Raw genomic sequence first — 72,089 nt, 5'->3', positions numbered from 1 at the left:
CCACCACTAACAACACATTGACATTATATTGAGAAAACAATTACTTCACCGTTCGACGATTGCTGAGATATAACCTGTTCTTTCTGGATGCTGGAGGAGCTACAGCATGTGGTTGAATGCATGACAGGGAGTAGATATAGTGCTTCAATGCTGCTGCTTTTCAAGCATGAAGTAAAAAAGCTAGACTTGGTTGGTGCAACAAGGTGCTGTTAGGTATCATTGAAAGTCTGACTCACTTATATGTGCCAGTAGCACAGTACCATCGTCTTTTTCACTTTTGAATAAGGTCGGAAGCCTATTTATTTATTTATTTATTTATTTTTTTCTTGTCTAAATTTTTAGTTCGTTGTTGGGTTAACCGTTTGTTTTCACCGTGAATTAGAGCTTATGACTTAGAATCTGTTCCAACCAATCAAAGTGCTAAATCAATTTAGAGGCGGATGCATGAATTTTAGAAGTGAAAGTCAACTAGTTACTCATTGAAAATTATATAATTAGTATTTACTATTTAGTAATACTTATCATTTTATAAATATTGGTTTATTATTAATTTATTATATAGTTATTAATGATACTTGTTACAGGGATCGAAGTGGAGATTTTCAATAAAAAATAATAATATATGAAACTCAAATTGTAAGTGAGGAACTGAGGATGGTTTCAAATGCAATGCATTTTTATTTTGTGTATCAATTATGTTTTTTTTTAATTTCCTAATAACTAATAACTAATTTTTTTAACCTATATGTCAAATAAAACCGTTAGATGCGATCTATATATTTTTTTTTTCTACATGCATATAAAAATTTATTACTTTTGAATTTTATTTTTATATGAATTAATAAGTTGAAAAATCAATGTCCAAAATTTATCCATATCAATGTATTTCTACAAGCTTTTAATACCAATCAAAACAAAGTTGAAATATTGTAATCATATATGTGCATAAAACATAACTAGTATTGTGCACGTGACGGGGACATATTATAAAATTGAATAAAACATGGAAAATATTTTGTTATTAATATTCATACTGAATATAAGAAAATAAAAAATAAAAGATAAGACAAATAATAAATAACAGTAAAAGAAACAACAATAAATGAAAAAAAAAAGATCAAATAGAACATGAAAAAATTCTTGAAGTATCATTGCCATTGATCCTCTTCTATGTAATCCAACATTTCTGAAAATGAACAAATAAAATATGAAAACTAGATTATAATTGTTCAAATTGAAAAACATATAATAAAATTAGAAATATTAAATTAATATGGTTATACCTTATTCCTCGCTCAAGACCTCCCGATAAACTATATTTTTTATATACACACACTCCTGGGGCATCAATTTCCTCTTTCTGTTTCAACATGACTTTTGTTGTACGTCGTGATGTACCTCTTGACAATAAGACATATAACTAGTTGTGCGAAAAAACTTGCTCAGAGAAAATAAGACGGTCCTCACATCCCCCTTCCCTTAGCGGTTTCACATCCGTCAGTATGTACAAGCAGATTTGAAGATCGTAGAACTGAATCAAAAGATCCATATTCCATGTACCGGTCTCCTCCAACACCAAGTCCTTGACGCAAAGCTTTCTTTCAGCCGCTGTTTGCTCATAGTTAATTACGACACCTTCAAACCATGGTTGCATCAGCGAACTACACCTTCTTCCATCCCCTAAACTCCAAATTAATTTTGGAAACAAGTTTTCTCTTGCCGCCATAATTGCACTCCGACAAGAAGTACAATTGTAAGTTCTTTTTGCAATCCACAACTTCGATCTCGATAGGTATTTAGCACGAATAATGCCAACCCACAATGCACTATTTCCCGATGCAAATTTCCACAACAGTTTCATTATTAAGGCCTCATTCATTTTTGATAAGTTCCTAATTGCCAGACCTCCAAACTCCAAAGGAAGTTCAATCTTATGCAAAGCAACATAGGATAGAAATCTGTCTTTATCCATCACACTCCAAAAGAACCGTCTAATCAAACTTGTAATTTGCTTTATTCTGAAGGGCATCTTAAGTACTTATTTTCATTGTGCATGTGATTGATAAGTAAGTTCAAATGTCTATATTGGATGGTATATATGTTGATCTTTGAACTTAAATACTCTTATTTTTAGGTATTTATTCAAAATGAAGATTGCAGACCATACTGGTAATCATGATGTCACAATTTTTGATGTGGTGGGCGAGAAATTGTTGGGATGCAAGGAAAATTTTCTCTTTGAGTTGTTTAAGAAAGTTAGTTTTTTTCTATGTTTGAAATAATTTTTATTTTGTCATCAATGTTTTAAGCATTTCTCAATTAATTGAGGAGACTTCCTCTCTCTTCCTATAATAAACAAATGATTTGGATTTTTTCAAGAATAAAAATGTATTTCCTATGATTCCTCTTATAAGTATTCAGATGGTTAAGAAATGCAATAAACATAGAAATCAGGGGCTAGACTGCATAAATTACAGATAAAACTGACAAGCAAAGGTTATGCATAAGTGTAAAGCCTTTGATTTTATGTTTATTTTATTTCAGGTAAATGAGTAATATAACCAGAGTGGTAAAATAGTCTTTAAGTATATGTTGTGTCAAACTCTATGTCATAGATGTGTTCAAACACTGATCCTTTATGAATTATATGTGTGACCAGCAGAAAAGGCAAAGAAAATGGAGTAGAGCTTAAATGGTACACTAACAGCCCCAAAATGACCTCTCAAAAGTATCCGTATTAAGTTCAAATTTGCCAATTTGTATTTGTACTTTTTTTATTTTAGAATAATTCTCATGTTTCTATACTGGAGCATGTGTTGTCAATTACTTACAATAGAAATAATATGTTTGTGATGGTTGGAAATAATAATGGAAGTCAAATTACACAGCAAAGGCATGAGATCAGTGTGATTTATGCCACCCCTCTTGATCCAGCAAAAGAAGTCAAGTATCTCCTCGATGTAATAGATAGTTCTACTTAATTCAATAAAGTGTAATAGCAAAGCTACTTTATTTTAGCTTGCTTTCCTGTGAGAAATACTTCTTGTAAGCAAAGCTACTGATAGGAAAATTATCTTTGATGTTGGAAAGCAAGTTATGATCATTCTTACAGGAAAACAAGTAAAAATAAAGTTGTTTTGCTATTACACTTTATTAAATTAAGTAGAACTATGAATTACATTGAGAGGATACTTGACTTCTTTTGCTGGATCAAGAGGGGTGACATGAATCACACTGATCTCATGCCTTTGTCGTGTAATTTGACTTCCATTATTATTTTCAACCATCACGGACATATTATATCTATTGTAAGTAATTGACCGCAGACGTTCCAGTATAGCAACATGAGAATTATCCTAAAATAAAAAAAATACAATTACAAATTGGTAAATTGGAACTTAATACAGATACTTTTGAGAGATCATTTTGGGGTTGTTAGTGTACCATATAAGCTCTACTTCATTTTTTTTGTCTTTTCTACTGGTCACACATATAATTCATGCAGTATCAGTGTTTGAACACATGTATGACACAGAGTTTGACACTACATAGACTTAAAGACTATTTTACCCTCTGATTATATTACTCATTTACCAGAAATACAATAAACATAAAATCAAAGGCTTTACACTTATGTAGAACATTTGCTTGTCAGTTTTATCTGTAATTTATGCAGTCTAGCCCCTGATTTCTATGTTTATTGCATTTCTCAACTATTTGAACACTTATAAGAGAGAAAATCATAGGAAATCAAATTTTATTCATTAAGAAATCCAAGTCATTTGTTTATCATAGGAAGAGAGAGGAAGTCTGCTCAGTTGGTTGAGAAATGCTTGAAACATGAATGAGAAAATAAAAATTATTTCAAACATGAAAAAAACAGTAACTTTCTTAAACAACTTAGAGAGGAAATTTGCCTTGCATCCCAACAATTTCTCTCCTACCTCATCAAAAATTGTGACATCATGACTACCAATATGGTATGCAATCTCTATTTTGAATAGATACCTAGAAAATAAGAGCATTAAAGTTCAAAGATCAACATATATGCCATCCAATATGGACATTCAAACTTATCAATCACATTTACCATGAAAATAAGTACTTGAGATGCCTTTCAGAATAATATTGTCACACTTGCGACACCAATATTGTTTGTTTGGTGCTGCATGGATACTTGTCCTACACCAGCCACACCCCGTATATCATAGGCGTTTGTGTTCATCATAGTAAATTTTAGTAATTGTAATAACAACCTCATAAAAGCCACACTGCACAAGATGAATGATAATTATTTGTCATGACAGATAGTTACAAGTAAACAATTAAATTAGTTTTTAGAATTGAACTGGTACCATATTGCTATTGAAGGTGAAAATTTTGTAAGCTCTCGAACTGTAATTCTTTTTGCACCAGTGACATGGTACCAGTCATACCAAAAACATAGAACCAAAGAAAAAGTCAAGATGCCCTTATTGGTACAACATACCACTCAAAAATAGCAAAAGAAAATAAATATGGTCAACCTAGCTACATGCCACCAAATATGATAAACCTACTAATTGTCATTATGTATGACAAAAAATTAACATTACCTGAAATTTCAAGAAATGCTAAAAAAATTAGGAAATCAAGTTTTATATGATACCTTGTCTTGAGTTTCTTTCTCTTAAATATGTGAAATAAGAAACAAAAAAAAAACAGACCATGAAAAATAAGCAAAGACAGATGAGAAATCTTACTATGTTGAAAATAGCAAAAAATAAATAAAAGATATTATGAACAATAAGCAGAGAAAATGACAAAATCTTCTTTTATAAATAGAAGTACCGTTCATTTGTCTCATTTTCTTCCTTCTCCAGTTTAATTTCTGTTGTAAGTTCCTTTTCTCCACTCGATTCATCTTCTCCTATAGTAACTGTGACCGATGGCTCAACAATATTGGATTGTAGGTTGCTATCAGTGACATCCTCATTCACTTGAGATTCAAAATAAACATTAATGACACCTTTAGTTGTCATATAGAAGTATCTACTATTAAAGGAATGCTAAGAAATTTTGAAAATGCATATGGGACCATATCAGTAACAAACATAGCAAATAGGAAGAAACTCTTTACACAACTCTAGCCTCTTATTTCTAACATAATTATTTATTGTCTGTGTTTAGTACTGTGTAAAGATAATTACACAAGTCTAGCCCATAATTTCTATGTTTAATGAAATTCTAAAAATAAAAATTATATGTTTATTACTGTGAATGATTTCTATATTTAATGAAATTCTAAAAATAAAAATTTTGTATCTTTTCTCATGAAACAAGAACTCTACACATTTTTTATTGGTAAACAATAATTTTTTAGGCTTGTGTAACCATTTTTACATATTATCAATTACAAGTCTAACCATCTTTACACAATAATAAACATAGGCAATTGGGGCAAAAATCAAAACCGACAAAGGACATCCTCATTACAGATTATCAATTTCTAAAAATAAAAATATGAACTTGCTATACGTAGATCGTAGAGAAGATGTCAGAAGATATCGAAGATATTTTGGAGACATCCTCATTCACTCGACCAACTTAGGAGACATCCCCAATTTGTTTCTCTTTTAATGAGTTTGATTTTTCGTGATTTGCAAAAATTATAAGAATATGCATGTGAAACTTTGAATCATGAAGATTTGACTAAAAATCTTAACCTGAATAAACAGATTAGAAGAAACCTTGAATAAAAATCTTAACATTGTTGAAAATCTTAAACCATGAAAATAAAAAAGGGAAACCATTCAATAACCCAATAATAATTGAAATCAAAGATGGGGATAGGAAAGGGGGTAGATAAAGATTACCAATTCTTCCAATTAACCTGAAATTGAAGAACAGGAGAAGAGGAGGCGACAATGGAGAGCAAGGGTTTAAGCCGTGAAAGAGAGAGGGTATGCCGTCGCGTCTCTTCTAAAAATAAAGATTAGTTATTGGAAAACTTCTTGAGTCTCTTATAAAAATAAATCCGACTTTTTGAAGTAACAAAATATCGATCAGTATACTAAATCTTAATTGATATCGTGTAATGACAAGTATGATTTTAACTAATTTTAGATTACTATATCTAAAATAAATACATTTAATTAAAAGGAGTCAGTTTATTTGATTAAAGGGTTCAGATTCAATCTGAATTTTCATCACTCAATCACAATCTTGTAGGATAGGAAAACCAAGATGCTTAATATAGAAGATGAGATATAGATCAAATCTAATGATTTGGATTTTAAATTTTAAAATTTAAATTATTAACCTTTAAAAAATGGAGGCCAAAACAAAAACCTTTGAACCCACCTCATTTTACATATATAACAAACTTTTATATGGACAAAGAATAATAATTGAAACTATTTAAATTTTGGAAAAACAAAAATTAAGGGTCAATTAAACTCTCATTGGAATCTCACAAGTCCGTCCTGCTAATATCGGATCTTTTCTGTGTACCCTAATAAAAATATTCTCCCCACAAACATTAATTAATAGTAAAGTATAAGAGCATCTCCAACAGTGATTGCTTATGGATTGCTTGTCAATTGCTGATGTGTCAATTGTTTTTGTAATTACTGGGTTGTATGGCTATTACTTATTTAGCAATTATTGGAAATAATTGTTTAATAAGAAATTATTTTCTAAAAATGAGTTGGCCAAATATTTAATTCTTATTAGCTAAGTGTTTAATTATCAATTGTTTGGTTGATTATACTAATGTAGAAGTGAATTGCTTAATTTTTAAAATTTTCATAATTATTATTTAGTACTTAATTTCAATTGCTCGACAGTTGTATACGGCTCAGGCTAGCTCACCCATCAGTCAAGTGTCGACACGAATGAACACTTGGATACCCGTCATATGCGGCAAAGAAAAGAAATAAAGCTAGAGTTCATATTAAAATATTATCAATGCTTATAGATCAGAGAAAAAAACGATGAAGTGTTTTAATTACTTCAATTTTTAATTTTTCATAGTTTTCATATCTTATTCAGTCTCTTTCATTTTTGTTTTACTACAATTTTATATTTCTTAGTTTTCTCTTTTATAACTCAACCACTCAATTCTTTTGAGTTTTTTATTTATTTATTTTTGTATCGCAGGTCTTAGTCCAAGGTCTGAACATGTACACTGCCACCTTCAATGTATAAATAAGAATTAGATCCTCATTTTTTTCTTTTCTTTTTTCAAAAAACAAGATGTCAATAATTAAAAAGAGAATCCTTCAGCACTGAAAGTTCTCAAAATGCACAAGATATTTATAGCATATATTATTAACAAATAACAAGTAGGCGTTAACTCTTAATTTAGAATATATCAATCATATACTATCAAATTATTAATTTCAGAAAATTAAATGATATGATTTGGAACGGAGAAATGAATGGCGATCCTGGAGGCGATTCTCAAGGCGACCCAGGAAACAAAAACCCTGGAGACAACTCAACAATACCGGCAACGACGATCAACAGTGTTTACACCATTCTCCAAAGAATAGTGAAACCAACAACCAACCCAAAAACCACAGTAGAGAGCAAGCATGAGAGCTTTCTAGGGCAACTTCAAGGTGGACCCCGAGCAGCCAACAATGAAGGACAACAACAGCTAGAAGATGAAGGATGGCGTACGGCAATGCCTCGATGGAAAAAAAGAATCCCTCTCAACAGAAAGACTAAGCAGTTCTCATCCCCCGAGGTGGAAAAGGCTTACATAAAACTGTTCAAGGAAAGAAAATGTCTAAGATGTTTTGCGTCAGGTCATCAAAAAGCACAGTGTAGAGAGCCTCTGAAATGCCTTAAATGCTTTAAATATGGTCATGTGGCTGGTAGGTGCACTTCAACTATAAAACCAAGGGAAGTAAAGCCTAAACCCAAACCTCCAGTAACAAAACCAACACAACCAGGAAGAACATACGCTCAAGCAACTAGAGATAGTTTAGACATGGGTGATTTGTTTCTTGATGAAAGGCCGGATGAGGCTGACGTCTTCTTGCCGGCTTACTCCCAAGTAAGTCCGGTTAATGCGTATTTAGAGAGGGCTGCATATATTAACATCTTAGAGGGTGAGGTAATGGCTGACATGCCGGAGAACATCCAAGCAACACTAGCAGCGCGTCATGGAGGCCCACTCGCCCGCTACAGGATACTCAAGGAAGGTCGAACACCTATCCTCCTTGTATGTCAAGATGCACTGACAAGAGATGCAGTAGTGCAAGAGGGTCCGTACTACATGACAGGGGCAAGGTTTGAAGTGGTAGCTTGGTCGGCTACCATTGGCATGGCTTTTCAGCCCCCAGGTCATCAAACATGGATTAGGCTGCACAATCTACCATTTCAGTTCTGGAACCCATTAGCTTTGAACAACATAACAGCAAGGCTGGGAACTATCAAGGAGATTATGCCTTATGGCTTGCAAGCAAACCAGTTTGATAATGTCACTCTACTGATAGCCTCTCAACACCCGCGTACAATGCCTAAAAATTTAAGGGTAAGGGAAGGCGACTACACTCGAAGGGTTAGAGTGCAAGTGATGGGTTCAAGGCCGGCACAGCCAGGCTATTTCCAACCACCTCCAAATCCACCACAAAGGCGTCAGCACTGGGAGAGGCAACAAGCTGCTCGACAGCACCCGTATCAGAATACACCAAGGAGAACCTCGCCTACATCAGGTGATAGTAGTGAGGCCTCAAGCAGATGGCCAAGATCCCGGGCGCACAAGGCGGGAACGGTCAAAAAAGTGTGGGTCAAAAAGTCGGTGCTAAAACCGGTTGACAAGTCAGTGCAAAAAACTTGGGTGTCGAAGCCGGTGACAAAGCTGGTCGGTAAGCCAGTAACTACGATAACAACAATTCTAAGGCCGGCAGAGGTGACAATGGTGAAATTGTGGAAAAAGCAGAAGTATCCCAACACACAGGATGCCACACTGGATGAGGCCGCAACAGATCAAGAGAGTACAATTCAGACAGTAGTATGTTTTGAAGGAGACAGGGTGCACATTCTTCTCTCTAACGGCACCAACTGTAAGGTAAGCTTCATTTTGCAGAGCATGCGTAGAGGGTTGAGTCCCTTCAGTATTAATTGGCCTGTACTTACTCCTGTAGACAAGTTACCTGCTACTGTTGTATTGAGACTCAAAAAACTGACCGGATGGGATAGGGAGCTGTTGACCATTAATGATATAGACTTGGGAAACCAAAAAGAAATGATATGTACTGGGCCTAGTACTGTTAAGGTACTACCTCTGGTCAAAGAGGGTTGGGGAAGTGCAATTTTTAATATCGCAGGTCCAATGGAGAATGGTGGCTTGACAGGCCCAAAACTCGGGCCCAGAGAGGTAAATTCCAATTTCGGGCCTATCAGAAGCTTGGAATTCGGGCCCAATGAAATGTATTCCAATTTCGGGCCTGTTAAGAGGGGCTTCACCACAGAACCAGAGTTGCAGGCCAAGGACGCTGTTGAAGACCTAAATGAAGGCGAGTTCGATAGCCCGCCTCCGGGTTTTCTTACTCCTTTACGGGCTATGCAGGAAGGTCTCACAGAGGTCGAAATAGTGAACCCCAAACCGGGTTTAGCAACACCCTTAGAGGTCAGGAGAAGCCCAAGGTTGAAAGAGAAAAGTGATGGATCGTACGTGACAGTAATGGACAAAGCACGGGTTGTGCAAGGATACGAAGCAGAAAAAACACGCACGCGCAAGGCTAGAGTGAAGCCTCAAAGGCCAAGGCCAGAGTACCTAGACTCCATGGCTCCGCTTTCCAGGTCCCAAGCCGAAGTGGCTGTTATGGCTACAGGAGTAGAGGTTACAGAAGAACTTCAAGCAAGAATTGAGGCCGTGCTAGACAATAGCAATGGCATGCGGGTCCTCAGGGACTCGGATCCTTAATGGGTCGGATCCAGTCTTACTTAAGTAGTAATTTTAAGTTTCAATGATTAGTCACTATATGCTTTTGGTTAGATGCACGGGTCAATCCCGACTTATATGTTCTCTTTTAGTTTTTCTGAAGTTAGGTAGAAGGAAGTTTCATGGTAGGATGAGAACTTGTAACAGAGGAGATGTATGGTTTTATACCAGTATTGTACCATCTCTGAAATCCAAATATATATGTGCTTTCTACTATGTATTGTGTTGTCTCAAATGTCTCAAATGAATTATCAAGCAAAAATCAAATTCATTACGTGGAATGTACGTGGATTGAATGAAAGGCCAAAAAGACTAGCAGTGAGACAGACAATATTGATGGAGAAACCAAATGTAATTTGTTTACAAGAAACCAAAATGGCACATATGGATGACGTGTGTATTAGAGAAACCTGTGGAAACCGGTTAGATCAAATAAGAATTCTAAATGCACAAGGAACCAGAGGGGGTATAGTTCTTGCATGGTCAGGTCATTTATTTGAAGAAATTCAACATGTCATTTGCACCTTTTCGGTGTCAGTTTTGCTCAAGAACAGGTCAGACAATCACAAATTCTGGATAACCAGTGTATATGGTCCCTCTACTCCACACCCAAGGCAAGCATTTCTAGAAGAATTGCAAAATTTGAAACCGACAGATCACAGGCCCTGGCTCTTGTGTGGTGATTTCAACATAACCATAAATCCAGAAGATAGAAATACAACCCCAACGAATTGGAGAACACCATTGCAATTCTCGAGATTGATCTCATCTCTTGGATTATTAAACCTTACGTTACACGGAAGGCATTTTACATGGTCGAACGAACGGGGCAACCCGACAATGGCAAGGTTGGATCGGTTTTTAATCTCTACGGAATGGAATCACAAGTATCCAAACTCTCTGCAGAAAGCTCTGCCGAACACGTCATCTGATCATTGTCCAATAATGCTCATAGCCAAAGCCGGGTTTAGAAAAACGAAATTTTTTCGTTTTGAAAATTTATGGCTTAGGTTTCCAAGGTTAGAAGAAGTGGTAGTACAATCTTGGAGCTCCCAGTCAGTGGCTCAAATGCCAATTCAATTACATAACAAGCTGCAAAAGCTACAAAAGGAGATAAAACAGTGGGCTGCACAAAAGGTGGGAGTAATAAAAAATCAAGTTGAGGCTTGCCGAGAATTTTTAGGGTGGATTGATAAGGTCAAAGAGCATCGACATGTGTCGGATCTTGAAAAATTCATAACTGCAATAATTAAAAGGAGGTATACCGAGTTGTCAGTTATCGAGGAGGATATGTGGAAACAAAGATCAAAATTAAACTGGGAGTTGCAAGGAGACAAAGGCACTAGGTTTTTTCATGCAAAGGCATCAGGTAACAAAAACCACAATAGCATGTCACAAATTGAATTCCAAGGTGTCATGCACTCAGATCAGAGAGCTAAAAATGAAGCATTTTTTCAACACTATTTAGCTTTGATGGGCACACAATCTAGGCAAATGCCTCAGATTTATTGGGAGAATCTATATGAACATAGATTGGATCTTGCTCATCTAGGAAGGCAAATTGAGATTGAGGAGATAAAAAATGTGATAAGTTGCTGGCCGAATAATAAAAGTCCCGGTCCAGACGGGTTTACCGGGGAATTCTATAAGAAATTTTCACACATTCTCATGTCGGATATAAAGGCTGTGTTGGACACAGTAATGACACAACGAGTTTCACTGCACCCGTTAAACACCTCTTACACAGCTTTAATTCCCAAGAAAGAAAATGCGAATACCCCGGCTGATTACAGGCCGATTAGCTTGTTACATAGCATCCAAAAAATCTTCTCCAAGATTTTAGCGAACAGGGTTCAAAGCAGGATTCCGGATTTAGTGGACTGTGCTCAAACTGGGTTCATCAAAAACAGAAACATCACTGAAGGTTTTATATATGCACAGCAGCTCTTGATGCATGGCACGGCGCAGAAAATTCCAATGGCAATATTTAAAGCTGATATTCATAAGGCGTTCGATACACTTGGTTGGCAATTTCTTTTAAAAGTGTTAGAACAACTGGGGTTTCCACTTAATTTCGTTGCTTGGGTGCAGCACTCGGTGTTAACGGGATCGTCACAGGTCATTATAAATGGCTTGCTTGGAAGGAAAATAGAATTGAGACGCGGGGTACGTCAAGGAGACCCGTTGTCGCCGTTTCTGTTTATAATAGCAATGGACTTTATAACAAGATGGTTCAACAAACTCGTATCATCAGGAGCAATCCGGCTTCCTTTCCCAAACATGAAACCAATTTTATTATATGCAGACGATGCATTATTCATAGTTAAGCCGGAAGAGCAACAATTCCAAATATTAAAGATTGGGCTCATTGTCTTTGAGGCAATCTCGGGGTTAGCAGTTAACATGAATAAGTCGGAAGTAATTTTGACACAAGAGGATGAGCACCTAGCAACTCAGCTGGCAGGCATCTTAGGGTGCAGATTAGGGACCTTTCCAATCACATATCTAGGGCTGCCATTATCAAACAAAAGGTTGAAGAAAGCAGCATACATCCCATTAATTCAAAAGTTCAATAAGAGATTAGCGGGTTGGGCCGCTAGGCACTTATCTATAGCAGGCAGGTTGGTATTAATGAATGCGGTACTATCGGCTTTGCCCGTCTATTTCATGTCGTGTTTTTTATTGCCAAATTGGGTGATACATGAGATCGATAAAATACGAAGGAAGTTTTTATGGCATGGAGTGACGCAAGAAACAAGAAAAATGAATTTGGTAAATTGGCCATTGGTTTGCATTCCCAAAAAACTGGGGGGTCTGGGTGTACATGATTTGAGAATATTTAACAGGGCCTTACTAATGAAATTCTATTGGCAATGGACGGTTCCGCAAACTAACTTGTGGAAGCCGCTTTTGATACAAATGGGAATTACAGAAGATCTTGTGCCGGCCACAGATTTATTTTACAAATTGGAAAAAGAAGTGTTGCCTTTTTGGACAATTTCGGTGATCAGGAAACCGGGCAGTGGCATCACAATAAGTTTTTGGGGACATGATTGGGGATTAGGAGTGTTGAAATGGCGATTTGAGACTTTATACACTTATGCAGAAAACAAGGCAGTCAACCTGTGTGATGCCATGCAGGACATGAGATTAAACCGGCTAGTGAGGCCCCAGTTATCGGAAACGGCAGAGGAACAACTACAACTTTTGCTGGTACAGTTGTATGAGGTGCATTTAGAAGCTAATGACCGAGATGGAGTCTGTTGGAAGTGGGGATCAACTGGAGTCTTCTCAGTTAAAACAGCCTATTTTGCCATGAAGAATGACCCTCGGATTGCAAATAGATACAACGGAATCTGGTCTATCAGAGCACCGCCGAGATTCAAAGTCTTTGGATGGCTAGCAACACTCAACCGAATTTTGACATTAGATAATTTGGTTAAAAGAGGATGGCAGTTGCCGAACAGATGTGTGCTTTGTCAAGTGGACTCTGAAACAGTGGAACATATACTCCATGATTGCTCATTCACTCGGGCATTGTATCAAGAGCTGAGACTCAGATTCCACACAAGACAGCCATCGCTTAGGGCGTTATTAAGCACCAAGTACTCGGGTGAGGAGAGATCCCTGTTTCTTATAACACAGTTCATAATTTGGAGGGAACGGTGTGCAAGAATATTCAGAAATTCAGCAGCCACAATACAGGATCTAATGGAGCAAATAGTAGTGCAATACCAGTATTCACAGATAAGAATAAATGCATAATATGGCAGCGCTGTAGGCAAAGGAATGCACACCACGATTATCTTTCAATTTTTCTTTACTTTCTCTCCTTCTGAAACTATTTGTTTTACTTTAATTACTGCACCTTTGTTTTGTTTTTTTAAGCTCAACATCATGAGCTGCAATGTTTCTTTTCCTTTTTGCTGTTACACAACCATGTAACAACCTTATATCAATGAAATGGGAGCATGACTCCTATTTTTTCTCAAAAAAAAAATTATTAATTTCAAATGTGTAAAATCCAAATTATGTGTTAAGTTTTGAATGAGCAAAATAAAAACAAGTTTAATCATGAATAAAATCTTTGGCACTCTCTTCCAATTTCTCAAAAAAATAAAAATAAAAACAAGTTTAGGTTTGCCTAACAAAATAAGAACCAGTCTTTAATCTAGTGATAAATGATAATGTTATCTGAGATGTCATATGTTAAATATTTCAATAAAAATCCTCTATGAATATTGAAATTGAAAGATTAAATTTCTATCTTTTCTAAAAAGAAGAAGTTTGGACTCAAGATTATTGTCAGAGGCAGGATAAATTGTAATCGAGAGAATTCTTAATTATTTTATTGAATTATTATTATTAATTTTCATAGAAAGCATAATCAATAAGGTGATCACGAAATTGAAATCGAGAGAATCCATAAGAAATAGCCGAATCAGATCAGCAACTCGAATTTAAAAAAAAAAAGAATTATGTTAAGATAAAATATTAATATGAATTATTGGAATACTAATTTTTTCTTTAAAGCATAGTCTAGAAGACCTTTTCTTTGAATTTCCACCTATTTTTTAACAGTAAAATCTTTCAAAATAACTTAATGTTTTGTATTAAAGTTCAGTCCAATACTTCTGTAAAACAATTTGACCCATTTTTCTGAAAATAAGTATAATAGGTTTAAGTCCTGTTCGGCGGCCCGCTAAGGAATAGAAATGAGAATAGGAATCAATAGTTTTGAACTAATTTTTACGTTTCACCATGAGAAAAAAAAAACTTCAATTAGAGTGAATTTTTTTTTCCCACATAAACAGTAATATGCCGAACAGTATCTAATTGTGGTTCCTACTATCATATCCTTCTTCTCCATGTCTTTTTCGCCCGATTTTTTTATTTATATACAAAAAATAAATCAAATTACAAAAAATAACCACTTCGGTATGGAATTTCGAAAACTACCCAATCCGGTTATCTAGTAACCGGATTTTTTTTTTCCGGTTATCTAGTAACCGGATTTTTTTTTTCCGGTTATCCAATTCCCGGATTAGTGAAATGGGTCCGGTTATTGGTTAACCGGAAATGAGCAAAATATTTGGTATGCTATATGTCCGGTTAATGGTGCACCGGTTTTGTGTTTTTTTTTTTTAAACAGAATTTTTTTTTGTATTAAAATATTAGAAATGTTGAATATATTTCTTTGAAAATAGATGGAATACAATATAATTTGATTTATTAGAAAGACTGCAACAAATAACCCGGATCAATATTTTTCAGGTCGGATTTTTCGCGGCTGTAAGAAAAATTAATATATTTCTTTATGTGTTATTGGAAAAATATAAAAATGCTTAGATTCCGAGTTATTGATCCCAGTTCAAAAGTCACTTCTAGGTAATCTAGAAAATATTATGATCTTTCTAGTACATTTAATTTATTAAAAGTTGTATCTATTTTGAGAATTCTTTTTGAAAAATAATCATTAAATAAATTAAAGTTTTTGTTTTTTTTTCAAAAATAGATACAACTTTTTATTAATTAAATGTACTAGATGGATCACAATATTTTCTGGATTACCTAGAAGTGACTTTTGAACCGGGGTCAATAACTCAGAATCTAAGCATTTTTATTTTTTTCCAATAGCACATAAAGAAATATATTAATTTTTCTTAAAGCCGCGAAAAATCTGGCATGAAAAATATTGATCCGAGTTATTTGTTGCAGTCTTTCTAATAAATCAAATTATATTGTATTCCATCTATTTTTAAAGAAATATATTCAACATTTCTAATATTTTAATACAAAAAAGAAGAAGCAAAATGCACAAATCCGGTTAACCAATAACTGGACTCAAATCAAATTTCCGGTTAATGGTTAACCGGACTATTTCAACGGGTCCGGGAAATGGTTAACCGGAAATTTGATTTGAGTTCGGTTACTGGTTAACCGGTTTGAGTAGTTTTGCAATTTCAATAGCTAGTTGGTTATTTTTTTAAAATTTTATTTATTTTTTGAATATATATAAAAAAATCGGCTTTTTTGCTCTATTTTCGAACCATATTGATAGAAAGCTCTGCCAAATTTGCAACAACTCGGCTGAATTCACCGTGGTCGAGGTGAAATAATTATTTAGCATTTAACGATTTAAATTGTAACATATATATCCTTTGTAAAGAAAAAGACTCCAAACAACATTAAATATAAAAGAAGATACTAATTCACGTGAACCAAAATAATCTAATAATATTATTTGAGTCTCAAATAATTAGCAAGATAATATTTCACCGTTATATTTCTCCATGTCGATAACATTGTACTAAAATTCGGATTTTTATATTCCAGGCAATAGAAATTTTACGAGACGGGCCTTCAGTAGCAAATATGGGCTTGTGGGCTTATTTATTACTTTGATTTTTGAAAGTTCAATTCATAATCTTTCTCGTGCTTTAAAGCTTTATTCTCAATTTATTTGACGGCCTCAATATTTTACGGGGTTGTAGTAAATGATCCAACATATTTCTAATTAAGGGCACAACTAATTTGGGCCGGGAGAAACAACTAACCCTGTTCCTCCCTGGTTTTACTGATTTCATTTCCAAAAATACTTTTCGTTTCAAATCCGACAATTCAGAGTTAAAGAAAACATAAAAAGTTAAAAACAGGTTGAGCAAGGTTTGTCGCATTTGGAATTTTGGATGACTAAAAAGTCAGGGTGAAAGCGGATCGGATACCGAGCGTATAGTGCTAATATCTATTTTTAGTTTTATTTTTCGGACATGGATGGTGGCCATGTTTTATATTAAATGGATACGGATATGTAGGTATTTATATAAGAGGAGGGATTAAGTTAGAATAATTTTTGAGTTACAATAAATTAAAATAATTATTTTTTACATTTTCAAAGTTCAAATGTTAAAAAAATGAACTTTATACTAAACTAATTTTGACCTTCTAATTAATTTATTAACCTTTTAATTTTGACTGATTGACTTTATACTAAACTAATTCGAATGTTTGAAAATTCACATGTAGATGCATCACACGTAAGATAGGCGGGTTTCAACGGTTCAGATTCGTCATTTGAAATCGATTTGATGGATTTTGGAGTTAAGCTCACCAAACACTTTAATGAAAACAGATCAAATTGGATTTCTAATTTTTCGAATACAAATCAGACATTATCCACTCCGTTTTCACCCCTACTAAAACGTACAATTGATTGATTGAAGACTTTATATACACTATATTGCATTAAGACCGTGGTTCTATATATTCAAGACTTCATAGCAAATGTGGCCTCGAAAATTAGAATGTTTTTATGGAGAGTGCTCAACAGAGCATTACCGATGTCATCTGAAATTGCAAAGCGAATACAGACAGTAAAAATTATTGCCATATTTCATAAATCATAAAAAATAGTAAAAATTAGTATTCTACAAGATTATTATATAACAAATTTATTGAGCTACTTAAATCGAAGTTTGAAATTTATACGATATGTTTTTGAGGCAGTAACACGGATGTCCTTATGCTATCCATAACACCCAAGCCTTACTTTTATAACTATTAATTATTCCAAATTTACAATCCAAACAATATTTTTACTAATCCGAATAGCATTATTTTCACATTAATGTAAAAATCACTATTTTTTTTTATTCTTTTTTTACTATTTTTAAATTTTGCTATTATAGCTCTCATCCAAACATACCCTTTTTGTTTAGGGGATCTAGAAATGTCTCAGTAAGCAATGTCTTATACATTCTTACTTCAAATGAGGGGATCTAGAAATTCTATAGAAATTTAGGACAAAGTTGTACAATCTTTGTGTTTTCATATACCGAGACATGAGGTTTCTTGGCCGACCTTAGGCGAATATTGCTTTGTTGAATGTGACCAAGTATTTATGAAAAGGGCTTGATTGGTAATTTTTTTTTTTTTTACTACAATAACGATAACTTATAAAATGTTTAATAATATAAAATAATTTGTTATGAATTAAGTATTTATGGATGTCCATATTGCAACTCTCTTGAGCAATTACTTGAAAACTTCTCTTTAAAGAAGTATGTTTCTCTCCAACATTTATCAATAGAGTTAATATTAGATGGCTTGTAATTTACATTTTCTAGCCTATAAATAGAGGCTTTGTATGAATGTATTTGACACAACAAAAGCATATGAATAAAGCATAGCCATCTTTATACATTCTCAATATCTTGTTTATTATTCTTTTACTTTATTTTATAACACGTTATCAGCACGAGAGCTCTACTAATTAAAGATTCAAGGTAACATTTTGATATTTTAATTATTTACCTTTATACTATATTTTGTTAATATTTTATTTTTATCATGCTAATCAATTGGCCCGAAGCCATCCGCTAATAATAAATTCTCAATTTCAATTGGCTCGAAGCCATTTTAGTAATTTTATCAATTGACCCGAAGCTCAATTATAAATTAAATTATTGAAAATGTACATTTAAACAAATGACCCGAAGCTCAATTTTAACCAAATATACATTTTAAATCTAATAACAGAATTAGCTCTAGAGGAATTAAACATTGTTGAATGGTTCAAACCTTTACATTTTTTTTAAAAACTTTCTCTGTTTCTTTTTTACTTTATATTACGTTAATATGATTATTTAAGTCTGTTCATTAGATAAGCCTAAGGGACCTATCTAACAAATTGAAACATAACAGAAACGTTGAATGATTAATATTGTATAAATTTAAGCATCACCTTTATTCTCTCTTTATTTTATTTTATTTATTTTTTTAATTATTTATTCTTCCCGAAGAAGATTTCAAAAGACATTAAGAAATTCTTCATGTAGAAGATTTCCAAAAATTTTATATAATGTCAAAACTTATATGATGCTGATGTTATTTTTTTTTTTTGATAATAATCTTCCTGAAGAAGATTTCAAGAAATATAATTTGTTCAAGAATATTTTAAGAAATTTCCTGAAAAAAATTTAAATAAAATTAATGTGATGTTCATATATATTTTTTTAAAATTTAATCTTCCTGAAGAAGATTTCTATAAATATTTTGAGTATATTTCTTGTCTTCTTATAGTTGAAGAAAATAATATGATGAACAAACTATTAGATATGGACGTGGTAATGAAGAAAAAAAATACATCATTCCACTAGAAGTGGAAAAATAAATGAACAAAAAGAATTACCACTAGAAGTGAAAAAATAATAAAGAAAATATACATCTTTCCACCGGAAGTGGAGAAATAATTAGAAAGAGAAAAATGGACATGACAACAAATATGAGAATTCATGCTATCATTGTGGTGATAAATATTATTGGCCACGTATTTGTCGTACGCCCAAATATTTTGTTAACTTATATCAACCATCAATAATAATAAAGAAAAAAAAAATCGAGACAAATTTTATTGGTGAAGATGATCTCGATCTTATTCAAATTGATGTTGCTTATTTGAATGTTGTTTATTCTTCTTAATGAGTTTATTAATGAGAGGAATTTGATTTTAGATTTTGCATCGATAGATTTTTTTTTAAATCAACATAACCAGAAGAGTATACCTACTCTATAAGCTTTAAATAATTAACATTATTTTGCCTAAAAAAAAAAGAAAATTTAATTGTTACGCCATGATTTTAAATAGTCTCAATAAATAAGAGGTTTCCAAATATGTAATACATATTACGTATTACATAATCTAATTATTATCTGCTTTAATTAATTACATGACCTGATATGTACTGAATTAGACCTCGACTCAAACTCAATAATGTTTCTCTTCCCAATAGAATTTGCAAATAAAATTATTCAATTGATTAATGATGATAGTACTAAATAAACTAAAAAAAAGAATGTATATATATTGTTGAAGTAATGTTAATGGTACTTCTGACATATTTCTAATTGTTGTTATCATTTTTGTTAATGTGGTGGTATTTTTTATTTGAGAATATTGCAAATGTTATTAATAAAATAAATTGATTGAAAGCTCCGGAAGAGTGATCTTGTTGTTACATGAGGAATACAAATTTATATTGATGATGTATTATATTCTTATAAGTCTCAAAGGAATTTGTTAAGTTTTAATAATATCCGCCGAAATGGATATCATATTGAGACAACTAATGAAAAAAAAATATATTGAAACACATATATTAGTGCAATTGAAACACATGTTATTGTAAACCAGAAGTTTACATACAAGAATATGTTTATAGTTTGGCATGACCGGTTGGACCATTCCGGATCAATAGTGATGCGAAAAATAATAGATAATTATTATGAACATTCATCAAAGAACTAGAAGATTCTTTAATCTGGTGATTTTTTTTTTTGTATTGGTTTTATTTCTATAACATATACAATATGATATTTGTGAAACATTATATCCACCATGTGAATTATTTGAATATTTTATGATTTTAATTGATGCATCAACAAGATAGTCACATATATGTTTATTATCAAATCACAACCTGGCGTTTGCGAGATTACTTGCTCAATAGATTTGATTAAAGAGCATAATTTTATGATTATTCAATTATGAAAATACGTCTAGACAATATCGAAATTAATGTTGAACATCCTGTAAATGTTCGTATATAAAAAGAAGATATGATATTTTATATACAATAAAACTAATTCGCATCATGCCAACTAGCTATTATAAAGCTTCCCCTTATAATTGGTTTTTGGTCACATACCTAATATTTCTCATATAATAATATTTGAATGTGCGGTATATGTTATAATTGCTCCACCACAACGTACTAAAATGGGATATCAAAAAAAGTTGGAAATTTATATTGAATTTGAATCTCCATATATAATAGAGTATCTAGACCATTGATGGGAGATTTATTCATGGCTAATTTTGCCGATTGTGATTTTGATAAATAAAATTTTTTTTTTCCAACCTTAGGGGGAGAAAACTATCAGCTGGAAAAAAATACATTAGTATGAATTATCATTGTCTTATTTTGATCCTCGTACTAAAGAATGTGAACTAAATGTTCAAAAGATAATTCATTTGCAAAGGTTAGTGAATCAATTGCCAGACACATTCACAGGCTCAAAGAAAGTGACCAAATCACATGTACCAGCTGCTAATGCTCCAATTAAAGTCGGTGTCCCTGTTGGACAGACTACTTATAACACGCATGAAGCGTGGAAAAGCATCGGTTCCAAAGATTAAAAAAATATAAAAATCCTCGAAAAAGAAAAGGAGCAAAGAATGAAAATGGTCAAGACGAGAATATGATAATTTCAGATAAAACTCCAGAAGAGAATAAAATTATAACTAATATTGGAGTTCCAGCAGAAACTCAGGTATCTGAAATTCATGAAAATAAAGAGATCTCGATAAATTATATCATGAATGGAAGAAGATGGAACCGAGATAAAATTGATATCAATGATATTTTTTTTGTATATAATATAGCGCTAAATATAATAAATATTGAGGATCATGACCCGAAGTCTATTAAAGAATGTCGACAAAGAAATGAATGGCCAAAAATAGAAAGGTGCAATTGAGGTAGAGTTAAACTCTCTTGAAAAGTGAAAAGTTTTTGGACCTGTAGTCCTTGTACCTCAAGGTATAAAACCAGTAGGATATAAATGAATATTTATGAGAAAATAAAATGAGAAAGATGAAATTTTGAAATATACTCATATGTGGTGGATGCAACAATTTTTTTTTTTAGTCTGGCAGTCCATGAAGGACTTAATTTGCACCTAATGAATATTGTTACAGCCTATTTAAAATGGTTTGCTTGATAATGATATTTATATGAAAATCTCTGAAATATTTAAGATATGCCTGAAGCATGTAATTTAGGTTCTCGAGAACATTATTCAGTTAAATTGAATAAATCTTTATATCGATTAAAGCAATATGGACGCATATGCTATAATCGTTTAAGTGAATATTTATGAAACATGGATATAAGAATGATACGAGTCCATGTATTTTCATGAAAAGATATAGAAATGATTTTGTTATAATTGCAGTTTATGTTGACGATCTAAGTATCATTAGAACTTCTGAAGAGCTTTCAAAAGAATAAATTATTTAAAGGAAGAATTTGAGATGAAAGATCTTGAAAGAACAAAATTTTGCATTGGATTGCAAATATTTAAAAATGATATTTTTATGCATCAAGAAAATTATATTGCAAGAGTGCTGAAATAATTTTATATGGATAAATAGCATTCATTAAGCACTCCGATGGTTGTAAGATCATTAGATGTGAATAAATATCATTTAGACCTCGAGAGAATGATGAAGAACTACTTGGTCCTGAAGTACCATATCTTAGTGCAATGGGAGCACTTATGTATCTTGCTGGACATATAAGGCCTGATATATCATTTGCTGTAAATTTATTAGCAAGATATAGTTCTTCTTCCACACGAAGACATTGGAATGAAATTAAACATATATTTCGCTACCTCCGAGGTACAATGGATATGGATTTGTTTTTTTGTTCAAATATATCCAAATCTGATTTAATTGGTTATACAGATGCTGGATATTTGTCTGATCCACATAATGGCCAATCTCAAACAGGCTATTTGTTTACATGTGATGGAACAACTATTTCGTGGCGATATGTGAAACAAACTATAACAGTCACATCTTCTAATCATGCAGAAATTTTAGCAATACATGAAACAAGCCAAAAATGTGTTTGGTTAAGATCTGTGATTCAACACATTCGTCAGACATGTGGCTTGTCTTCTGAAAAAATGATCCTGACGATCATATATGAAGATAATACTGCATGTATTGCTCAATTAAAGGAATGATACATTAAAGGAGATAGAACAAAACACATTTCACCAAAATTCTTTTTCATCCATGATCTTCAGAAGGATAATGTTATTAATGTTCATCAAATCCGTTCAAGTGAGAATCTAGCAGACCTATTCACCAAGGAGCTTCCTACTGGGATATTTGAAAAGCTGGTCCGCAATATTGGTATTCGTCGATTTAAAGATCTTGATTAATGTTATCATGAGGGGGAGTTAAATACGCATTACATTTTCCTTAACCATGGTTTTTCCCACAGGGTTTTCCTGGTAAGGTTGTAATCGGGTATTAAGAAGAATAATGTACTCTTTTTCCTTCACTAGGTTTTTATCCCATAGGGTTTTTCCTAGTAAGGTTTTAATGAGGCATATTCTTATGAAATGGACATCCAAGGGGGAGTGTTATGAATTAAGTATTTATGGATGTCCATATTGCAACTCTCTTGAGCAATTACTTGAAAACTTCTCTTTAAAGAAGTATGTTTCTCTCCAACATTTATCAATAGAGTTAATATTAGATGGCTTGTAATTTACATTTTCTAGCCTATAAATAGAGGCTTTGTATGAATGTATTTGACACAACAAAAGCATATGAATAAAGCATAGCCATCTTTATACATTCTCAATATCTTGTTTATTATTCTTTTACTTTATTTTATAACATAATTGACATTTTTCTTGTATTTTAAATAAGTTAGGTATTTGATTTGAGTAATTTATAGATCGTTTGATCACTAATTAAGTGCTGATGAAACTTGATCGTTAATTTTTGAAACCACACGATTGATAACAAATCAATTTTCAAATTGCATTAAATATAATACACAACTTATCTTTATAATAGAAAAGATATATGTAATTTTAATTATTTTGATTTTCATAGCCATTTTGATAAATTATATAGACTGGTTGTTATAAAAACTTTTGTCATATAATTTATCAGAAAAGATCTTGGTTATTTCTTTGTTGTTATTACCTACGTTTCAAATGTTTTTTTTTTTTTTTACTTTCCAATATTGCATGGAACAAGCATATACTTCAATATTAATTCAGAATTTCAAGTTATCTTTCTTGTTCTCATTATTTTCTACTTTTAGTATATATCACAATCCGGATCAATCTGGTTCAAGATGCCTCTTTAATATTTGTACGAATCCTGATCGGATGGTCCAGATCTAAACAAAAAAAATTATGTTATCTCAGATGATATGAATTCCTATTTATTTGCAAAAATTACCAAAAATATTTTCAAAATTTTCCAAAATCGTCCATCAACAAGAAATACTAGGATCCCCACCATGTAACATTGTAGTAAATAAATTATTATAATTGTAAAATACTTTGGCCTAGAAGATCCAACTAGGGGTGTCAATGGGTACGGTACGGGTCGGGTGGAGACATTTTCATACCCATACCCATTAAAATTGACCTTACCCATACCCTACCCATACCCATTAAAAATTGATCTTACCCTACCCTACCCTTACCCGTTAATCTTATCGGGTAACGAAACGGTAGCGGGTGAATAACGGATAATACTAGTATAATAATTAGTTTTATTATATTTTACAAATTAAACATCAAAAACTCATTCATTTTAACACATATAATTGCATTTCTAATAAAAAATAAAATAAATGTGCAATCAATTCCAACTAAATTATTTTTTATAAAGAATAAAAATTCAAAAACATGAATAAACATTTAAGTGGGTTAAAAATTGAATTAAATATACATTTAAGTGGGTTGGAAATTGAATTGAATACATATTTGAATTTTATAATTACCCTATAGGGTAACGGGTACGAAATAGTCATTACCCATACCCTTACCCATTTATTTAACGAAAAAAAATTCTTACCCATACCCATACCCAATAAACTAACGAAAAGAAAACCTTACCCATACCCGCCTTATCGAATACGATACGGGTCGGGTAAACGGCTAAAAAGGTACCATTGACACCCCTAGATCCAACAATTTGAGCACTGAAAAGTATACAAAGAAACTTCCTTCAAGATTCTTGCTTATAATAACTTACTATAAATTTTCAAACGGAAAAGATATAGTCCTTAAACACAGATTCCCCTTACAATTGTCCTTTTAAAACTGAGACAACTCTTCTTGATCAGTTGAAAATTTGAAATATTAACCTTCTGATATGAAATAAACGGTCGAGATTCACCCACTCCTTCCCATTAAGTTCGTACGAACGGAGAGTACAAAATGCGAAAAGCTGGAACTTGATTTATTGGGTTGGAGTTTCAAACGGCTAATTTGGACTCAATTAAATTGCCGAGTCGTTGATACCACGTGGCATGATCCGGTTCATTGTACCTCGCATAGACTCAAAAAAAGACTACTGATAGACTCCATTGCTCCTAACGCTGAAATTCTCATAAGACTCCTCCCTGTAAATCAAATGGCGCCGAAACTTTGAACCCTTCTTCCCTCTCTTTATTTAATATTTTGATGGAAACCTACGAAGCCTGTTCTCCAAGCCCGACTCCTTCACGCGTTTCTCTCCCATTGAGTACTCGCTCGATCAGCCGCCTGTCAAGCCGCTACAGCGAACCGAGCAAACCTTCATGCGTGGCTAGAAGAAAGCTCAGCTGGATCACGCTTCAAGGTCGTCTGGTCGGTGTGGATGGAGCCACGTCGGCAAGAGCGGTGGGGCCGGGATTAAGCCGAGATGAAGCGGTGGCATGGGAGCTGTTTAACCCTCTCCATAGAGTTCTTCTGGTCGCTCTTGTGGCCGCTGCTACAGCAAAATCGAGAGCTTCTCAGAAGATCAGAGAGCTCAAACGGTCCATTGATCTGAGGGTATGCAATTAAAACCTGAAATTTCCTCTTCTTTCTTGTCTTTACACCTTTTTTGTAATCAATAGGCAAAACCTACGTTCAATTTGTATTTGAAATAGATAAAACGGTTCAGAAATGATTAGCGGAATACTCCCAGTGGAAGGGAATTAAAAAGTGAAAGGAATGAAAACAGAAAAAAAAAAAAAAATGAAAAGAGGATGCTTGGTACCGGAAAAAGAAGAATTTTGAACTTCTTAGATTTTTTAAGTATTCTATTATTCTCTGCTTCTTCAACTTTCAAATACCTCTGCATTGAACTTGTATCCAACCTTGCAAATAAAAAATTGCATGTCTTTAGTTCAGTTCAATTGAGTGTCTGTTCCAATCGAAACAAATTTTCATTCAAACTTAAACAAGTGTGCTTGTGGAGGATCTGAATAATGAGTTCGAAATTTTAAGAAAGCTGTTGACAACTATGAAAATGCATATCCTAATAAATGTTGCGGCAATCGACGTTCATTAATTGGATGTTTGGAAGGAGAGAAATCAAAGAGCCTTCTCCCAACAGACCAAACCGGTGCATAACCTAATAAATGCTGCGGCAATCGACGTTCATAATTGGATGCTCTTTGAATAGGAGCGAGAGGACACGGGGAGAACGGGACGTCATAATTAGTGTGTTCCTAATTTTGTTGGCGTACCTTTTCAGTAAATGAGTAAAATATAAATTTAATTAATGGAGGGGTTCCTGAATCAATCTTTGCTTAGGAAGCTGAGATCTTATTGTAAAATAACATTGTAAATATTTTTCTTTATTAATATATCCGTTAGTTGGAATTTCCACTAGCCATAAAAAAAAAAAAAAAAAAAAAAAAAAAAACTATGAAAGTGCATGACAGTTGTTGACAACATTAAATTAAAATGGCCGATAAATTCAGTTCAAATTCTCTAGGATAGGTGGAAATTTAGAAAGTACATTACTTTGTTCCTTACAATAGCACATATGTGCGTATTAGATGCTTATGATAATGACTCTAAGGTAATGACAGTTATGGCTAAAACTAAATTTTCTGAAACTTCCCACGAGTATGATTAAAGCCGTTCCAATGCTATATGTTTGATCTATTGATCTGACTTCTCAATTTCCGCCTCAGGATAGAGCTTTGGAAGCCATGCAGCTGAAGCTTGATAGTTTGTGCGAAGAAATAAACTCCATTCAGGTTAGCTTTTATAGTTCACTTTTTTCCTAAATATGTATTTCTGCATGTTTACAAATTGATCGAGTATTCTTTTATATGTTAATGTAGGATGCTGTTGGACCCAAGCTGGAAAAAACCGAGGCACAACATGATAACAGTCTGACAGACTTGGTGGAGCAGGAGGAGAGACGCATGTCTGATCTATCTGATTTTTGTTGGAGTGTTGCGTCCTCTTTTGGCAATCAAGTTAGAAATTTACAAGTTGTTACCTAATGCTTGTTTTACTCCACATATTCTTGATTCTAATTTTATTTTGTTTTGAACACTACTCAGATGAGCTCCCTGGCATCAGAACAAGAATTGTACAACCTTCAAAAGGAGTGCGAAGAGAAGGATGCAACTATCAAGGAATTGCTCTCAGCTGTTGAAGTATCCAAAATTGCTGATACAAAGGTATTTCTTGAATTGATTTCCTGTATGATCTATCGAATTCAATTGTCTAACAATTGTTTAATTAACTGAATTGTTGTTTTGTTCTGTAGAGAATTACTGAGCTCGAGCAGCTGGTTAAAAGGAAGAACATGGTAATCTCTAAATTGAAGAAAGACATGGAAGTTCTGGAACAAATGGTATGTTAACCTTTCGTTGACTTAAAATTCTATCAATGAATCAAAATAGGAATTTCTCAACTGATCAAAACCAACACAGGTTGTTGATATAACAAGGTCAAGACGGACTTCTTCTGCTCTCTCTTTGGGTTCAACTGAAGAAGAAATTCCAGTCATGGTAAATAATATCTTGTTTGACATGAGCAGCTCGAGTTCGTCTTCCGATACTGAGTCTCCTTTTGCATCAGAAAAACATCTTTTAGAAGGTCCTGTTGGTTTTGCACCCAGCCAAGAACCAGTGACTTTAGAAAAGAAAAAATCGAGGCAAATGTTATTGAAGAAAATTGAACCATCAACTGAGAAGCACACACAGAAAAAAACTGAAATCACAGGTGTAAGGCCAAGGCCAATGGCTGCTTCTAGTGAAGGTTTCAAGAGAACTAGAAGGGGAACTCAGCATGAGCCTAAAAGTGTTATCCAGAGAAGATGGGTTTAATTTAAGTAGTAGGAAAAAATATTAATGCCTCATATAAAGATAATTTACAGTTGGAAGTATGTACAAAATTTTATTCAGTATATTCTGGTTACCAGGTTATGGTGGAAAGATAAACTGAAAATTTGGATGTACCTCAACTTTGGCGATGCTAATCCGGAGTAACGTGAGGATTAAATTACTATTGAATCATTGTAGTTTTATTCATAGGTTTTTTTTGGCGAATCTTTAGAAAATAAATTATAGAATTTTTCCATTATAATAAGATTTTTTTTATGAAATTATAAAACAATTTATATACTGTAACATAAGGCGCCCGTTACCTCACTGTATTAGAGCAGGACATAATAATCATAATTAAATTAATATGCACATGAAAATATACATATTTGTGTGATATGCTATTAGATACGGAATCAAGTATTTGAATTCTCAATGCAAATTCTGGAAGTTAATCTAACTTCGTCTTGATTCTTTGGTTTTTTTAGTTACAGATTGTACTTTGCCCTTGGGAATCTTAACCATTTCTCTTTGTTTAAGCTCCCGTTCCTGCTCGTCCTCCTTTCTTTTTTTGCGGGAACTAAACCTGTTTGTTCAAATGTTAAAGCCCAGTCTAGGCTCAAATTGGGCCTTGGTTAAACTGGTCTACACTCTAGACTCTGCATCTGTTGATATATAGACAACCGGAACTACGCTGGAATGCAACAAAAGTAAAAAACAGCACTTTAATAGTTCCAATACGGTGATTACCAAAGTATGCGTCTCCATTTCGCCGAGTATCAAATCCAGCTGTACACTTCCAATCGTGATCACAAGGATTCATTATTTTCTCTGATTGGATATCCACTTGAACATATTAATTAAACCTATTTATTTTCTCTGATTGGCCATCCACTCGAACCTACGAAACCAGTGTACCACGTTGCGCGATCTCTCTCTCTCCTTAATTTGAATATACTATGTTCGTCTTTTAAGTAATTCTATAATTTAAAATTTCATAATTGACTCGAGCTCTCCTCAATTCCCTCAATTTCTAAACCAAGAAAGGAGACCCAGCGGCTTGGATCTCACAATCTGGCACCTCATTTGATCATAATTTATTCCAATTTTAATTTCCAAAAAGAAAAATTATTCCAATTTATATCTTGGGAGAATCGGGCAGGTATATCCTCGTTTTAAACCTATATATGCAAGTTACAATGGGCCTCGATCTTCTCCCTCCTAGGTAGGATAAAGACACCAATCAGCCGAGGAAACTTCTTAATGCATCCATCTCTTTCCATTTTTAAATTCTACGAGAGGTGATTTAATAGTTTTTAGTTTTTACGTACTCAATACAGCTTTGATTTTCCCGGAGCTTTTCTAGAAACCAACAGATAACAAAGAGTTATATCTTGGTGCCTACCTTTATTCAGTGCATACTGCAGAGCTTTGATATGGATAAATCCCGGCCATCTGATGGACCAGTGGTGGCGATCGAGAACATTGGGAGCTGTTCAAAGATCGAAGATTTTGGTCCAGAGAAGATGCAATCTGGAGATGTGATTGAGGAGATACGAATTAGCGGCTCCCCTCCAGTTAAGGCACCATTCAAAGGAGGCAAGGCTGCAGTGCAGAAGATACTCCATGCGGCATTTAAAAGAGGTGACACATCGGTTGTAGTGAGGATAAGGCGGGGCCCGATAGGACTGGAGACGGAGCAAAAGGAGCTGCAGGCATGCCTTGTACTGCAAGGAAAAAGGAATTACATTCTGCGGTCTGTTTATGATCCGAACCATGTTGTTGGGTTTGTGGATCGAACCGAGAGTGAGTGCCTAGCATTGCAAGGTATGTTTGTTAGTTATTACAAATCTTATTATTGCTTCTTTTTTTTTTGATAAAGCTGATAGTGGCTATCAGAAGTTACAACATTACAAACATGCCTTAGAAGGTATGTACAGCATTATGCATCAAATAAAACCCCCCCGAACTAGTAAAAAAGAAGAAACATCAGAAAAAGCATAAGTAGAAAGCCAGTAAAAAAACCAAGAAAAAACACAGTGGGGAAGATGTGATCATGGTCAACAGAACTTCCTCCATAGATTCGCTTCTTTGACGGAGTGATGTGCAATCCATTTTGGATCTGTTTCAACTCCTTCAAAAATCTTCTTGTTTCGACCTCGCCAAATAAACCAACACACTCCAAAGAACACTGTCCCCCATTGCATTCTTGAAGTTCTTTGTTGACATATCCTTCCCGAGCTATATGCCACTCCTTGAACTGTGTCTCCATTTGCCAGGATGTTGAAGCCTAACAATTCACTAACTCTTATCCAAACCCGCCTCGCATGGTTACATTGAAAGAATAGGTGGTTTGCCGTTTCAAATGGACACTGATGGCATACCACGCATTGTGTATCACACTGTATTCCCCTGCGCAACATAACGTCGTGAGTTAGAAGTCGGCCTTGCAAAAGGAGGTATGCAAACACCCGCACTGTCGGCGGAATCTTGAGGCGCCAAATGAAACTGAAATTCCATTTTGATTTTCCTACAGCTATGACTAGCTTGTAAAAAGAATTGGCACTGTATTCCTTGTCAGAAGTCAGTAACCATTGTAACCGGTCTTCACTTTGACCCGATAAGGGTGGTACCTGACATAAGCCCCTATTAATCGCCATTTCTAGTGAAATTTTCCTGGATGTGCGGTCAGGTGTGATATGAGTTGCTAGTGTTGGATAAATCCATGAATCAAACCAATAGGAAATCGAAGCACCATTCGCAATAACCCATTTAACCGACCTATCAAAATCAGGTCTGATTTTTAGGAGCTGTTTCCAAAAAAATGAGCCTTGACTCATCCATACGTAATGTGCTTGGAGGTCACCTGTTAGATCATATAATTGACCTACTGTCTCTGCCCATAAACAGTCTGTGCCTCTGTACATCTTCCACCACCATCTTAATAATAGGGATTTGTTTCTAAGAGTGAGATCAGCTGCCCCCAAACCTCCTAATTCTTTAGGAAGGCAAACCACCTCCCATTTAATTAAGGAAATACCATTGCGATTGTCAGTTTTACCCCACAAAAAATCTCTTCTTATCTTGTCGATCCTATTAATCACCCAAGTAGGTAAAAGAAATGATGACATAAAATAAATCGGGATTGAGCTTAAGACCGAATTCATCAATTGCAATCTTCCCCCCCTCGATATGAGTTTTCTCTTCCATCCATCTAGTTTTGCCTCTATTTTTTCAATCAAGGGTAAGAATAGTTCTTTACGTGGCCTTTTCAATCGGGATTGAGCTTATTATTGCTTCTTTACTTTGCTTAATTTGGATTTGTTTTTTAAGTTTACCAGCTACCTTTTTTTTTGGCAAAATCAACGTACACTAATTTGATTCCTTCTACGATATATCATATATGCTTTAAGATCCAAATTAAGTAATAATTATGAATTGTTTACGTTCTTTATCCAATACATTCTCCTGTCCTTCCATCAATATCCATCTTATCAGATTTATACAATGTTTCAACTGACTTAAACACCAATTCAAAATTTAAACGATTTCAGTGCAGAGAGGAACTACAAGTAATTAGCAACACATGGATCCATCTATCTTAATTCTAAATATTTTACTACGCCTTTCCCTCTAAATTATCCGAGTGTTTTTTTTTTTTAAAAACTTTCACCGAAGCTTTTGCGAAGTCGTGAGAGAGAATCGAACTCTCGATCTTAAAATAACCAACAATCTTAAGACTTTTCTTCTAGCCAACTGTGTGCTACCTCTCCTTTCTCAACTGCCAGCAGTGTTTCACTGTAATACATATTTAGTTTAGGCATCTTAACACAAGAATATCAAAATTCAGTAATACAAGGAATTTACAACCTGAGCTCCTTATGATTATTAAAATAATACCAAAAAGATGCTATTAAGGGTAAATGAAAGAAGAAGAAAAAGATGATCCACAGTATTTTAAAAATTAATAAAGGTTGCTTTGGACTTCATTAATAAAGTTAACATGGCGGCAGCTAAAGATTTATGCGCTGCCTGGTAGCAGCACAACCATATGTTTAATTGGAAATTAATTTGACATTAAACAACTGTTTATTTTGCGTCTAATTAATTCTTTTGTTTTATCAGTAATGTGACAATGTCAAACCGAGAACAATTAATAGTAGTATGATTGCAATCACAAGAACATTCACCTTTAAATTTCCTATAGGTCGTGTCCTATTTGATATATTTTCTGCTGTTTTACCAATATTGTTAACCACATGTTTTGTGCTAGAATAAATCGCTATAATTAGGCTCATTTGACTACCATCGTACGTGCGTACGTAGGGGTGTCAATGCATGGTACCTTTTTAGCGGTTTATCTGATTCGTATCGTATTTGAATAAGCGGGTATGAATAATTTTTTTTTTCGTTAGCTTATTGAGTATGGATAAATTTTTTTTTGTTAATTAAATAGATAAGGATATGGATAATGACTATTCCATATCTGTTATCCTATAGGATAATTATAAAATCTAAATATATGTTCAATTCAATTTCCAACTTATATAAATATTTGTTCGTGTTTTTGAATTTTCTTCCTTTATAAAAAATAATTTAGTTGGAATTGATTGTACATTTATTTTTATTTTTTATTAGAAATGCAATTACATATGTGTGAAATGCATGGGTTTTTGATGTTTAATTTGTAAAATATAATAAAACTAATTATTATATTAATGTTATTCGTTATTTATGTATTACCGTTTCATTACTCGATAATATTAACAAATAAGAATAGAGTAGGATAAGATTAATTTTTAATGGATATGAATAGAGTATGAATAAAATCAATTTTAATGGGTATGGATATAAAAATGCCTCCACCAACCCGTACCGTAACCATTGACACCCTAATCGTACGTGTTAATCTTTTTTAATTGGCTCAAATGTTACCCACCTGCATTAAATTGCAACAATCCAGTTATATCAACTATAATATAGTTTTGACTTTTGAGAGTCAAATTCTCGAGATGCATGCAACCCATGATAGCTCTGGAAAAAGTAAACTATTTCTTTATTGTTGGATCATTGACTCCGGATGCTCTTTAACAAATTCCTATTAATTTTCATGTTACAATGTCACTGGTAAGAGGGTCCACAGAATTTTATTATTCACAGAGCCCGTATACAGTGAAGGGTGCGTAGACCGACACGTCAAAGAATTTAAAAAAGGAAAAAAAAAGAAGAAGAAGATTAATTATAACCGAAATTGTGTCAGGAGATTCTAACATAGGATTTGCATCGAGCATCATGAGATAACAAACTCAAGCTGTTGACCAAACGCGTAGAATATTCTGTACAATATGCTCATAATTAATCAGCCAATTTTTTATAGCACACACTCAAAATAATAACCAATAATTGTAAAAAGGAAAAAAAAAATCGGTAATAGTATAAAATTTAGTATCTTCTAGATAAGAAAACATGTATTAGTCTTTCATCTTCTTATTTCTTCTAATTTTCTAAACAAATTAAACCGACAAAAATATCACTTTCTTCAAAATATATAGAAAGGAAAGTTACGTCCCTTTTATAAATTTCAGTCATAAATGTATATATGATGAAATAAAATGTACATAAGTACTTTTTTTTTATATTATCTAAGAAGAACGATAAATCTTAAGGCCATGCGCAACAATCGTCTTTTTTGAAATCCTGGCGGAAGCTGCTATGTTGCTTTTATTAGAACGAAAATAAAGTACATGTGTAAGTTACACCTCAAGCATCAGACCTGGCTGTAAGGAGTAAAAAAACATCTATCCAGCAACATGTAAATTGTGCATAAAAGAAAAATATATCCAACCAAGAACAACCAACGTATTCCTTAAATCTTGCTCTCTATGGTTGTTAGTAGTGTCGCAGCCATTCTTCCATATGGTACACACATCTATAGGCAAGTGCCTTTGCCTCCAATCTCTGTTCTTGAAAGATAATATCATTTCTGTGCTTCCAAAGTTGTCATGTTACGCATATGAAACGACATGCCCATTCTTCCCTTCCCATGTGGTCATTATTCCTGACCATTTCCCAAGAGGAGCACACAATTTGATCCACCGTAATTTGAATTTTCATCAGAGGTTTGGATAGAATTTTAGATACATGGTACCATACTGCCACCGCAAAAGGGCACAAGAAGAAGATGTGTAGTGCCGACTCTACTGGGCACTGTTGACAGCAAACACAACCCATATTCAGGTGTATCCCCCTACGCCTTAGCACATCCTTCGTCGACAGTTTGTTCTGTAGCAGCAGAAAAGTGAAGAACTTGGCTGATGGGGGAATTTTGCATGACCAGATAAATGAGAAGTGTCATTTAATTTTACCCCCCCCCCCTGAGAAATGATTATGTATGCCGACTTTGATGAGTAAGTTCCTGTATTCTCCCAAAGCCATGTAATCGAATCCTCATCTTCTGTGAATTGGATATGAGGCAAGTCTGTACCCATCAATTGTAGGGCTGATTGTGTTGTGTAGGCTTCTCTTAGGGATATAGAAAGGTTGGATTGTGTCTGGTCCTGCTGTTGAATCTTTGGTAAGCCATCCCAAGAATCGAACCAATAGGAGATTGACTTGCCATCTCCTATTTGCCATGCCGTGCACCAAGTAAAGAAATCTCTCATCCCCTGCAATTGTTTCGAAAAGAAGGAACCTGATTTGAACCACAATTTTGGATGATTCCCTATTTCCCCCTTCCTCTTTATTTTGAATAAAAATTCAGTCCAAAGGCAATTCGGGTCTGCATATGCTTTCCACCACCATCGTAGAAGTAATGCCACATTTTGAATTCTCAAATCAATTATACCAAGCCTTCCACAATCCTTCGACAGACATGCAACGGACCAGCTGGTCAAAGACATACCCATGGATTGATCATCAGACTTCCCCCACAATAGCCTTCGTCTAGCTTTGTCAATTCTGTTGATAACCCATTAGGGGAGTTTGAAGCACATCATGTAGTAAACCGGTATCGATGATAATACCGACTGAACTAACTGCAGTCTCCTCCCTCTTGATAGGAATTTCCCTTTCCACCCCCCTAGTCGCTGCTCCACCCTTTCAACTAAAGGCAGATATGAGGGTCTTGTTGGCTGAGTCAGTGTTAGAGGTAACCCTAAGTAAGATACTAGGAACCTTGTTTCTTTGCACCCTAGAACTGCATTGACCCAATCCTTGTCTTCCTCTGGCAAGTTCAGCGGCACGAAAGTGCTTTTGTCAAAGTTGACCTTTAACCCGGAGATTGATGCAAAGATGCGAATAACAATCTTGAGGGATATCAATGTAGTGATGTCAGCAAACACGATGACCACCGTGTCATCTACGTACTGGAATGCCAAGATTGACTCTTTTACCCTTCTGGTTATGCCATTCGGCAAGAACCCGTTAACGGCCTGCACCATTCACTGAAATACGTCGGCTGCCAGATTGAACAACATTGGCGAGAGGGGGTCGCCTTGCCGCAACCTCCTTTTGTGAACAAAGAAGTCTGAATTTTCACCGTTCAGTACAATTCTTGATGATGCAGTGAGCAGTAATTCCTTTACCCAAATCATCCATTTTCCTGGGAACCCCCTCTCCATCATGACATTTAATAAAAAATCTCATTCTATCGAGTCAAATGTCTTTGCGTAGTCAATTTTAAGGAACACGATTGGCTTTTTGGACTTATGAATGTGGTGAAGGACCTCTCGAGTTGCGACAAAGTTTTATGTGATTTGCCTTCCGCCTATAAATGTTGTTTAGTTAGTTGAGATGAGCTCGGGTAGCTTCAATCTCAGCCTATTTGCTAATACTTTGGAAATCAGCTTTGGAATTAAGTTGATGACACTTATCGGGAGAAAATTCTTGACTCTTGTGGGGGCTTCAGTCTTTGGAATCATGACTATGTTGGCTTTGTTATGCTCTGCTAAATTGACCTCATTGCGATAAAATCCATGAATGATGTTCATTATCCCATCCTTGAGATCTTCCCAATATGTCTTTATAAATTCATTCGGGATGCCATCTGGACCCGAAGCTTTGTTGCTTGCGAGTCCCTTTACTGTCTCTTATACTTCTTGTAGAGTAAAAGGGTCCTGTAGGGATTGTAAGGATGGATCTGGTTGGTATAAGGCCGCCGGGTCGAAAGCCATGATTTGAGAGGAGTTCCCCAGTAAGTCTCTCATGTGATCAAAAAAGGCCTTCTGGATTAATTGCTGATCGGATGTGCTGTGGTCTTCTGCTTGTATAGATAACACTCTATTCCTACTCATGCGTGTTGAGGCGAATGCATGAAAGAAACGAGTATTTTTATCGCCATTTTTGAGCCAGTTACACCTGGACCTTTGCCTCCATCTCTCTTCTATGATATTTGTTAACTGGAAGGCCTTCTCCTTCGTTTTGCATCGGAAGTTGAATTCTTGCTGAGTAAGTGGTCTCAATTTTCCAATCTGTCATAGAGCAAAATTACACTTTTGCAATGTGTTAGTATTCTTTCAATTTCTGAGAAACCTTCTTTATACCATAAAGCTAGAGCCCTCTGTAAAATTTGAGTCATATGATAAAAATCGGTCAATGCCTCCTGCTGTTGGTGATCACTACAAACCCAAAGTTTAGAGACCATTTCCTTTGATATTTCATGTTTTAACCAAAAAGTTTTCATTCTCGGCTGCTTTTTAGTTGGGGCCCTATTTTTGCAAGTTAGCAATAATGGTACATGGTCGGATACCACCATTTCTAACGCTTGCACAGTGATTATGGGGTATAAGAGTTGCCAATCAACCGATGTAAAAATGCGGTCAATTTTGGAGAAGGTTGGTTGAGGGCGTTTATTTGACCATGTAAATTTTCTGTTTTTTAGGGGGATGTCTACAAGGTTGGCCGCCTGTATAATATCATTAAATAGGTCCATTAGAGGAGAGGATCTCAAATCCCCTGACCTATCTATCAACCAACGAATAAGATTAAAATCTCCTGCCAAGATCCAAGGGTTACTAATGAGACCAGTTATAGTGTTCAATTCTGGAATAAACTCAGATTTTTCAGCATCCACACGGCTCATATACCCCCGTATAAATTGAGATAGCACCAGAACTCTGGTCTAGTAATTTGGCAGATATTGTATGATGAGTTGACCAACTTGAGATTAATCTGAATTTTTTTTCCAAGCAATAAGAATGCCCCCCTACTATTTTGAGCACAGATATACACACATTTGTGATCAAAATAAGATGGAAGGAAACTCATCACATAATTTAAAGAAATTTCATTTAATTTTGTTTCTTACAACAAACACACATCACACCGCGAAGACCGGATTGTCTCGTGCACCACATTACACTTATCTAACAAACCTAAACCTCTGCAATTCCACGATAAAATGCTCATTTTTTTGTAATTCATAAGTAAACAAAAGAAACATACACAATGACAAAATAAAAAGGACCTAATCTTCGGTTTTCAATTTCTTCATATCAACTCTTCAGTCAAGGCGGCTTTTTTGTTGCGTTCTTCAGTCAAGGCGGCCTGCTTCCTGCAGTCTTCTTCATCAGTCAGAAAAGTTCGGAGGACATCCCTTTCCCTAACGCTGCAGCTGTCCCCAATCTCCTTGCAAAGTTCCTTCTGAACCTTTACAAACAAATCCTAAATTTTCGATCACCACCTTAGCTTTAGCTGCGTTTTGCACCGCCTGTCTCTTATTTTCCTGAACCTGTCTTGAAGAGGTGGAAGAAAGTGTTGCTGTCTTCCTTTTTGCTGGTGTATTTAGTTGATTTGCTTTTCCAGACGGGCTTGTGAAAGGGGCCGTGACTTGTTGAATTGGGACATTAACCAACTGTGTAGCGGGCTACCGAATCTATTTGTTCGTTGGAAGCCTTTTGGGGACATAGTTTGGGTTAACAGACCCCTGCAATATACTCTTCTGCAACACTTGATTTACCACCATTTTTTGCTTAGAGATCCGGCCCTTTTCTTGGCCCAACAGGCCCTTAAACCTTGCATGGCTGGATGTCACTACTGGAATCTTCTTATGTTGTCTGGTATGATTTCTCTCCTTGGCACTTTCTATGATTGGGTGTGGCACCCTCTCAGTTTGTTTAGGTAATTCATTCATCTGCCTGGCAGTGGAGCGACTCACTTCATGACCCAGTGTTTCCTTTGCAGTATCTTTTATCCCACTCGCACCATGTGACTTCTTTGGGCGGATCCTTTGTGGCCCTCCCTCATGAGTGACCGCATTTGCGTGCCCCTCCGGGGTTGTAGAGGGACCTGCCTCACGGAATACATCAGTCGGAGTTTATTTTGAATCACCAGCTCGATGTCTCCGTACCTGAGAAGATTCTGTCCTTTCTGATCTCACGGCAGGGTCTGGAAGAATTATATTTGTCTCCATTTGCATTTCTGATCGTTGCTGATCCCCAGGCTGATCCTGTCGGGAGAGAGATGTTGGCCCGGTTGCTACTGATTCCCTGCGAAGTGGTCGTGTAACTTCCTGTACAGCCGAACTCGTTTGTGTGAGATCCTGACCCGCACCATTGCCTCTGCTCCCCATCTCTGGTTGGTGCATGGAAGGGAATCGAAGTTCCGTGTTGGAGACCAAGTCCCGGAGCACTTAGATAGGGACTTCACCGGACTTTTTAGGGCCCTCCAGAATCTGCCGGAGCTCCGGCGGGATGACCTCCAGGCTCAGGCTATGAAGGATCTCTTGTAACGCCCTCCTTGAGCACTGGATCAAGTCGTCACCTCCACTGAACTCCATACTCGAATCACTTCCGACTGATTCTTCATCTAAGGACTTTGGAGAAGGCGGTGCATGTACATACCTTTTGGGCTGCTCCGAATAGTCATCTGGTTTGTAAATCAGATCAATTTCCCAGGCCACCGGCATCACCATGACCGGGTATTTGAGACCGCCGGATACCACAGTGATTTTTTTTGGCACCCTCCTTAAGTCATCTGTAGCAATGACCTCCCTCCATGCCGAGAGATTGGCTTTGTGCTCCGGCGCCACCAACCCCAAAAAAATGCCAAATACAGAGACCGCGGATTACATGATATTCCTTCCAGAGGTGTGCAGGAAAGTCTATCAAGTCAATCATCAGCTTGAACCTTGGCATTATTAGAGTTGCACCATCATGTTGCGTCCATGGCTGTGTTGAGAATCCTTGCTCCCATAGGGCATCAGGTAGAGCTCTGATGAATGTGTCCACCTTCAGGCCTTTAGGCAGATGAATAAGGACACCTTCATGGGCTAGTTTGGCCACCCTGATATCTTCCTCCCTCACTAGCCCTGTATCGACAGCTAGCTTCACGGACTGGTGCACCTCCATTGAGTTATATGGTTCTCCATAGATAACAACAGCTTTGGATAAACTGTTAAGCACTAGGAAGAAGTCGTCATCTCTCTTAATAAAACACTGAATTTCTTCTGGGCAGTCATCGGGTAATGCAGGTGGTGCCGGTGGTCCATCCCCTTTGAGCAACTCATCAAAGCCTGGTTCAGCCCGGGACTGGTTGGTAAGTGTCATCTGTGGGTTTGGGGGATCAGAGGCAACCCTCCCCGATGCATATGAGGTAGTGTTGTATACTGTTTGCAGGGGCTGAGCTGGTGGAAAGAAAGGGGTGGCTGCCGGGTTAGGAGCCATGTTGCACATGCTGAGTACGTGGCCTTCCTTCCAGCATCTCTCGCATTTGAGCGGGTTGCAGCACTTGGATGCCGCGTGTCCCAGTCTGAAGCAGCGGAAACACCTCCCCCTCCACTCGGGGTAGGTGGCTGCTGGCAGGAAACGAAGGCTAGTAGGGCTTGTTGGTGAGGAGTAGTATCTAACCTGTTGCTCTCCAGGTGGGCTTGGTGGTCGTGAGTTGGGAGGAGAGATGTTGGGGGAGGTGTTAGCGGAGGTTTTTGGGGTGTTGGAGCTGTTGGTTCTCCTGTCGGAGCTGTTTCCGACCACCTGAGCGTAGGTCTTACAGTGACTGTAAGGTACGCAGGCCTTCACCTTATCAATTGCGGAGTCTACCGTTGTGCGCCAAGCGTCTGGGAAGCGGCGGCGGCCTCTGACTTGCTGTCATTCTCCCTGAGAAGCCATCTTCTTGCCAAAAGCTTCTTTTCCCCCTTGCCGTACTCAGTTATGCACAACAATCGTCAAGCACTAAACCAAGAAGAAAAAGAAGACTGAAGCAATTTAATATTTTTGTTTTCTCGAAATTTTGTAATAATAATTTAACGAGGAGGGTTCCAATGCCTCATTTTTTTTATACCTCATCATACCTCATATTTTATATCTTCATTTTCTTCATATTCAAAGTCTAAATTGTCGATCCGAACCGTTCAACATGATATCCATACTAAAATATGGTTAGAGATGAAATTTTATATTTTTTGGAATTTTTTTGCTATTTTTTAAGATGGGTAGAAAATCACTGTTTTTTTAACGGTTCAAAAACAATGATTTTGTACCTATCTTAAAAAATAGCAAAGAAATTCCAAAAAATATAAAATTTCATCTCCATGCATATTTTAGTATAAATATTTTGTTGAACGGTTCGGATTAACAATTTGGACTTTGAAAACAAAAATATAAAATATGAGGTATGATAAGGACATGAGGTATGAAAAAAATGAGGCATTGGAACCCTCCTCTAATTTTTACAGGTTGACACTTGATCTATCATATATCTTAGTCAGCAATTCGGGTCCAAATTAACCAGATAACTATTTATCTCGTTTTCTCTCTTGAGGTGCACGTACATGAAAAGTTGAAATGCAATTAGAAATTATATTTCCATTTCAGCTATTTAACTGAATAAATTGGGTGTATATCAGCAAGACAAGAATAGTCATTCCCTGAGTTTTACTGAACTTAGGGGTGTAAATGGTCGGATACGGATCGGATAGTGGTATTATCGTATCTATTATAATTTTTTGGATACGGATACAGATAGTCTCGGATATGGATACGGATCGGATATTAAACGTTGCAGATACGGATCGAATATCGGACGGATACAGATATTTTTCATAATTAGCTTGTTGGTTACAAAACATCTATTATATTATTAAAATATTAGTCACTAATTATGTCATAGTATTATATTGTTCATCAAAATATATATCTATATGCAATTTAATAATTTATTGGTACAATATGCAATTTAATAAGTCAATTTGAGAACATATAGATATAGCACATTTGTTATGGTTTAAAAGTGTAAACGGTCGGATACGGATAGTTAAAAAGGTCTTACTGTATCCTTATCTGTTATAATTTTTCGGATACGGATCGGATAATTTAGATAATTTTTCCAATTCGGATCCAGGTAAAATCGGATAATATCTGATCCGTTTACACCCCTAACTGAACTGTATGTTCTCATCTGTCTTAAAAGGATCTCTCAAATTATCCGATAGAAGCCGACTAGTATCTTGAAACCAAACCTTAGAAATCTCACCATTTTTATAGTTCTAACAAATTGAATTTTGCATTGCTTCTCTATGATCACTATATAACCTCACGATTAAACATGAATTCACTAATTTGCTCTACCACCTAACAATCAAAGGTTCCAGGAGCACAAGGCTTGTGTCTGAACTGTCTAAAGCTCATGTCCAAGACGGGTTCGCCACATATCCATGGGAGAAAAAGATGGACAGCAAAACCTTTCCGAATTACAATCACCCTGTAGGTAGCAGCTTTTTATCCATTCTTATTTTGCCAAAGGCACTTGATTCGACATCTTCTCGTTATGACACTATAGAGGATACCATGGCCCGGGCCCACTCTTGGCTCCTTTCCTCCCGTAAATCTGGCGTGCCTATTGCCTTTGTCAATATCCAGACTGAGGCTCTTCTTACTAAGGTAAACCAACTAATGTTATATTCTTTTAATTTCAATGGCAGTATGTTTTCAAGGGTATTCATTAATTTCTCTTGTTTGTTTTGGATGGAACAAAAAGATATCAGGAGAAACGGCATCAGCAACCGTGAACTGCATAAATGATTTATCAAACATAACAAACCTGAGTCTTTATGGGTTTGAAGATTATCATGGTGTAGATCTTGGAGTTGTGAAGGCTGTCCGGCTCTGGTACCGTGCTATTGGAGGAGAAGTTCCCATTGAAATTAAACTCAACCAGAATGACACAAGGCTGGGATTTGCTGTTAGTCGTACCGACGAGGTTACTTCTATTCCTTTTTATTAACAGATTATGTAAAACACATTTTAGAGAACAATATATATACTAATAGAAACCAATATATATACTATTAGAAAAGATAAAAAGAAGAAAAAAAAAGGCTACAGTTTAGTGCCTACGTTATGACAATTTTATTTAGATAAAGCCACTGTGTCATACATTCAGATGCTTGTCTCTTTGTTTGAATATTTTATATCATGATTGAAACAGTTTCTTTTTTATAAAGAAAAAACAGAGAAATCGGCCCCGTAGGGATTTGTTACACTTTTTGCATACTGATCATGTGTGTATTTTTTTTTTTTTTTTTGCTTTCGAAGGAATAATATGCACATATATTAATTTTTGTTATATTTGTGTGCTCATTGATGTTTTTGTAGGGTTTTGTTTATATTTCATCAGTAGAAGAGGATAATAAAGAAGATGAGGCACCCTCGACAAGATGCGGTCTCAGAAACCTTTACAAGAAAGCCAAATCTGCATCGCAATACTTAGTCATCTCCCGTATCGCCCACGAAAAGGTGCTCCCATGGATGGTATGTTCCAACGGTTCAATCCGTTGCTACGACACCATTTCTTTGAGCCAGAAGCTGTCTCTGCACCGCAAGACCTTGCTTCCCTTCTCTATCCATGTACTCTTGTGGGACATGAACGTCAATGGTAGGGTCGATGAAAGGAGAACTGAGAGTGTGCCTGCCACATCAGCAGAGGAACCGGCAGAGTCAATGCCAGAACCTCCTAGTAACGAACTTGAGGAAGAGGTCGGAAGTATGGAGAGGGAATCTATTGGTGATGTTTCCTTCAGGTTTGAAGATGTCGTCCTGCCTAGCAGCTGGGTTTGAAGGACTTCTCTGTAATTTTGTTTTCCTTAATTTCGGATAAAATTTGCATAAACATTCTGACAGTAATAAAAGTGAAAGTTTTCACTCTTCAATTGAAATAATAAGAATATCGGCAAATTAACTTTTAACATCGTATGTAAATCTATGTTAAGTTGGAGCGGAAGATCAGCAATTAGATGCCATACCTGTCGTGGTATTTGACCATAAGGATAGTTGGAATAGACCTGATAGACAACTTTCAAGAACAATAGGACATTAAGAGAAATAATTACATTTTATTTTGTTTGACATCTCAAACCTTAAAAATTAAAATATCTAAAATTGATTCTTCAGTCGGATAATTTTAAAGACTGCGATCTCTCACACAAGAAATATTAATTCAGTCAGTAAATCAAAAGTTGGTTCTAAAAAAACCACACAGCTTTTGGAATTAAACTTTGAACAGAGTAATTTTAGTTGTCTTGGTCTTCAAAAGTTATCTTGCGGATCATGTAGATACTTAATTACCGTGCTTAAGGTTGAAAAGAGTCCTTTAGTATTTCTAGGTTCAAAACTTTTTTTATTAATTAACATTAACTATACTTATTTCCAATTTTTTTGTTGACTGTGAAAAGAAAGAAAAAAAAAAAAAAAAAAAGGAGATTAATGAGCCTTGCAAACCGTGGGGCTCGGAACCCACAACCCCAGGGGCTATATCACAAGTTTACTATTTAAAAGAAAGAAAGAAAAAACAAATGGTTGAGTCGCTCCTATTCATAGATTCCATTTTTCTGAGAAGAGAATGACAAAAAAACAAAACAAATATTTTTGTTCATATTCAGACCGAAGTGGAATGCATGGAAGTGATGGAACCCTTTGATACTGGTGTAGATTCTGATTAGATGGTGACATATATAATTATCTATTCATAGCGACTCAATACAGGAGAGGGAATGAGCTTATGAGCCGCTACAAACAACCACATCAGTTAATATTTTAATTTAGAGAATTTATTGGATTTTTTAATTTCAGAATAAGTTTTAGGCTTTAGAGTGTAGTTGATGTTTTATCTATTTTATCATTTATAAGCGACGTTTAATCACTGTGGGCATGAGACATATATTTATTCATATCAAACTTCTACAGCAATTCAAAAAACTAACATTGTTCACATTTTATAGGGACATCAACAAGTAATAGGGTCGGTAAAAATGTTCAGTGAGGTTCATATAGAAGCATTTTTTTAGTTAATCAACATTTGATTTCATATAGTGTTCACTTGTGAGATTGTATTGTGATGGATGATGCATTTATTTAATCGAACAATTTACGTTCTCAAGCATCACAAATGAATTTGTAATACAAACCGTCATATGCCTTTTGTATCGCAAATGTAGTGGTGTTTTGTGTCACAAAATGCATTCACGCTGTTTGAGAACCTATGGGTAATGTTGAATGTGTAATTGAATACCATAAAAACAAACGCAAATAAGCCATCTACGACTACGCAAAATCATACACTGCCAACTTTGTTAGGAGAAAAACATGCCCCTCTTTCGAAAGTATCATAACCCCCGCATGTATTTTGTCATCTAAATTATCTTTTTAGATGAAGGATCTCTATAAAAGGCGATATGTCACATATATTTTTTTGCATTAGACCCAAAAAAAAAGGTATTTTGGGTGTCATATTCAAATTCCAGGTAGTCAAGCCTTTTGGAATCGCATCCGCACACAATAAAATTACACAACTTGCAAATTAGACTCAATTGTTTTTCACACCTATAATTTCCGCACAACTATAACAACATTAAAAGTAAACAAAGAAATAAATTACAATTACCATAAACGAAACACCAGTTTAGCAATGCTACTTGTTAGAATGCCGAATTGCTCAAAAGAAAGTCATTAACGGTACATGCAAAGTACCCGGCATTTGAGAACTCTATCTTGCACATAGAAGCCAGGCATAACCATGACCTTAACTTGGCCTGGTATCTGACCTCTCTGCCTCTCTAACACAATCTCCTCCATATACACCGGATCAAACCCTCTATCTTCCTCCACCCGCAATATAGCAAGTGGTGGGCTAAAAGAAAATGCCAATAAATGCAACAACCAAATGCACTTAGCAGCAACAAAAAAACATTGCAAAAGCTGTTCCGGCCATGGCTTAGACCAGCCAAGACAAGAAACAATGCAACTCATTTTTTGGTCGCAAAATCTACTGAAATCTTCAGAGTAATATTTTGTACCTTTTCGCAAAACCTCATTCCAGCTAAGGTTTCGCAGTGCTACAAAGGAAGAGAATTTGTCGTGGCATTCTTTCTTTGGGTCGAGAAATTTGGGGCACCCATTCTTGCAATAACTACAGTTCTCAAAGTCCTGGTACAGGGATTGATTCAATACTGCCTCTAAGTGGTACAGCACAGATTTTGATACACAATTGTTGTTGCCGATTATGACCTGATAGGGCTGGAGAAGGGAGTTCAGTCTCTCCAACAAACCAAAGCCATCGGATTCTTCAGTCTGGTTGATCAGAGCCTTGCACAACTGTTTCACTGACAAGCGGGCCTCTGACACCACTTGTAAGAAACCCTCTACCATTACTTCATGACTAACTGGTAAAAAATTATTATCTCTAGCAATGCTTATAGATTTAGTTCTTTTAGAAAGGTTTGACCGGTCAACTGCTTGGGCATTTTTTGAATTTACAGCTTGTTTTAGGGCCTTTTTTAATTCTTCACAATATGCCTCTAAACTGAAAAGCTTGTTTGTCAGTTCCCCAAGTGAACCTCTCATATCTGCCACCTCAGAAAGTGCTGCATCTCTGCCTTGATTTGCTTCAACCAATTCCTTCTTTAATGATTCAATTGAAATAACACCCCATTCATTCAATAAGTGGGACATGTTCTCTGACCCCGCAACTGTGTTTGGTGATGAGGCAGACCTTGCTTTTGACTTTTTCTTGTTGGATTTATGAAACAGCCATGAAAGAATCTGGGTCTTATGTGGTTTTTTAATTGGTGCTTGAACTGACATTGGTTGTGTAAGGTCAGCTTTGTTAATGGTGGCAGGTTTACAAGTGTTGCAAGTGGTTACAGCTTTGAGATCACCAGAGCTTGTTCGACAGGAGGCGGCCTTGGGGACAAATTCAGGGGCACTTAGTGAAAGTGGGGTAAGAAGGTGGTTGGTGCAGTGGACCCGTTTCAGGAGGTGGTGCTCAATTGAGGCTGAGAAAAGATTTGGGGGTTCGCTGTTTGAAGAAGAGAGGTTGTTCGGGTTTTCATACTCTATGGAGGTTGATTCTTCATCCCGAGTTACGGTATCATGTTCTCTTTCCCTTTCGAGCCCAATACCGCTCCAGGTTTCTGATAAGCTCCGGTTCTCAGGACAAATCGAGTTGTTTCTCAGCAATGACTCCTCATAGCTCTAAAATTTAACATCATGGATAACAATAATAAATACAAAAACATTTTGTACTATCTAGTAGTTGGAAAAAAGGTAACTATTATTAATGTAGTTGATATTTATTTGTGGTTACTAGATTTTTTATAATTAGAACAGTGAAAAACTTCCATTACGCCACTTCAGAAGAATAAATGGAGAAAAATGTAATTACTAGTATGCAAAATTAAAAGGAAAAAAATATCCTGGATTTATGTTATTCTGGTTGAACAGGTTAGTCATAGTAACCAAGTTAATGTTGCTGCTCAATTTTAAGTACTGAAAGGAGAGAATGGCCTCCTAAGTCCTAAGATTAAAATAATATGCCTAAATCTAATAATGAATCAGTCTGTACAGAGAGGTTCCATCTACACATGTTGTAAATAAATCCCAACAACCTTAACAGAGAAAATACCAAACAAAAATTCCAAATTGAAAAATACTAACCTAAACACCTATAATAAAGAAAATGAGAGTTCAAATGCCTCCATTTTTAAAAACTTTAATAACTCAAAATTTAAATTATAAATGTCAAAATAAAATCGTTAGATGCGATCTACGTTATTTTCTCTATATGCTCATAAAATATTATCACATTAAATTTTATTTTTATATGAATTAATAAGTTGAAAAATCAACGTCTACAAATTATCCACATTAATACATTTTTTACAATCTCTTGATGAAAACCAAAACAAAGTTGAAATGTCGTAATATTTTATATGTGCATAGATAAAATGACGTAGATCATATCCAACGGTTTTATTTTGACTTTTAAGTTTCAAATTTTGAGTTATTAAAGTTTTAAAAAATTGAGGCATGATGGAGCCAAAAAAATGGGGGCATTGAACCGTCCTCAATAAAGAAACACAACTAAATCCAAATAGTACCAGCCCCCAATTAATTGGTCACTAAAGCCCCAATCTTGATAATTAATGCAATATTTCACTTCAGAAATCAACAAATCAAATCTATTCATAGCCACCAACCGGGTAAGATTCTCATTTTTCACTCGAATAAAACCCTACTGAGTCTAAAAACAACTGTTAACATGTCGCCAGAATCAATGGCTGAACAAAAATCGAAGCACTTACAGGGGTGAAAACGGGGTAATCTTCAGCTGTGAACTGATTTGGGACTCTAGAGATAGAAGGAGAAGCACCAGCTTGAGGTAGTCTAATAAGGGGGCTGCTACCGCTACTCCCTTGCAAGAGCGCCGCATGGAGAGCTCTTAACTCGATCGCTTTGGCAATGGCGGATTGAAGCTCTTGTCTTTGGACTCCAGCAAGCTGAGCCGAAGAAGCCATGCAGAAAGAGAAGCTATTTGATCAAAACCCAATGCTGGTCTGGTCATATCAGTGAGAGAGAGAGAGGGAGAGGTATTGGGATTCTGAAAATCTTAGTTTGGGTTGCGTTGTAACGAAGGAAAAGGAAGGTGGGCCGTGGTGGACTAGGAGAGAGAGAAGAGGAGTGGGAGAGAGAGAGAGAGAGAGAGAGAGAGGTCAGACTGGATTTGCTTTAGCTTTATAGCTCTGTTTTTCTAAAAAGAACCTAAGGAGGTGTGCCAGAGTGAGGGGACGGGGGAGGAATGACAAAAGCTACTTATTTTGTCTATAAAAGTAAAGAGCATCACATTATCAATTATTCGGAATAAATGGTGTTGAATTATGCTTCTCGTTAACGGGTACTGCATCCATTATCCGGATTCTTTCAAGACCGTATAGAATACCATGTCGTGTGGTGTAACAGGTTAAAAACTTAAAACCATTACAATGATTCGCCACATTCTGTAATGTACAATCGCTAGTTTATAGAATCCAGGTCTACAGAATGTAGATTGGATCTACGTCGCCAATTACGAGTGCGTATCCTCTGAGATATCTCAACTTTTGCGTGACCGACGTGTCCGGTGCCTATTCGGGGGTGATGTAGGGGGATCAGTACTATGTGTGCTTTGAGATTCGTGCAGAATGTATTTATACGGTTGGGATTTTCCATAAAGTCAAATAATGTTGTAATTAGCACGTCAATAATGAAAATAAAATAAAAAGAGTAATTATGTTTGTAATAATTATTGAAAGTCAAATTATGTAATTAGCACGTCTGTTTAATCATATACAAAGGCACGTGCTTTGAGATTTATTATAAGCTGGCATATATATCCAGAAAAATAATATGTACTTGAGACTTCATTAATTAAAGTTAATTACCGTTGTTTGAACTAAGTATAATTGGCCTTGGCAAATATGGAAGATAAAGGTAAAAGGTTAATAAATGAACATACCTGCATTAATTAATTAATCAATTGATGTCGATACCATAAAACAAAGTAGGACACAACAAAAGTAAGACTCATTCAAATAAAATAACAAGAAGAATTAATCCCACCAAAAAAATTTGGAATAACTATACATACCTTAAGTAATTCTCTGCCTTAATATAACAAATCTAATATTTAATGGATAGACACTTCACTGGCATAGTGCATTTCAGTTGCCTTCTTAATTTTTAAATACAATGATATTGAGTTTGAATCATGACGAGAATACCACACTGTACTTTTGCGCTTGTATTATTCAACGCATTAGGTGCCTGGATTTTGTAATATTAGAGAAAATTAGCAATTCACATGCAAGCCAAGTATACGGACAAATGCACCAGCAACATGACCAGTTGGTCCTGTTTGGTCTCTTCTTTTTGTTTATTTATTCATTTTTTTCCCTTTTGACGAAGCCAAAGAGTCTATTGGTGCTACAGTATGGGAATGGACAAAATCATTTCACCAACAGAGAGAGAGAGAGAGAGAGAGAGAGAGAGAGAGAGAGAGAGAGATGTGCTTGGACATTTTCCATAATAAAATGTTTCGTGTCTCCATGTTATGCCTCCTGTATTAACAGTTTGAAAACTTTAGCAACTACCGTCCAATGAGACATGTAGGTGTTTTCATATAAGTTGGGGGTGGGTAAAGAGACTGGAGCGGTGGAGCCTCTCACCCCTTTCATTACTTTGATTTTGTCGCTTATAATTTATTCAGGCCTATAATAAAAATATTGATCAGTAGATAGAAATAGTGAAATTCGAGATTAATAGATGAAAATAGAGAAAAATATACTGAGTTTTATATTAGTAGAAAAATAATATTATTTAAATTATTAAAAATATTGTTTGGATTGTATATTTAGAATAGTGAATACATGTAATTGAGAAAAAACAGTGTTAACAATGTGCTAATTAAGATAAAAGATAGATAAGCGGAGTTTTAAACGAATTGTCATGATGTGGAGATAACAGAAGTGGTGTCAACTTTGTTATTTCAGAACTATATTAGTAAAAATCCAAGAGGAATTTTTTTTTTTCTCTTCACACTTATGAAGAGTAGCTATTATAACATTTACAAGGAACAAAAAATAACGACTGTTCAAGCTGTTCCAAATAGCAAAAATATTGTTTAAATACACATTGCTATTACGAATAGTCCCTAATTATAAATAGCCCTCTATTCTAATCATTCTCACTTTATCCAAATACATTCAAAATGGGTCTGATGCTAAACCAGCATACGAGAAGATCTCTCAAAGGAATGAATATAATAAATATTACAGATAATTTTTTATTTATAAAAAGATTATAAAATAATATAAAAAAAGAGAGAAAATTTCTTTCGTTTCTGATACATAGAATTTCTACTGATTCGAAATTTGGATGGATAAGAATTGTACCCAATCAGATTCCGATACCCTAGGCGAGGGATACCTTTCAGAGGATACTCCCGGACTTGGATTAGAGGAGACGGGTCTGTCTGCCTACCTGAGAGGCAGAGTTGAGCTCGTTGGAGATACTAATATGCTGTCCTCTATTTCAGACACTGTCTCCCCTGCATTCTCTTCTTCTCATTCTCCTAGTACTTCATCATACGCTAGCTTCATGAGGGCTTCCTGCTCTACTTGCTCTAATGACACTTAGTTCTTTGTTTTGTATTACTTAGTTACTGTTTTGCCTTTACTTAGCTATCTAATGTCTTTTATTTTTGCTGTTATCTAGTTACTTATGTTTTGTTATAAGAACTCTACTCCTATTCTTTTTGTACAATGGAATTGTCTTTGTTTCAATAAGAAACAAGTGGGAATGACCCACTTTTATCAAAAAAATAAAAATAATAAACATGCGTAAAACTTCTATGGCAATCAAGACAAGAAATCTGCAGGCTACTTTTTTCTAAAGCCTCAGAGTTTGTTTGATCTACAGAGAATTATAGGTAATCAGAAAAAATAACCTTTGCATCGGGAATCTTTTTACCGATCTTAAGTTTGAATCGAGATAATTTCTGCAATTCTTCTATGCATCGAAAATCGAAAGTACTCTTACTTTTTTTTTCTATATTATTTAATATTTTCTATGAATAAATAATATTCCTCCATATACATGAATATATGCATACAATTAATTACAAATTGGTTGATAATTGATGGGGGTAGTAATTCTTTTGTTTCTTGTCTTTGATGAAAGCGCTGTGAAGAGGCTAACTCAGAGAAGTTGCACTAGTTTTGTCCTCGTACATACTAAAATAAATTGCTCGATCTTTATACAATTACAAAATACAAAACCCAAGCCACGGGAACCTAATAAAGCTCTGACAGATGAACCTACTCGTAGCAAAATTTGTGTTTTTTCCTTTGTACCATTGTACCGTTGGAATTAGATGAACTATTCAATAAAAATATGGGCCCGCTCACTGGTCTCGAGCGCAACAATGGTTGATTTATAGGATATTCTGATATGGATTAATGAATATTATTATGCCTTTGTAATCTCTAATGAAACACCTTTTTTGAAATTGGTTCCAGTTAGCTTAGTGCGTTAATAGGAATATTCGAGCCGAATTTATATTCTTAGAACTTTTGTTGTGACTATTATTAATCCTTTTGTGAAGAATTTTGTGGATTGTATTTCATACTCCTCGTTTTTCAATATTTTTTTTCCACAATAACTGAGAATTACTGTGTTTTTTCCAATAAAAAATAACGTCTTTAAATTTTAATAAATGTTATTTAAGATTATTTACAGAAATGATGGCCTCCGCCACCGCCCCATTTATCTGACAAATTTTTTTTTTTTGAGGAAAGACAATATGTATTAAGATTATTCCAAAGGTGTATAAAAATACAACTATTATTTTACGACACGACAAGAAATCAAACTCTTATCAACAATATAAATAAAACAAAAAGATTGATATACTTTTTATAGTTTAAATAAGTTGTGCAATGTTTTTTTTTTTTTTAAACAAATGAGACTCATCTAATCATCGTTCAAGTGTTGATAAAAACTAAACGTCAATTTTCAAACTGCTAATAGATAACCAATCGGTTTTCAAAATTACAAAAAAAAATTGATGTACAATTTATATAGATTCCAATTAAAAATATATGTAAGCTTGCTTTTGAGGTGTTGATAATCGTTCAGTAGGTCGTTCACATTGTGACATTTTTTTTGTCATTGTTATTTTTCTTAAAATTATTTAGAAATGCTATAGATGGGTAAAATTAATTTGTAAAATTAATTACAATATAATTTGTATTAAAATGAAGGTTACTTTATATTATAGTTAGATCTTTTAGAGATTCTAACGTTCTCATTACCACTGTTGTTTTAATAATAATAATTATAATAGTAATAATAATAATTATTATTATAGTTATTGATATTGTTATTAAAATATAAACTGAACTGGTCAAATATTATCATTAAATATGATTATATTATTTTTCTGTTCATTAGGAAATTGCAATATTTTCATTCCATTCTTATACACATAAAAAACGTACAAAAATAATGCATGATAGAAGAAATTATCCACGCAAGTGTTAATCTTTGCAAGTTGCAACACTACATGTAAAAACAGTCCACGCTTTATACCAACGAAGTAGTTTGATAATTTGATTACAGCTAAAAAGGCACTCGATCTATCTTTTTATCTTTTATCTGTATCTATCTATCTATCTATCTATCTATCCATTTATTTATCATTATTTTATTTAAGATGAAAAGAAGATTATGGTCCATGGTTAGACCTTTCAGGTTGGATTGTCCCTTTGTTGCTCTTTGCGGAGATTCTTGGTCCTAACAGCACGCCACTTTTCAACGAAATCGTTTCTCTGTAACAGTCATTGATTTTTTTCTCATGTTAACAAACATTTTGTGCTTTTGGAATAGGCGAATAGAATCCTTTGTCCCCTCCAATCGACCCGCAACAGTGATTTCACAGAGGAAGGAGGTTCTTTTGAGAACTGTTTGTTTTGCTTTCTCGCTGTAAATTGACTTTCAGCTCTCGCTTTTTGCACGTTATTTGTTTGGAAATTTCACCCGGATTGATACTGATTTTCCCTCCTTTTTATCGTCTTATGGGTCCTTGGGAGTTTGCTCCGGCCCCAGTCAAACTGGCGTATAATTTTCATCCAAAATGGATGTTTGTTTGTTTGTTTGTTTTTTTTTATTACTAAAACCCCGAAGGCAATTTAATTCATTGAAAAAGTTACAAAGTAGCTGTTATATAAGATTAGATAACTAGTGTTTTTGAAAAACACACAGCTAAACAAAACAAAAAACGCACAGAGAACTGTGCATTATGTGGATGCAAATTGATCATCCTTGCTTGATTAGAGTGATAGGACCCTATCGATAATGTCCTCTGTATGCAGATCACAGCCAAGAAGGCACTGAATCCAAATCAGACCGGGAACTGAATCGACCAGACCATGACAGTCACCCATCAACTGAGCAGGCCCTAACACAACATTCCAATTGAAGGTGTTTGGAGAACTCTAGTGTTGTCTCTAGAAGGTAAGATAATAGGGCATTTACAATCCTAGTACAACACTCAAATTGAAAGTTTTTAGAGCACTCTAGTTATGACTCTATATGGCAAGATAAAAATGTATGTACAACCCTCATACAACACATTAATTGATGGTGTTTACAGCACTCTAATTGTGACTCTATATGGCAAGATAATAGGGCATTTACAATACTAATACAATACTCCAATTGAAGTTATTTGGAGCACTATAATAGTTTCTCCAGATGACAACATAAGAGGGCAGTTGTAATTCTAATAAAACACTCCAATTAAACTTTTATGGAGCACACTAGTAGTGTTTCTATATGACAACATAATAGAGCATTTACAACCCTAATACAACATTCCAATTGATGGTATTTGGAGCTCTCTAGTCGTGTCTATATGGCAAGATAATGGGGCATTTACAACACTAATACAACACTCCAATTGAACGTATTTGGAACACTCTGGTTGTGTCTCCGGATAGCAAGATAATAGAGCATTTACAGCCCTAATACAACACTTGAATTGAAGGTGTTTGGAGCACTCTAGTAGTGTTTCCATATGGCAAGATAATATGGCATTTACAACCCTAATACAACCCTCCAATTGAAAGTGTTTGGAGCACTAGTATTGTTTCTATATGGCAAAATAATAGGGCATTTACATCCCTAACACAACATTCGAATTGAAGGTGTTTGGAGCACTCTAGTGTTGTCTCTAGAAGGCAAGATAATAGGGCATTTACAACCTTAGTACAACACTCGAATTGAAGGTGTTTAGAGCACTCTAGTCGTGTCTCTATATGGCAAGATAAAAGGGGCATTTACAACCCTAATACAACACTTCAATGAAAGGTGTTTGGAGCTCTCTAGTCGTGTCTCTATATGGCAAGATAAAAGTGCATTTACCATCCTAATACAACACAGTAATTGATGGTGTTTAGATCATTGTGACTCTATATGGCAAGATAATAGGGCATTTACAATACTAATACAATACTCCAATTAAAGGTATTTGGGGCACTCTAATTGTTTCTCCGGATGGCAACATAAGATGGTAGTTGTAATTCTAATAAAACACTCCAATTAAACTTTCATGGAGTACACTAGTAGTGTTTCTATATGACAACATAATAGAGCATTTACAACCCTAATACAACATTCCAATTGATGGTATTTGGAGCTCTCTAGTCGTGTCTCTATATGGCAAGATAATGGGGCATTTACAACACTAATACAACACTCCAATTGAAGGTATTTGGAGCACTCTGGTAGTGTCTCCGGATAGCAAGATAATAGAGCATTTACAGCCCTAATACAACACTCGAATTGATGGTGTTTGGAGCACTCTAGTAGTGTCTCAAGATGGGAAGATAATAAGACATTTACAACCCTAATGCAACATTCCAATTGAAGGTGTCCGATGCACTCAAGTAGTGTCTCCATATGACAAGATAATAGCGCATTTACAATCCTAATACAACACTCCAATTGAAGGTGTTTGGAGCACTCTAGTTGTGTTTCCAGATGGCAACATAAGAGTGTAATTGTAACCTTAATAATATACTCCAATTGAACTTGTTTGGAACACTCTAGTAGTGTTATTTGGCAAGATAATAAGACATTTACAACCCTAACACAACACTCCAATTGAAGGTGTTTATAGTACTCTAGGTGTGACTCAATATGGCAAAATAATAGAGCATTTACAAACCTAATACAACACTCCAATTGAAGGGGTTTGGGGCTCTCTAGTCGTGTCTCTATATGGCAAGATAATGGGGCATTTACGACCCTAATACGACACTCTAATTGATTGTGGTTAGAGCACTCTAGTTGTGACTCTAAATGGCAAAATAGTAGGGAATTTACAACCCTAATACAAAACTACAGTTGAAGGTGTTTGGAGCACACAAGTAGTGTCTCCGGATGGCAAGATAATAGGGCATTTAGAACCCTAATATAACACTCTAATTGAAGGTGTTTGGAGCACTCTCATAGTGTCTCCTAATGGCAAGATTATAGGGCATTTACAATCCTAATACAACACTCCAATTGAAGGTGTTTGGAGCACTCTCGTTGTCTACAGATGGCAAGATAATAAGGAATTTGCATAACAAGTACAACACTCTAATTGAAGGTGTTTAGATCACTCAAGTTGTGACTCTATATGACAAGATAATATGATATTTACAATCCTAATACAACACTCGAATTAAAGGTGTTTAGAGCACTCTAGTAATGTCTCCGGATGGCAACATAAGAGGGTTGTTGTAACCCTAAAACAACACTCAAATTGAAGGTGTTTCTAACACTCTATTAGTGTCTCTATATGGCCAGGTAATAGGGCATTTACAACCCTAATACAACACTCGAATTGAAGGTGCTTGGAGCACTCTACTTGGGACTCAATATGGCAAGATAATAGGGCATTTATAACTGTAATACAGTACTCCAATTGAAGGTGTTTGGAGCTCTCTAGTCAAGTCTATATAGTAAGATAATGGGGCATTTACAACCCTAATACAACACTCTAATTGAAGATGTTTAGAGCACTCTAGTTGTGACTCTATATGGCATGATAATAGGGCATTTACAATCCTAATACAACACTCCAATTGAAGGTGTTTGGAGCACTCTAGTAGTGTCTCCAGATGGCAAAATAAGATGGTAGTTGTAACCCAAATAAATCACCCCAATTGAACTTGTTTGGGGCACTCTAGTAGTGTCTCTATTTGGTAAGATAATAAGGCATTTACAACCCTAATACAACACTCCAATTGAAGGTATTTGGAGCACTCTGGTAGTGTCTCCGAAAAGCAAGATAATAGAGCATTTACAGCCCTAATACAACACTCGAATTCAAGGTGTTTGGAGCACTCTAGTAGTGTTTCCATATGGCAAGAAAATATGGCATTTACAACCCTAATACAACCCTCCAATTGAAAGTGTTTGGAGCACTTTAGTATTGTTACTATATGGCAAAATAATAGGGCATTTACATCCCTAACACAACATTCGAATTGAAGGTGTTTGGAGCACTCTAGTGTTGTCTCTAGAAAGCAAGATAATAGGGCATTTACAACCTTAGTACAACACTCGAATTGAAGGTGTTTAGAGCACTCTAGTCGTGTCTCTATATGGCAAGATAAAAGGGGCATTTACAACCCTAATACAACACTTCAATGAAAGGTGTTTGGAGCTCTCTAGTCGTGTCTATATAGCAAGATAAAATGACATTTACCATCCTAATACAACACATTAATTGATGGTGTTTACAGCACTCTAATTGTTACTCTATATGGCAAGATAATATGGCATTTACAATACTAATACAATACTCCAATTGAAAGTATTTGGGTACTCTAATTGTTTCTCCGGATGGCAACATAAGATGGTAGTTGTAATCCAAATAAAACACGCCAATTAAACTTTCATGGAGCACACTAGTAGTGTTTCTATATAACAACATAATAGAGTATTTACAACCCTAATACAACACTCCAATTGATGGTGTTTGGAGCACTCTAGTAATGTCTCAAGATGGGAAGATAATAAGGCATTTACAACCCTAATGCAACATTCCAATTGAAGGTGTCCGGTGCACTCAAGTAGTGTCTCCATATGACAAGATAATAGGGAATTTACAATCCTAATACAACACTCCAATTGAAGGTGTTTGGAGCACTCTAGTTGTGTTTTTCCAGATGGCAACATAAGAGTGTAATTGTAACCTTAATAATATACTCCAATTGAACTTGTTTGGAACAATCTAGTAGTGTCTCTATTTGACAAGATAATAAGACATTTACAACCCTAATACAACACTTCAATGAAAGGTGTTTGGAGCTCTCTAGTCGTGTCTCTATATGGCAAGATAAAAGGGCATTTACCATCCTAATACAACACAATAATTGATGGTGTTTAGATCATTGTGACTCTATATGGCAAGATAATAGGGCATTTACAATACTAATACAATACTCCAATTGAAGGTATTTGGGGCACTCTAATTGATTCTCCAGATGGCAACATAAGATGGTAGTTGTAATTCTAATAAAACACTCCAATTAAACTTTCATGGAGCACACTAGTAGTCTTTCTATATGACAACATAATAGAGTATTTACAACCCTAATACAACATCCAGTTGATGGTGTTTGGAGCTCTCTAGTCGTGTCTCTATATGGCAAGATAATGAGGCATTTACAACACTAATACAACACTCCAATTGAAGGTATTTGGAGCACTCTGGTAGAGTCTCCGGATAGCAAGATAATAGAGCATTTACAGCCCTAATACAACACTCAAATTGATGGTGTTTGGAGCACTCTAGTAGTGTCTCAAGATAGGAAGATAATAAGACATTTACAACCCTAATGCAACATTCAAATTGAAGGTGTCCGATGCACTCAAGTAGTGTCTCCATATGACAAGATAATAGCGCATTTACAATCCTAATACAACACTCCAATTGAAGGTGTTTGGAGCACTCTAGTTGTGTTTCCAGATGGCAACATAAGAGTGTAATTGTAACCTTAATAATATACTCCAATTGAACTTGTTTGGAACACTCTAGTAGTGTCTCTATTTGGCAAGATAATAAGACATTTACAACCCTAACACAACACTCCAATTGAAGGTGTTTAGATTACTCTAGGTGTGACTCACTATGGCAAAATAATAGGGCATTTACAACCCTAATACAACACTCCAATTGAAGGGGTTTGGGGCTCTCTAGTCGTGTCTCTATATGGCAAGATAATGGGGCATTTACGACCCCAATACGACACTCTAATTGATTGTGTTTAGAGCACTCTAGTTGTGACTCTAAATGGCAAAATAGTAGGGAATTTACAACCCTAATACAAAACTACAGTTGAAGGTGTTTGGAGCACACTAGTAGTGTCTCCGGATGGCAAGATAATAGGGCATTTACAACCTTAATACAACACTCTAATTGAAGGTGTTTGGAGCACTCTCATAGTGTCTCTTGATGGCAAGATTATAGGGCATTTACAATCCTAACACAACACTCCAATTGAAGGTGTTTGGAGCACTCTCGTTGTCTACAGATGGCAAGATAATAGGGAATTTGCATAACAAGTACAACACTCTAATTGAAGGTGTTTAGATCACTCAAGTTGTGACTCTATATGACAAGATAATATGGTATTTACAATCCTAATACAACACTCGAATTGAAGGTGTTTAGAGCACTCTAGTAATGTCTCCGGATGGCAACATAAGAGGGTTGTTGTAACCCTAAAACAACACTCGAATTGAAGGTGTTTCTAGCACTCAATTAGTGTCTCTATATGGCCAGGTAATAGGGCATTTACAACCCTAATACAACACTCGAATTGAAGGTGCTTGGAGCACTCTACTTGTGACTCAATATGGCAAAATAATAGAGCATTTATAACTGTAATACAGTACTCCAATTCAAGGTGTTTGGAGCTCTCTAGTCAAGTCTATATAGCAATATAATGGGGCATTTACAACCCTAATACAACACTCTAATTGAAGATGTTTAGAGCACTCTAGTTGTGACTCTATATGGCATGATAATAGGGCATTTACAATTCTAATACAACACTCCAATTGAAGGTGTTTGGAGCACTCTAGTAGTGTCTCCAGATGACAACATAAGAGGGTAGTTGTAACCCTAATAAATCACCCCAATTGAACTCGTTTGGGGCACTCTAGTAGTATCTCTATTTGGTAAGATAATAAGACATTTACAACCCTAATACAACACTCCAATTGAAGGTATTTGGAGCACTCTGGTAGTGTCTCCAGATAGCAAGATAATAGAGCATTTACAGCCCTAAGACAACACTCGAATTGAAGGTGTTTGGAGCACTCTAGTAGTGTTTCCATATGGCAAGATAATATGACATTTACAACCCTAATACAACCCTCCAATTGAAAGTGTTTGGTGCACTCTAGTATCGTTTCTATATGGCAAAATAATAGGGCATTTACATCCCTAACACAACATTCGAATTGAAGGTGTTTGGAGCACTCTAGTGTTGTCTCTAGAAGGCAAGATAATAGGGCATTTACAAGCTTAGTACAACACTCGAATTGAAGGTGTTTAGAGCACTCTAGTCGTGTCTCTATATGGCAAGATAAAAGGAGCATTTACATCCCTAATACAACACTTCAATGAAAGGTGTTTGGAGCTCTCTAGTCGCGTCTCTATATGGCAAGATAAAAGGGCATTTACCATCCTAATACAACACATTAATTGATGGTATTTAGAGCACTCTAATTGTGACTCTATATGGCTAGATAATAGGGCATTTACAATACCAAAACAATACTCCAATTGAAGGTATTTGGGGCACTCTAATAGTTTCTCCATATGGCAACATAAGAGGGTAGTTGTAATCCTAATAAAACATTCCAATTAAACTTGTTTAGAACACTCTAGTAGTGTCCCTATTTGGCAAGAAAATAGGGCATTTACCACCCAAACACAACACTCCAATTGAAGGTATTTGGAGCACTCTAGTGTTGCCTCTAGAAGACAAGATAATAGGGCATTTACATACCTAGTACAACACACAAATTGAAGGTGATTACAGCATTGTAGTTGTTACTATATATGGCAAGATAATAGGGCATTTACAACCCTAAAACAACACTCGAATTGAAGGTGTTTCTAACACTCCATTAGTGTCTCTATATGGCCAGGTAATAGGGCATTAACAACCCTAATACAACGCTCGAATTGAAGGTGTTAGGAGCACTCTTATTGTGACTCTATATGGCAAGGTAATAGGGCATGTATAACAGTAATACAATACTCGAATTGAAAGTGTTTCGAGCTCTGTAGTCATGTCTCTATATGGCAATGCAATAGGGCATTTACAACCCAAATACGACACTCCAATTGAAGGTGTTTGGAGCACGCTAGTCGTGGCTCTATATGGCAAGATAATAGGGCATTTACAACCCTAGTACAACACTCCAATTGAAGGTGTTTGGAGCACTCTAGTCGTGGAACTATATGGCAAGATACTAGGGCATTTACAACCCTAAAACAATACTCGAATTGAAGATGTTTCAAGCACTCTATTACTGTCTCTATATAGCAAGATAATATGACATTTACAATCCTAATACAACACTCCAATTGAAGGTGCTTGGAGCACTCTAGTAGTGTCTCCATATGACAAGATAATTGGGCGTTTACAACCCTAATACAAAACTCCAATTGAAGGTATTTGGAGCACTCTAGTTGTGTCTTTATATGGCAAGATAATAGGGCATTTACAACCCTAATACAACACTCTAATTGATGGTGTTCAGAGCACTCTAGTTGTCACTCTATATGGCAATATAGTAGGACGGTTACAATCCTAATGCAACACTCCTATTGAAGGTGCTTGGAGCACTGTAGTAGTGTATCTAGATGGAAACATAAGAGAGTAATTGTAACCCTAATAAAACACTCCAATTGAACTTGTTTGGAACACTCTAGTAGTGTCCCTTTATGGCAACATAATAGGACATTTACAACTCAAACACAACACTCCAATTGAAGGTATTTGGAGCACTCTAGTGTTGCCTCTATATGGCAAGGTAATAGGTCATTTATAACTATAATACAATACTCCAATTGAAGGTGTTTGGAGCTCTCTAGTCATGTGTCTATATGGCATGATAACAGGACATTTACAAACCTGACACAACACTCTAATTGAACATGTTTAGAGCACTCTAGTAGTAACTCTATATAGCAATATAATGGGGTATTTACAACCCTAATGCAACACTTCAATTGATGGTGCTTGGAGCACTCTAGTTGTTTCTCTATATGACAAGATAATAAGGCATTTACAACCCTAAACCAACACTCCCATTGAAGGGGTTTGAAGCACTCGAGTAGTGTCTCTAGAATGCAATGTAATAGGGCATTTACAACCCAAATACGACACTCGAATTGAAGGTGTTTGGAGCACGCTAGTCATGGATCTATATGGCAAGATAATAGGGCATTTAGAACCCTAGTACAACACTCCAATCGAAGGTGTTTGGAGCACTATAGTCGTGGAACTATACGGCAAGATACTACGACATTTACAACCCTAAAACAACACTCGAATTGAAGGTGTTTCTAGCACTCTATTAGTGTTTCTATATAGCAAGATAATATGACATTTACAATCCTAATACAACACTCCAATTGAAGGTGCCTCGAGCACTCTAGTAGTGTCTCCATATGGCAAGATAATAGGGCGTTTACAACCCAATACAAAATTCCAATTGTAGGTGTTTTGAGCTCTCTAGTCGTGTCATTATATGGCAAGATATTAGGCCATTTACAACCCTAATAAAACACTCTAATTGATAGTGTTCAGAGTACTCTAGTTGTGACTCTATATGGCAAGATAGTAGGGTAGTAACCTATATGGCAAGATAGTAGGGTAGTAACTATCCTAATGCTACACTCGAATTGAAGGTGTTTGGAGCACTCTAGTAGTGTATCTAGATGGAAACATAAGAGAGTAATTGTAACCATAATAAAACACTCCAATTGAACTTGTTTGGAACACTCTAGTAGTGTCCCTATATGCCAACATAATATGGCATTTACAACCCAAACACAACACTCCAATTGAAGTTATTTGGAACACTCTAGTGTTGCCTCTATATGGCAAGGTAATAGGTCATTTATAACTGTAATACAATACTACAATTGAAGGTGTTTGGAGCTCTCTAGTCATGTGTCTATATGGCATGATAATAGGGCATTTACAACCCTAATACAACACTCTAATTTGAACATGTTTAGAGCACTCTAGTAGTAACTCTATATAGCAATATAATAGGGTATTTACAACCGTAATGCAACACTCTAATTGATGGTGCTTGGAGCACCCTAGTTGTGTCTCTATATGGCAAGATAATAAGACATTTACAACCCTAAACCAACACTCCAATTGAAGGGGTTTGAAGCACTCGAGTAGTGTCTCTAGATGGCAACGTAATAGGGCATTTACAACCCAAATATGACACTCCAATTGAAGGTGTTTGGAGCACGCTAGTCGTGGCTCTGTATGGCAAGAAAATAGGGAATTTACAACCCAAGTATAACACTCCAATTGAAGGTATTTGTAGCACTCTAGTCGTGGAAATATATGGCAAGATACTAGCGCATTTACAACCCTAAAACAACACTCGAATTGAAGGTGTTTCTAGCACTCTATTAGTGTCTCTATATGGCATTTACAATCCTAATACAACACTCCAATTGAAGGTGCTTGGAGCACTCTAGTAGTGTCTCCATATGGCAAGATAATAGGGCATTTACAACCCTAATACAAAACTCCAATTTAAGGTGATTGGAGCTCTCTAGTCGTGTCTTTATATGGCAAGATAGTAGGGCATTTACAAGTCTAATACAACACTCTAATTGATGGTGTTCGGAGCACTCTAGTTGTGACTCTATATGGCAAGATAGTAGGGCAGTTACAATCCTAATGCAACACTCCAATTGAAGGTGTTTGGAGCACTCTAGTAGTGTCTCTAGATAGAAACATAAGGGAGTAATTGTAACCCTAATACAACACTCCAATTGAAGGTGTTTGGAGCACTCTAGTGGTGTCTCTATATGGTAAGATAATAGAGGATTTGCAACGCTAATACAACACTCGAATTGAAGGTGTTTGGAGCACTGTTGTTGTGACTCTATATGGCAAGGTAATAGGTCATTTATAACTGTAATACAATACTCCAATTGAAAGTGATTCGAGCTCTGTAGTCATGTCTCTATATGGCATGATAATAGGGCATTTAAAACCCTAATACAACACTCTAATTGAACATGTTTAGAGCATCCTAGTAGTAAATCTATATAGCAATATAATCGGGTATTTACAACCCTAATGCAACACTTCAATTGATGGTGTTTGTAGCACTCGAGTCGTGTCTCTATATGGCAAGATAATATGACAATTACAACGCTAAACCAACACTCCAATTGAAGGAGTTTGAAGCACTCTAGTAGTGTCTCTAGATGGCAAGTTAATAGTGCATTTACAACCCAAATACGACACTCCAATTGAAGGTGTTTGGAGCACGCTAGTCGTGGCTCTATATGGCAAGATAATAGGGCTTTTACAACCCTAGTACAACACTCCAATTGAAGGTGTTTGGAGCACTCTAGTCGTGGAACTACATGGCAAGATACTAGTGCATTTACAACCCTAAAACAACACTCGAATTTAAGGTGTTTCTAGCACTCTATTAGTGTCTCTATATGACAAGATAATATGGCATCTACAATCCTAATACAACACTCCAATTGAAGTTGCTTGGAGCACTCTAGTAGTGTCTCCATATGGCAAGATAATAGGGCATTTACAACCCTAATACAAAACTCCAATTGAAGGTGTTTGGAGCTCTCTAGTCGTGTCTTTATATGGAAAGATAATAGGGCATTTACAACCGTAATCAACACTCTAATTGATGGTGTTCAGAGAACTCTAGTTGTGACTCTATATGGCAAGATAGTAGGGCAGTTACAATCCTAATGCAACACTACTATTGAAGGTGTTTGGAGCACTCTAGTAGTGTCTCTAGATGGAAACATGAGAGAGTAGTTGTAACCCTAACAAAACACTCCAATTGAACTTGTTTGGAACACTCTAGTAGTATCCATATATGGCAACATAATAGGGCATTTACAACCCAAACACAACACTCCAATTGAAGGTATTTGGAGCACTCTAGTGTATATGGCAAGGTAATAGGTCATTTATAACTATATTACAATACTCCAATTGAAAGTGTTTCGAGCTCTCTAGTCATATCTCTATATGGCATGATAATAGGGCATTTACAACACTAATACAACACTCTAATTGAACATGTTTAGAGCACCCTAGTAGTAAATCTATATAGCAATATAATCGGGTATTTACAACCCTAATGAAACACTTCAATTGATGGTGTTTGGAGCACTCTAGTCGTGTCTCTGTATGGCAAGATAATATGGGATTTACAACCCTAAAGCAACACTCCAATTGAAGGGGTTTGAAGCACTCCAGTAGTGTCTCTACATAGCAAGGTAATAGGGCATTTACAACCCAAATACAACACTCCAATTGAAGGTGTTTGGAGCACTCTAGTCGTGGAACTACTAACACTCCAATTGAAGGGCTTTCAAGCACTCGAGTAGTGTCTCTAGATGGCAACATAAGAGTGTAATTGTAACCTTAATAATATACTCCAATTGAACTTGTTTGGAACACTCTAGTAGTGTCTCTATATGGCAAGATAATAGGGCATTTACAACCCTAACACAACACTCCAATTAAAGGTGTTTGGAGCACTCTAATAGTGTCTCTAGACGGCAAGATAATAAGGCATTTACAACCCTAGTACAACACTCGAATTGAAGGTGTTTAGAGGACTCGAGTTGTGACTCTATGTGGCAAAATAATAGGGCATTTACCACCCTAATACAACACTCCAATTGAAGGGGTTTGGAGCTCTCTAGTCGTGTCTCTATATGGCAAGATAATGGGGTATTTACAACCCTAATACAACACTCTAATTCATTATATTTATAGCACTCTAGTTGTGACTCTAAATGGAAAAATAGTAGGGAATTTACAATCCTAATACAAAACTCCAGTTGAAGGTGTTTGGAGCACTCTAGTAGTGTCTCCGGATGGTAAGATAATAGGGCATTTAGAACCCTAATACAACACTCTAATTGAAGGTGTTTGGAGCACTATCGTTGTGTCTCCTGATGGCAAGGTATTAGGGTATTTACAATCCTAATACAACACTCCAATTGAAGGTGTTTGGAGCACTCTTGTTGTGTCTCCTGATGGCAAGAAAATTGGGCATTTACAACCCAAATACGACACTCCAATTGAAGGTGTTTGGAGCACGCTAGTCGTGGTTCTATATGACAAGATACTAGGGCATTTACAACCCCAGTACAACACTGCAATTGATGGTGTTTGGAGCACTCTAGTCGTGTAACTATATGGCAAGATAATAGGGCATTTACAACCCTAAAACAACACTCGAATTGAAGGTGGTTATAGCACTCTATTAGTGTCTCTATATGGCAAGATAATATGGCATTTACAATCCTAATACAACACTTCAATGAAAGGTGTTTGGAGCTCTCTAGTCGTGTCTCTATATCGCAAGATAAAAGGGCATTTACCATCCTAATACAACACAGTAATTGATGGTGTTTAGATCATTGTGACTCTATATGGCAAGATAATAGGGCATTTACAATACTAATACAATACTCCAATTGAAGGTATTTGAGGCACTCTAATTGTTTCTCCGGATGGCAACATAAGATGGTAGTTGTAATTCTAATAAAACACTCCAATTAAACTTTCATGGAGCACACTAGTAGTGTTTCTATATGACAACATAATAGAGCATTTACAACCCTAATACAACATTCCAATGGATGGTGTTTGGAGCTCTCTAGTCGTGTCTCTATATGGCAAGATAATGGGGCATTTACAACACTAATACAACACTCCAATTGAAGGTATTTGGAGCACTCTGGTAGTGTCTCCGGATAGCAAGATAATAGAGCATTTACAGCCCTAATACAACACTCGAATTGATGGTGTTTGGAGCACTCTAGTAGTGTCTCTATATGGTAAAATAATAGGACATTTACAACCCTAACACAACACTCCAATTGAAGGTGTTTGGAGCACTCTAATACTGTCTATAGATGGCAAGATAATAGGGCATTTACAACCCTAAAACAACACTCGAATTGAAGGTGGTTATAGCACTCTATTAGTGTCTCTATATGGCAAGATAATATGGCATTTACAATCCTAATACAACACTCCAATTGAAGGTGCTTGGAGCACTCTAGTAGTGTCTCCATATGGCAACATAATAGGGCATTTACAACCCTAATACAAAACTCCAATTAAAGGTGTTTGGAGCTCTCTAGTCGTGTTTTTACATGGAAATATAACATGGCATTTTCAACCCTAATACAACACTCTAATTGATAGTGTTCAGAGCACTCTAATTGTGATGGCAAGATAGTAGGGCATTTACAATCCTTGTGTAACAGTCCAATTGAAGGTGTTTGGAGCACTCTAGTAGTGTCTCCAGATGGCAACACAAGAGGGTAGTTGTAACCCCAATAAAACACTCTAAATGAAGTTTGTTTAAATCACTCTAGTTGTGACTCTATATAGCAAGATAATGTGGCATTTATAATCCTAATACAACACTCCAATTGAAGATGTTTGGAGCACTCTAGTAGTGTTTCCAGATGGCAACATAAGAGTGTAATTGTAACCTTAATAATATACTCCAATTGAACTTGTTTGGAACAATCTAGTAGTGTCTCTATATGGCAAGATTATAGGACATTTACAACCTTAACACAACACTCCAATTGATGGTGTTTGGAGCACTCTAGTAGTGTCTCAAGATGGAAAGATAATAGGGCATTTACAACCGTAATATCAATTGAAGGTGTTGGGAGGACTCGAGTAGGGTCTACAAATAGGAAGATAATAAGACATTTACAACCCTAATGCAACACTCCAATTGAAGGTCTCTGGTGGACTCTAGTAGTATCTCCATATGACAAGATAATAGGGCATTTACAATCCTAATACAACACTCCAATTGAAGGTGTTTGGAGCACTCTAGTAGTGTTTCGAGATGACAACATAAGAGTGCAATTGTAACCTTAATAATATACTCCAATTGAACTTGTTTGGAACACTCTAGTAGTGTCTCTATATGGCAAGATAATAGGGCATTTACAACCCTAACACAACACTCCAATTGAAGGTGTTTGGAGCACTCTAATAGTGTCTCTAGATGGTAAGATAATAGGGCATTTACAACCCTAGTACAACACTCAAATTGAAGGTGTTTAGAGCACTCTAGGTGTGACTCTATGTGGCAAAATAATAGGGCATTTACAACCCTAATACAACACTCCAATTGAAGGGGTTTGGAGCTCTCTAGTCATGTCTCTATATGGCAAGATAATGGGGTATTTACAACCCTAATACAACACTCTAATTGATTGTGTTTAGAGCACTCTAGGTATGACTCTAAATGGAAAAATAGTAGGGAATTTATAACCCTAATACAAAACTCCAGTTGAAGGTGTTTGGAGCACTCTAGTAGTGTCTTCGGATGGTAAGATAATAGGGCATTTACAACCCTAGTACGACACTCTAATTGAAGGTGTTTAGATCACTCTAGTTGTGACTCTATATGGCAAGATAATATGGTATTCACAATCCTAATACAAGACTCCAATTGAAGGTGTTTAGAGCACTCTAGAAATGTCCCCAGATGGCAACATAAGAGGGATGCTGTAACCCGAATAAAACACTCCAATGGAACTTGTTTGGAGCACTCTAGAGTGTCTCTATATGGCCAGGTAATAGGGCATTTACAACCCTAATACAACACTCCAATTGATGGTGTTTGGAGCACTCTAGTAGTGTCTCAAGATGGAAAAATAATAGGGCATTTACAACCGTAATATCAATTGAAGGTGTTGGGAGGACTCGAGTAGAGTCTACAAATGGGAAGATAATAAGACATTTACAACCTTAATGCAACACTCCAATTGAAGGTGTCTGGTGGACTCTAGTAGTATCTCCATATGACAAGATAATAGAGCATTTGCAATCCTAATACAACACTCCAATTGAAGGTCTTTCGATCACTCTAGTAGTGTTTCCAGGTGGCAACATAAGAGTGTAATTGTAACCTTAATAACATACTCCAATTGAACTAGTTTGGAACACTCTAGTAGTGTCTCTATATGGTAAAATAATTGGACATTTACAACCCTAACACAACACTCCAATTGAAGGTGTTTGGAGCACTCTAATACTGTCTATAGATGGCAAGATAATAGGGCATTTACAACCCTAGTACAACACTCAAATTGAAGGTGTTTAGAGCACTCTAGGTGTGACTCTCTGTGGCAAAATAATAGGGCATTTACAACCCTAATACAACACTCCAATTGAACGGGTTTGGGGCTCTCTAGTCGTGTCTCTTTATGGCAAGATAATGGGGTATTTACAACCCTAATACAACACTCTAATTGATTGTGTTTAAAGCACTCTAGTTGTGACTTTAAATGGAAAAATTGTAGGGAATTTACAACCCTAATAGAAAACTCCAGTTGAAGGTGTTTAGAGCACTTTAGTAGTGTCTCCGGATGGGAAGATAATAGGGCATTTAGAACCCTAATACAACACTCTAATTGAAGGTGTTTGGAGCACTCTCGTAGTGTCTCGTGATGGCAAGATATTAGGGTATTTACAATCCTAATACAACACTCCAATTGAAGGTGTTTGGAGCACTCTGGTTGTGTCTCCAGATGGCAAGATAATATGACATTTACAACCCTAGTTGAAGGTGTTTAGATCACTCTAGTTGTGACTCTATATGGCAAGATAATATGGTATTTACAATCCTAATACAACACTCCAATTGAAGGTGTTTAGAGCACTCTAGAGATGTCTCCAGATGGCAACATAAGAGGGTTGTTGTAACCTGAATAAAACACTCCAATGGAACTTGTTTGGAGCACTCTAGTAGTGTCTCTATATGGCCAGGTAATAGGGCATTTACAACCCTAATACAAGACTCCAATTGATGGTGTTTGGAGCACTCTAGTGGTGTCTCAAAATGGCAAGGTAATAGGGCATTTACAACGCTAATACAACACTCGAATTGAAGGTGTTTGGAGCACTCTAGTTGTGACTCTATATGGCAAGATGATAGGGCATTTATAACCGTAATACAATACTCCAATTTAAGGTGTTTGGAGCTCTCTAGTCATGTCTCTGTATAGCAAGATAATAGGGCATTTACAACCCTAATAAAACACTCTAATTGAAGATGTTTAGAGCACGGTAGTTGTGACTCTATATGACAAGATAATGGGGCATTTACAATCCTAATACAACACTCCAATTGAAGGTGTTTGGACCACTCTAGTAGTGTCTCTAGATGACAACATTAGAGGGTAGTTGTAACCCTAATATAACACTCCAATTGAACTTGTTTGGGGCACTCTAGTTGTCACACCCCAAACCTGGAATTCTGGATTAAGGTGTGATCAACCTCGCCTCGTGCTTAATTAATCATTAAGCACGCAAGGCTAATCATAAATAATAAATCAAACAGCAGCAGAAGCAAAATAATATAAATGTCAAGCATCAGTCACATAGTCAATGAATAAACATACACATACATAACATATAATTCAATCCATCTCGGATCCAAATAACACCATCTATAGAAGGGGATACATGATCTATCGAGCCCGTATATATAACACAGGAAATACGGGACTCGTAAACCTAATCAAAAGCCTAACCCTAACTAGGTCAAGTGGTATGGCCCTCGGGGACAGCTCCTGACATCTCCTGCTGCGGACCGCCAGAACCTGTACCTAAAACCCACGAAACAACTTGTGGGTGAGCGACGAATCACCCAGTATGTGACCCAGAATTATCCCCTTAGGGATCCTCTACGGTCAAAGCACTGTTATTTATAAAATGAATACAATTAAAAATATGCACATGTGTGAACCTATATTAATAGCTAATAGAATTTACAATACTTTTGAATGATGCCATGATGCGATTATTCTATTATGCCAACATGCAAAATAAACCCAAAATAAAATCAAGGTGTAATATCGGATATCTATCAAGTCGGAATCCAGTACTCCTTGCACTGTGTGCCCAAATACAATAATAATAATAATAATAATATGGATAAAGTAATCACCCCGTGCCGTGCCAATAGGATCAAAAAGATCCAAACAATATAATCCAAGGACTGTGATCAGAGTGCAATGATACACGTTGCCTAGTGACATCGAGCATTGCTCCACAAGATAATAGCACACTAGCCGATGGTTATATCAAATCCAATGTGTCATCTCGCCTAACGATTCATCACCCAAACATATCCAATAGGAGAAATCATACAATCCAGGTCGTAAAAAGTTAATCTCTTCCCTCATGAGCATGAGAGAACTCTATCGTCCGGCCAGACCAATAGGACACCACACATGGATTCTACCCAAACCGGTGCTGGAACCCCGTACAAGATTCTACCCAACACTACCCGGCTTGGAATCCCGTTCTAACACATGGATTCTACCCAAACCGGTGCTGGAACCCCGTACAAGATTCTACCCAACACTACCCGGCTTGGAATCCCGTTCTAGGCAAAGTAGCTCCTAATGTAGGGAAGGAATAAATCCCGAATCATATCGTGCCACAGAACTCGAGTCCGGAACTGCTCACGTCAAATAGTAAAATGATCAAAAATGATACATAATCAAAGTTTATACATATAATATAAATCCTAAAGCCATCCAAGGATCAAGTGACCCTCAGCTCAGTGGCTGTCGGGCCGTCCCATGCCAAGTGACACCAAGACGGAACGGAGTCACTCGGCTCTGCTCAGCTCTCACCAATGCATGCGTATGCACGTAAAATAATAATAAAGTCTTCTACGAGAAGAAGACAACTAATAACCTAATATTCTAATAAGAGATATATATATATAGAGTTAGGCTGGGGTGCTATGGATAGCATAGAGGCCTCTATGCTACGGCTCAATATTCGAGTTTTCAAAATCCAAACGGTCAATCCGAACCGTTCATCTTATTCTCCATATTAATATCTGCTTGGAGACCAAATTTTACATTTTTCTGAATTTTTTTACTATTTATTAAGTATTTTACAAAATTGTTGATCCAACGGTGGCTGCACAAAACAGTAAAACCGTTGGATTAGCGATTTTCAAAGTGGCTTAATAAATAGTAAAAAAATTCAGAAAATTATAAAATTTGGTCTCCAAGCAGATATTAATATGGAGAATAAGATGAACGGTTCAGATTGACCGTTTGGATTTTGAAAACTTGAATATTGAGCCGTAGCACGGGAGGCCACTATGCTATCCATAGCACCCCAGCCTAACTCTATATATATATATATATATATATATAGAGAGAGAGAGAGAGATGGGCTATGGTGCATTGCAATGCATAGGCCATGGTGTGCATTGGACCATAAATCACCGATTCAAAGTCCAAATGACCGATCCAAACCGTTCATCTTGTTCTCCATATTAATATGTGCTTGGAGACCAAATTTTATATTTTTTGGAATTTTTGTACTATTTATTAAGCCACTTTGAAAATCGCTGATCCAACGGTGGCTTCTGATTTTACTGTTCCAAACAGTCACCGTTGGATCAGCGATTTTCAAAGTGGCTTAATAAATAGTACAAAAATTCCAAAAAAATATAAAATTTGGTCTCCAAGCACATATTAATATGGAGAACAAGATGAACGGTTTGGATCGGTCATTTGGACTTTGAATCGGTGATTTATGGTCCAATGCACACCATGGCCTATGCATTGCAATGCACCATAGCCCATCTCTCTCTCTCTCTATATATATATATATATATATATATAATATTATTTAATTACTCTACTCTTAAAATACAATAAATTCGGGTTTTTTAGGGTTTATGCAATTCTACCTACAGTGCAAAAAGGATAAACATGCTCTAAAGTTTTAATGCAACTACTTAAAAATAAAGTGCGAATGTCAGGTCAGATGGAACGACTGGTAAGAGTACGCCCACGAAAAAATAATTCAGATATCTTACACCTGAGGGGGCTGGAGTCTCTGTCACTAAAAATCACCGTGCTCCGCGTATGCTCCAAACTGTGGATCAGTCGGATCGGCCCACGGGTCGGACTCGTACGGAGTTGACTGATCTGTGATCACGTAATTTAAGCTAATTAAAAACTACGCTAAATTATTCTAACCCTTGCCCCAGTTAATGTGTAAGTTAAATTCTCGATTATTTCGATTT

General features: G+C 35.8%; 3 protein-coding genes and 1 long non-coding RNA gene across 4 annotated transcripts in view; 2 read left to right on the top strand and 2 right to left on the bottom strand.

The window, feature by feature from the left end:
* The first annotated feature begins 25,177 nt into the window (after positions 1–25,177).
* Positions 25,178–27,969, top strand: LOC144558229 (inactive rhomboid protein). The gene is made up of 6 exons (XM_078307025.1): positions 25,178–25,576; positions 26,710–26,775; positions 26,863–27,000; positions 27,088–27,207; positions 27,297–27,383; positions 27,463–27,969. Exons 1-6 carry the CDS (start codon positions 25,226–25,228, stop codon positions 27,856–27,858), a joined length of 1,158 nt encoding a protein of 385 aa, XP_078163151.1. The 5' UTR covers positions 25,178–25,225; the 3' UTR covers positions 27,859–27,969.
* Positions 27,970–29,279: 1,310 nt separating this feature from the next.
* On the top strand, positions 29,280–43,024 carry LOC144558440 (uncharacterized). Its single transcript, XM_078307288.1, has 4 exons — positions 29,280–29,682; positions 41,431–41,726; positions 41,824–42,045; positions 42,441–43,024. Exons 1-4 carry the CDS (start codon positions 29,292–29,294, stop codon positions 42,900–42,902), a joined length of 1,371 nt encoding a protein of 456 aa, XP_078163414.1. The 5' UTR covers positions 29,280–29,291; the 3' UTR covers positions 42,903–43,024.
* A 1,561-nt stretch (positions 43,025–44,585) lies between these two features.
* On the bottom strand, positions 44,586–47,902 carry LOC144558359 (DNA double-strand break repair RAD50 ATPase). The gene is made up of 2 exons (XM_078307192.1): positions 47,423–47,902; positions 44,586–46,313 (listed from the first exon to the last, which is right to left on the bottom strand). Exons 1-2 carry the CDS (start codon positions 47,633–47,635, stop codon positions 44,790–44,792), a joined length of 1,737 nt encoding a protein of 578 aa, XP_078163318.1. The 5' UTR covers positions 47,636–47,902; the 3' UTR covers positions 44,586–44,789.
* Positions 47,903–69,413: 21,511 nt separating this feature from the next.
* LOC144558841 (uncharacterized) overlaps positions 69,414–72,089 on the bottom strand; it is a 5,736-nt gene continuing 3,060 nt past the window's right edge. Inside the window, exons 2-3 of the long non-coding RNA XR_013513005.1 lie at positions 71,882–71,991; positions 69,414–69,636 (exon numbers count right to left, since the gene is read on the bottom strand). This is a non-coding gene — a long non-coding RNA (uncharacterized LOC144558841). The remainder of the gene's footprint in view (positions 69,637–71,881; positions 71,992–72,089) is intronic.

Source organism: Carex rostrata, chromosome 8 (assembly GCF_964058835.1).
Source record: "Carex rostrata chromosome 8, lpCarRost1.2, whole genome shotgun sequence".
Taxonomy (NCBI): Eukaryota; Viridiplantae; Streptophyta; class Magnoliopsida; order Poales; family Cyperaceae; genus Carex; species Carex rostrata.
Note: the sequence above shows the minus strand (reverse complement) of the source record. Positions and strands in the feature narration are given on the sequence as shown.

What these genes read in the sequence shown, in the direction of transcription:
- LOC144558229 (XM_078307025.1), top strand. Translation starts at nt 25,226, where the DNA reads ATGGAAACCTACGAAGCCTGTTCTCCAAGCCCGACTCCTTCACGCGTT. An exon ending in CCAAAATTGCTGATACAAAG is followed by an intron (nt 27,208 to 27,296) that starts GTATTTCTTGAA and finishes TTTGTTCTGTAG; the next exon opens with AGAATTACTGAGCTCGAGCA. An exon ending in TGGAAGTTCTGGAACAAATG is followed by an intron (nt 27,384 to 27,462) that starts GTATGTTAACCT and finishes AAACCAACACAG; the next exon opens with GTTGTTGATATAACAAGGTC.
- LOC144558440 (XM_078307288.1), top strand. Translation starts at nt 29,292, where the DNA reads ATGGATAAATCCCGGCCATCTGATGGACCAGTGGTGGCGATCGAGAAC. An exon ending in CTGAGGCTCTTCTTACTAAG is followed by an intron (nt 41,727 to 41,823) that starts GTAAACCAACTA and finishes TGGAACAAAAAG; the next exon opens with ATATCAGGAGAAACGGCATC. An exon ending in CTGTTAGTCGTACCGACGAG is followed by an intron (nt 42,046 to 42,440) that starts GTTACTTCTATT and finishes ATGTTTTTGTAG; the next exon opens with GGTTTTGTTTATATTTCATC.
- LOC144558359 (XM_078307192.1), bottom strand. Translation starts at nt 47,635, where the DNA reads ATGGCTTCTTCGGCTCAGCTTGCTGGAGTCCAAAGACAAGAGCTTCAA. An exon ending in ATTACCCCGTTTTCACCCCT is followed by an intron (nt 46,314 to 47,422) that starts GTAAGTGCTTCG and finishes GTTAAATTTTAG; the next exon opens with AGCTATGAGGAGTCATTGCT.